The 60948-nt window shown below is 50.2% G+C and overlaps 2 protein-coding genes across 9 annotated transcripts in view; both read right to left on the minus strand.

Moving 5' to 3' along the window:
* LOC144718699 (uncharacterized) overlaps positions 1–6659 on the minus strand; it is a 19230-nt gene extending 12571 nt beyond the window's left edge. The window contains exon 1 of one of the 2 annotated variants that reach the window (XM_078594160.1): positions 6269–6659. The gene's annotated coding sequence lies outside the window, so the exon portion shown is untranslated. The remainder of the gene's footprint in view (positions 1–6268) is intronic. The other variant, XM_078594159.1, reaches the window with a different exon arrangement.
* Positions 6660–35018: 28359 nt separating this feature from the next.
* On the minus strand, positions 35019–60480 carry LOC144718701 (uncharacterized). 7 transcript variants are annotated; one of them, XM_078594164.1, is made up of 9 exons: positions 60133–60480; positions 57871–57979; positions 49249–49332; positions 48331–48435; positions 44053–44118; positions 42775–42918; positions 42163–42430; positions 41028–41202; positions 35019–35432 (listed from the first exon to the last, which is right to left on the minus strand). In XM_078594164.1, the coding sequence occupies exons 2-9, from the start codon at positions 57925–57927 to the stop codon at positions 35165–35167; spliced, it is 1167 nt and encodes a 388-aa protein (XP_078450290.1). In that variant the 5' UTR covers positions 57928–57979; positions 60133–60480; the 3' UTR covers positions 35019–35164. The 7 variants fall into 7 exon arrangements, with proteins under 7 accessions (XP_078450290.1, XP_078450288.1, XP_078450289.1 ...); XM_078594162.1 differs by having other exon boundaries at positions 42763–42918; positions 60133–60478; XM_078594163.1 differs by having other exon boundaries at positions 42763–42918; positions 60083–60478.
* Positions 60481–60948: the final 468 nt, after the last annotated feature.

The following is a 60948-nucleotide window of genomic DNA, read 5'->3' on the forward strand; positions in this document are numbered from 1 at the left end:
TCCTGAGCCACGTCAAGGCTGGCTTGGGAAGGATCTGGCGCGGCTCAGTGTTTGTGCAGTGGGAAAGAGGCACGAGGCTGATTACAGCCGGGCTTTTTGGCATCTCACGTAAACGTTTCGGATATTGCAAGGTGGGTAAGCGAGGCTCATGAAAGCGGGCTTTTAAAAGCATCCCACACAATGAGGCACAAACGTGTTTTTTCTTCGTTATCAACAAGTCCCGTATCCACATTTCCACAGCTTCACAGGAAGACGCTGGGCTTGGTTTATCTTTGGGCTGTCTATCTATGCCTGTGAGTTTTCAGCAAGACGTGTTTTTTTTTTCTAACACTGCATTGATATCGGTACAAAAATCAAGATAAGAAAAAAAACAGTGTGCACAGTAGTGCCCAGTCGCCCGATCAGGTTTAGTTTACTCAGGCACATAGACATATCTGTTGTTGTCGTTAAAAGTAATACTCATAACAAATGTACCTCCTAACAGCGCCATGTCAACCCACCGCTATACGTAGGCTTCCCTTGTTGCGTCGGTCGTGGAGATAGCAGAGGTGTGGACTCGAGTCATGTGACTTGGACTCGAGTCAGACTCGAGTCATGAATTTGATGACTTGCGACTCGACTTGGACTTGCATAACAATGACTTTGTCCCACCTATGAGATGTGGACTCGAGTCATGTGACTTGGACTCGAGTCAGACTCGAGTCATGAATTTGATGACTTGCGACTCGACTTGGACTTGCATAACAATGACTTTGTCCCACCTCTGGGAGATAGTATTGACCATACTTCACCACGCTGGTCCACGTGGGTGAGGAGTGCGGGCATCACTTGCCGTGGCACAAGGGAATCGAAAAACCGTGTCGCCGGCTTCATCGTCAATTTTCCCAAAGCACTCCGCCAAAAATGTTTATTCTCAGAAACGCGATACGTAGTTTGGATTTGTTTGGCAAAGCCCTCTGCCTTGACTGGGTCTTCGCCGAGGGTTTGTATTTTCAAGCGGGGCCATGCGCCATGTGCGGGCAGCGTGTTGCGCGCCAGGATCACGCACGCCACGCCACGGCAGGCTGGAGATTACGTGTGTGTGTGTGTGTATGTTGAACTTCTTTTGCACCGTACGTAGCCATGCGCGCCAATCGGAGGTGCGGATGGGAAGGACAAGAGACCAAACAACAAAGAGCAGTTCTGAAGAAATGAGTTTTCAATCCAGCTGATTTCAATTTGCAGATGGCTCCAGTGTCCTGCATCTGAATGCGCGCGCGATGCGGTCGCGACCCGACCCGACTTTGTTCGATGGCCGAGCCAAGAACGCCGTTGCGAGGGGGGTCACACCGGGGTCGCGGCGCTCGGCGGTGACCTCGACGCTGGCGAGGCGGCGGTGGAGGTGCTCACGTGGAGCGACGTCGTCGTGAATGTTCGAGATGCTGCTGCTGCTGATGCTGATGCTGCTGCTGTTGATGCTGTTGTTGTTGCTGCTGCTGCTGTTGATGCTGCTGCTGCTGTTGTTGCTGCTGCTGTTGTTGCTGCTGTTGTTGCTGCTGCTTTTGTTGCTGCTGTTGTTGATGCTGCTGTTGCTGCTGTTGCTGCTGTTGTTGCTGCTGCTTTTGTTGCTGCTGTTGCTGTTGCTGCTGCTGTTGTTGCTGCTGTTGTTGCTGCTGCTTTTGTTGCTGCTGCTGCTGTTGCTGCTGCTGTTACTGCTGCTGCTGTTGCTGCTGTTGCTGTTGCTGCTGCTGTTGTTGCTGTTGCTGCTGCTGCTGTTGCTGCTGCTGCTGCTGTTGATGCTGCTGCTGTTGTTGCTGTTGTTGCTGCTGTTGCTGCTGCTGCTGCTGTTGCTGCTGTTGTTGCTGTTGCTGCTGTTGTTGCTGTTACTGTTGTTTCTGTTGCTGTTGTCGCCGCTGCTGTTGCTGCTGCTGGCGGAATGACCGACAAAGGAAATACCGTACGATGCGATTCAAATAAAAAAAGAGAGCAGCGATTTGAAAAATGGGCACCAACGATGAGTCACCAACGACAAATCTTGCGGGCCCCGCAGCCAGCCAGCCAGCCAGCTCTGCGTGACCGACTCATCCCTCCTGCGTGGGACTCGCGCGGGAAGTTCACAGCGCGCTGCGCTACGATGCTGGTGACCCGGAGTTTCGATTCGTGACCACGGCTATCTTGAAGCGGTCCAGGGGCACCCCCCCCCCCTCCCCCCAACCCGGACTCACCAGCGTGGTGAAGTATGGTCAAACACCTCCCATTCACTAACAGGGGATGCGGCGGCGTTCACCCAGCAGTCGGTTGACAATGGTCTGGGAAGTTGTCAATCTCTAGTTGTTTTCATTCTTTTGTCGTCTGCAATAACCTCCCTCGTGTCGCTGACGCCGCGGGTTCGCTGACGTTCAACTTTTTCCACGGTGGCCCCATCATCAAGCAACGCGTTTGGCGGCGGCGGTGACCGCCGCGTTGGCAACGGCGCGCGGGAGCACACACCGCAATCGGCGGACGCAAAGCCACCGTCGTTGGCTTGGCGTGGGACGAGAGCGACCCGAAATGATCAGGGCGCCGGCGTGTCGGACCCGCGAAGATGGACGTCAGTCGCAAGTCTCTCCCAACTCGTGTCCAACTCCCACCTCTTCTCCGCTGGCCTCCTGCAATTTGCCTTCGGTGAGCAGGGGGCAAATTTCCGTGAGAGAAATAAAAAAAAACGTCGCCGAACGTGGTGAAAAAAAAAAGATCCCCCGTATAGCCTTAACAGACTGTAGGGGCAAGTGCTGTTAGCGAGCACCTATGAAGGCCGGAACGGTACACGAACGAGGGGGTGGGTGGCCAGCACCACGCCCGACCGCCTTTGTCTCCCCAGTGGCGATATTTACACACCGCACCAGGTACTCATTTAAGGCTGAGTCGACCTAGGGGAGGCCCAGGAACCAGTTCAGATAATCGTCACTGGTGTTAGCCATGAGCGGGAATCGAACCTGGGTCGCCAGATTCATAGCGCAGCGCGCTAACCGCTACACTACCGCTCCCCATAGGACACACGCACACACGCACTCACACACACACACGCACTCACACACACACACTGGACACTTCCTGGCGGCTGCAGATGCCCGCGTTGTAATTGAACTGGAGGCTCACGACCATGAAGGAGGACACCTGCGACATTTCCAGGGATGCTCGTGACGTGGCCAATCAATGCATGTGCATGTGTCACATGCATTGATGGGCCACATCCACTTGTCACCTTCAAGGTTTAAAAATGCCACGGACACAAAAGTAGCAACGAGGGGTTGCCACCTCAGGCGGTGGTTCGATTTGGAGGGAAATCTCTGGACCGCGCCTTAGGTAAAACTATAAAAAAATATATTTACCAGGTCAGGCCCACTGAGCCATATAGATATCTTTTTTTAGAAACAGCCTGACCACAAATGGTAGCTCAACGAAGTGGGCTTATCATCACGTGGTAATTTAAAGCAGCCAAATACTCTTCAGCACGCTTTGTTGATTGAATAAATCGAAAGGACCTGGATAAAAAAAAACACGTGACCACGGGGAGATAAACATTCAAACTCCAAATATACAGATGTCGGTCAGGATCGAACCCACAACCTCCTGCACACCAGGCAAGGGTGATAACACCTCACCACCGCGGCACCCCTAACCAATGACCAATGACCAATGACTCCTACAAATATATTTCGTCTCTTCACGTGAAAAAACCCAACCGCTTTTTTTTTTTACACAAACGATCGCACCCACGGCCCTCTGGGAGTCAAATCATTTTAAGCAGCGCTGATTCGAGAAAGCCTGACCGTGCTGATGAGACCTCTGTGTGTATCGAACACCGATCCGGAAGTTTTTGCTCGTGCTGAATCGACGCATCTGTCATGATGTACGCATGTGCGTTTAACTTCTTTCGCACCGCACGTCGACAAACCAGATGGCCTTGTGGCCCGATAGGTGATTGAATAAACACTTTCATATGTTTACATGGAGAGACGGATACATGAAGGAGACGGATTGCTTGCTTGTTTGCTCAGTTTTTTTGTTGCATTCTTCACAACGACTGCTAATGATAGCTCACTCTTTCTCTCTGTTTACTTTGGCAATCTTCACCACGCATTAACTTAACCTGCAACTCTCTCATTTCCAACATCCTTATCTCGCACTTAGCTTCTGGACAACAAAGCGCTTGGCTCGTGTGCGGCGTTCGTATCAGTGTGTGTGTGTACGTTGCGGTGTGGGGAGCGGTGGCGCAGCGGTTAGCGCACTCCACTCCGAACCCAGCGACCCCGAGTTCGATTCCCACTCACGGCCAACACCAGTGACAATAATCTGAATCGGTCCTGGGCCTCCCCTAGGTCGACTCAGCCTCAAACGAGTACCTGGCGTGGTGTGTAAAACATCACCACCGGGGAGACAAAAGCGGCCGGGCGTGGTGTTGGCCAGCCACCCCCTCGTGAGCCGTGCCGGACTTCATAGGTGCTACTCGCTAACAGCACTTGCCCCAACAGTCTGTTACAGGCCACACGGGGAGATCTTTATCTTTCAACTTTGCAGTGTGCAGTATTACAGCCCCTTGTGTCACTCCGCTCTCTTTAAGTCGCTTTGATAATGTGCAGCTCTTGAATCCCAGACTGAAATCCTGCCTTCATACACCAGCCACGTTCCACCGAAAAACGCAATAATCCTGCGTTCGTAACGAAACGAGGGCAGCGTGACGCTGCCCCAGGGCGCACGGCACAGCCGCGGAGCGGTGGAGGAGAGGCCTACGGCAATCGGAGCATCTGAGATTTCGCCCCAGGGAGAGAGCTGTGAGTTGTGGGAGCATCTACTCGCTGCTCGCGCGGTTTGTTGAGTGGGTGGCTGAGTGGGTGGGAAGTTTACTGAGTGAATGGGTGAGTGGGAGGTTGACTGAGTGGGTGAGTGGGTTGCTGACGGAGTGAATGGGAAACCCCTGTGGAAAAAAAAACACACGTGACCGAGTTGTGGGTAGGATCTGGCCGTTCGAGGACCGGTGCTACTCAGCCACCAACTGAAGCACCCTGAACGCACCACTGGTTCAAGTCATCGTCTCGTAAGAAGGATGGGGGCGGCTATTTGGCCGCGCTGGTTCTGTGTGGGTTGGTGAAGACGAAGCACAACACAGCAATGGAACTTTTGCACCTCCGGTTAGCACAGGTGGCCACGTCGTGGAGCGAACGAAGTTCAGCAAACGTGCGCTGCCCTTTCCTGCTCACAGCTCTTATAACACCTGTGTTTGTGCAAAGTGGTCACCCAACAAAAAAAAACAATCCGGACTCAAAATCTTGATTATATGTACATTTCAATGGGTTGATAAAACGCTGAGTAAAGGCAAAGTCAAAGATTCACAGGCAGCACTTACAAAGGCCGGCAGAGCACACGAGGGGGTGGGTGGCCAGAACCACGCCCGACCGCCTTTGTCTCCACAGTGGCGGTGCTTACACACCGCACCAGGTAACTAATTTGAGGCCGAGTCGACCTAGGGGAGGCCCAGAGCCGGTTCAGATTTTATCGCCGGTGTTGGCCGCGAGCGGGAATCGAACTCGATTCATAGCCGGGTTCGTAGCGCAGCGTAGCCCTCACGGCTACACCACCGCTCCCCGCACGAGGCCACAGGGCAATAGGTCACTCGGGAAACACAGGCATGAGACACGCGGAGCGCAGAGACGCAGACGAGGTTCTGGAGACCCAGCGAGCGTGGTACGTTATCGAACCGTGCCGATCAGTGTCGTTCATCGCTCAAATTCAACCGGAAACGGTTACCGGTTCGTGCCTCTCGGAGCCAAACACCGACCACGAAAGTGGTTACCGGTTACCCGTCAACAACCACAGTGGAGAGGCAACACGCCTCTGCTTAGCACGAGGGGGGGGGGGTGGGGGTTGGCTACGTACGATGCGAAAGAAGTTCAACGCGCAATGCACGCACGCAACGCATGCAACGCAGAGAGACACGGCGATGGGGGGGGGGGAACAAACCAAGATCGACAATGTATAACCACGCGGTGTAGGGAAGAGCAACCAAAGTAGGGGAGAACAACGTTGGACTACGTTCGCCCAAATAGCAGTTCCAATCACCGGAACTGCTATTTGGCCAACGTTGTTGGCAAGATTTGCTGGGGGCATACAAAAAAACACACACACAAACACAAAGACGAGTCGTGACAACTAAGACGATGATGAGACCCCCCCCACTCCGCCGTGTAGCCTTGAACACAGTGATGGCGCAAGCGCTGTGAAGGCGGGGAACGGCGCGACAAGTACTCACTCGTTCACCACCACAGGTAACAGCAGCAGCAGCTGGAGCAGCAGCGGGAGCCGCCTTCCCCAACTACAGCCAGCGTCTTGCCCCCCTCTTCCCTCCTCGCTTCCGATGTCGATGCGATGGCGATTACCGCAGCGAGCGAGCGAGCGATCCGTACGCTGCACTCTGCTGCTGCTGCTGTGCGTGCGCGCGCGCGCGATCTTTGATGTCCGCGGATGTTCGTCGTCGACGACGGAGAGAGGAGACGACGCCTTTTGCGCTCCCACGACTCGCGACGGGAGCTGATGAACGCGCGCGCGCGCGCACCTTCAGCAACGCGGCATAGCGACCACGTCGCCGCGGTGAGAGAGAGAGAGAGAGTGGGGGGGAGAGAGAGGGGGAAGTTTCTCGGAGAGAGCAGAAAGAGGAAGGGAGTGGGTGGAGAGAGTGGGAGGAGAGATGGTGGTGGTTGGGGGGGAGGGGGAGTTATAAGATAAAGTGTGAGCGGTGAGCGTGAATGGCAGGCAGAGCAGCCGCCGAGGGTACGATTAATCGGGGGCGACCACCCCGGGCCCTGCGCTTTGGGGGGCCTCGTGCTTTCGACGTCACGGTGTCAGATGTAATAATCGTCACCCGAATGTGACGATTATCTGAACGGATCCTGGGTCTCCCCAAGGACGACTCAGCCTCAAATGAGTACCTGATGCTGTGTGTGAGCAAGCCTCTTGTACGAGCGATGATGGATATTCCTCCGACTTCTAGATTTGAAGTTTTCGTGACTGCAAGGGTCCATACTCTTTGTTTTTTTTGGTAAAGTCACGTAGGTAAAAAAGGAAAAATAAATTAAATCACGACGTTTCGGAGGCAACACAAGCTTCCGTCTTCAGTTGGAACCGTCACAGCAAAATTACTGTGACTTTACCGAAAAAACCCAAAGACTATACCTTCGACCGTTGGGACGCAGTGACCACAACGCAGCCCGAATCTTACATCGGGAGGTGGAGTGGACAATTGATCGAGTCGCACTGACATGCGGGGCTCGATGAACCGTCATGTGTGTACTTGCTTGTTCTTCTGAAACTACGCGGGCACGTGAAGCCTTGCCAAGACTCAAGACTGTGTTTTTTTTCTTTCAGGAAGTTGCTGCCAACTTTTTTTGTGGCACGTGTCATCCCAAATTGAGTCATTTGAGCATGGAAGGGAATTTATTCAGCATTGGGATGTTTGCTAAAGTCAGTTACATCGTTTGCTGTTTTTTTTAATTCAGTAAATACAATTTTTTTTTTTACGATTACAGCGTTACAATTGAATTAAGGCATTCGCAACAAATGCTCTATTAGCGGGCTTAATTTCTTCAGGGAGTTGCGAGAGGAGGAGCTAGGAAATGTATTTTCCGGAGCTCAGGCCCGGACGGCTCCAGATCAGTAGGTGACTTGTCCAGTAGGTCAATGGAGCAGGCGAAGTTTGGAAATGAAGTTGGTCAAGGATTCGTCATGAAGGTCAAGGCGTGGGTTAGTCAAGGGAGACGTCAGTGGGTACGAATGTGCAATTATATTGAGGGACTGTGCGTCGGTGTGGTCTGGAGCTGTTGTTCTTGCTGCTGTTGTTTTTATGTCTTGCTTGAGCAATTTTAAACTGACATACTTCATTTTGCGTTTTTCTTTTCAAGAATTTGCTTTCATTTCCTGTACTTTGCACTCTGATCGTTGTTTTGCGTGTGTCTATTGATTGCTGTTGCAACTTTTATGACCCGCCCCAACTGTATATCTGTAAAAAAAAAAGAGCTGCATAACCCCTCGTAATCTCCAGGATAAATAAAGATTCTGATTTTGGCGGTCTGCAGGCCTCCACGCAGTAGTGGATTGACCATCGCTGCTGATAATGATCGCAGTGCAATGGTGCAGGTGTAGTGACATAGAATCAGCTCCGTAGCAGCACAGCGCTTGCTGCTGGCGGGGAAGGGCATCTGCAGCGCACGGCAGCCCTGACCGACAGCAGGCCACGTGAAAGGTCACGGAAAGGTCACACCAAGAAACCCGCTAGAAGGTTCCAGAAGGGGGGCGTGGTCGGGGGCGGAGCCAGGCCACGCTGCCAGTATAAGAGGGGCCCCGGGAGGAGATCTCGGGGCTGTCGTGTGGAGTCTGATCCCCGTCGCGCTGCTGCTGCTGGAATCTTCACCTTCGGCTCCGTCTTCACCGTCTCGGCGTGGCCAGCGAGGCAGTCTACCCACTGTCCTGACTGGGAACCGTGGTCGACTATAGACGGATTATTTAAATATACGCTGCCAAGCTTGGTGGTGTTCATTCAGACGCAGTCTTTCCGAAAGACCTGTTCTTCAGCTGAGGACGGCTGCTTGCGTTGTGGCCGAAACGTCATGAGAATTGTATTTTGTTATGTTTTATTCTTATTATTTTATTATTTCCCTTCTACGTGACTTTACCGAAAGAACCAAGAAGATGAATCCCTGCAGTCACGAAAGCTTTAAATCGAAATTTATTTGGAAGTGTTAACCCGTTGGTGCGTGTTAACAAACAGAGTGCCTTCAACTCTCAGTGTGTCCGATTCAGTCACTAAAGTGTATTCGTTCGTGCCATGGCAGCAGTTGGTTGTTAGCGACAAACGAGGTTAATTATTACTGTGTGTGCATGACAATCCAAACCCAAGCCAGGAGATAAAGCGACTTACAAAGACACTCACACATGCCCACACGTAGATTTACACGTGCGCGCGCGCACACACACACCTTTACATGTATACACAAAGACAGAAACACAGACACACGCACGCATACGAATAACACGAAAGTCAACACGTTCCTCAACACTGTGGCCTTAAAATTAACAAAACTACGTAGAAAAACCGGTGACGTTTTGAGCAATGGCCCCTCTTCATAGCACAATGATGCACGTGCAAACATAAACAAATGCAGGTTAATGCAGAATGTTCATGAGCCTTGAACAAAAATTTTTTTAATTAATTCCAAAATTTTGCCTTCAGATAAACTGTGCCGGGAAACATAGGTCTTGGGACGCTAGTTGGGATGCGATCTGATTTTGCAATGGTGAGATGGATGTCATGGATGTCGTGTCACGTGCGGGGAGCGGTGGTGTAGCGGTGAGCGCTACGCTGCGCTACGAACCCGGCTACTCGAGTTCTATTCCCGCTCACGGCCAACACCAGTGGCGATTATCGGAACCGGTCATGGGCCTTCCCTAGGTGGGCTCAGCGTCAAATTAATGCCTGATGCGGTGTGTAAAAGCATCGCGACTAGGGAGACAAAGGCGGTCGGGCGTGGTGCTGGCCACTCACCGCCTCGTGTGCCGCGCCGGCCTTCATAGGTGCTCGCTAACAACTCTTGCCCCCACAGTTTGTTAAGGCTATACGGGGGATATTTGTCTTTGTGTACGAATCAAGTTACGTGTCGTCATCGTCAGGCAACGCAACTCCCTTGCAAACGAATCAACACAAATGCACAGAGACGATGTGGGCGAGATGGAGATGTTGCTCAACGTCGAAGCTGCCCCCCACATACTTTCCCAAACGTCGGGCGCCGTGCTTGGAGGAGTCACGGTGGCTAGGAGATGTCAACTCCCCCTCGCCTGGCATGCAAGCAGATCGTCGGTTCGATCCCGACCCTGACTCCTGTTGTATATTTGGTGTTTGCGGTGTCACTCTCCCCGTGGTCGCGTGGGACGTTTTTTTTCTTCTTCTCCGGGTCATTCCGGGTTTTCCCCTTCACGTTTAGAATCAACATGCCGCGTTCGGAGCATTTGGCTGCGATGCATTTCCACGTGACGACAGGCGACTTCGTTGAGCTATCATTTGTTTCTGACAAATAGCTACAGCATATATGTATTGAGCTCGGTGGGCCTTACTTGGTGACATAAACATGATTAAATAAGAAAAATATAGTTGAGTTGTCCAATACAAACACAACATATCGCACAGAGACATGCAGCACAACTGCGAAAAACCTAGGACAGTCAGGCGAACTTACCTGACCATAATACAGGTTTGTTTTGGGTTAGATCGCGTAAATACGTGGCGTGATGTTAAATACGCGATCTAAGCCAAACAAATCTAATCTAATAAATACGCGATCTAACCCAAAAAACCTGTATTATGGATGATATTGGTCGCGAAAGCCTACTACGTGTTAAACAAACTTCCCCCGTTTGATTTCCTGAGTGGTCGATCATCACACCCCCCCCCCCACCTTCTCGCCCCCCCCCCCTCACCCCACCCCCTCCGGCTCCCCCCCACCCAACCCCGGCTCCCCCCACCCACCCCCGGATCTCCTCCCCCACCCCCTCCGTCCACAAATGATTGCTCAACGAAGTGGCTTATCATCACGTGCAAATTCACAGCTGCCAAATACTCCAAACGCGCGACGTTGTGTGTCTAAATGTGGAGGGAGAAAACAAACCGAAGGATCCGGAAAAAAATCCACGCGACCAGGGGGAGAACACGCAAACTCCAAACACACAGGAGGCATTAGGGTCGGGATCGAGCCCACGACCTCCTGCATACCAGGCGAGGTAGTTAACATCTCCGAGCCACCGCGGCGCCCAATTTAGGGCGGCACATGCCTCCCTCGGGGCTCTACCGGTTACCCACAAAATATTCAGTGAGGAAATGAATCCCTGCGTTGACTTGATCGTGGCAATTCAGGTGCGCAATGTGGGTTCACACACGAATTCTGACTCCTGGAACACTGGGAGAAAGCGTGACAAGTCACCCCCGAAGGTACTGTTGGATGGAACAGGTCGAGGTGCTACGTTGGAATGTTGAGTATTTGCCACGACCCGCCCGCCACTGCAGGCACATGCAGGCATCATCCCCACTGCTTTTCGACAGAAACAATTCAACCCGCCCGCCAACGAAGCGATCAATCAATTGCTTGTTGGTCTCATTCATATCTTCAACACCACAAATACAGGGCAACAGCTGGTGCCCATGGCTGTGGTATAACAACCAATTGCAGAACGAGGGCAAGGATAGGGAGGGAGATAGAGAGGGGGGGAGTGAACGGAAGAGTTGTATTAAAGCGAAAGGAAAGGGAGTGTCAACCCTGCCGCTGCTTGTAATACAGGCCTCCCCACGCTCATGAGCTGGAGAGGGGGGTGTTGGATTACACAGCACGACCATAGCCAGAGCGAGTTGGCGGATAACGGACCAGCTCCTCTGCATATTGTTTGGTTCGCTCGGTAAAATGTCACGTAGATAGAAATAAAAATAAAATAAAAATAAATGCAAACAAACCACGACGTTTCGATCGCAACACAAGCGGTCTTCATCAGGCGGAGAGAGAAAAGAGGGGGCAAGCCACCAAATGCAACAGCTTATGATGAGGGATTCCAAAGTTGTGAGTGGGCGGAGGATTAGAGGAGAGCTGTGAACAGCATGGGCAGGGCAGCCAGTCAGCCAGTGTAGGAGTCAAGCGCGAGCTAGAGGCGGAGCTGAGGGCGAGGGGCGCAGTCCAAGTGTGTTAGACAATGGGGGAGGGAGGGGGTAGAGATAGGGGGCGAGAAAGAGGGGGGGTAGAGATAGGGGGAGAGAGAGGGGGGGTAGAGATAGGGGGAGAGAGAGGGGGGCACACCGCCACACTGCTGACGGTGGAAGTTGACAAGGAAACACAAATCAAGTCATGACCAAAAGTGGTTGATGACATCTTTCCAATGATTGCTGACTTCAAAACCGTCGTCTCGGTTGAAATTGTGTCTGTGTCTGTATATATGGATGGCTTCGTAAACGAATTGTTGATAGCCAGTCGGCTTGCAAAGTACTATCGTCTTAGAGAAATCAATTTCATGTGAGCCAGCCACATTAAAGTAATGATCAGCCACGGCAGAAGTATTAGTCCTGCCGTGTTTCAGATCTGCCTCATGCTGACGAACACGATCCGAGACATGTTTCCCCAATGTAACTGCTGCCGCAGATACAGCTTAGTTTTGTAGACGCCGGGATATTGCAAGTCAGGAATCTTGTCCTTCACAGATGGAATCAGATTACGAATTTTACGTACTGTGTTAAATCGGACCTGCATGGATCTTGGGTTTGTTCAAGATTTTGGAAATCTTTTGGTTATCCCTGCTATGTAAGGCAAGTTGATGGATTTGATTGGATCTTCAGATGGCTCCTTCCTCACGGTTGGGATGATGGCTTTGCGGATTGTGTAGTCAGACTATCCATTCGCCTTGAGAGCTTGGTGTACGTGTTTGAGTTCACTGGTTAGGTGTTCATGGTCAGAGATACATTGAGCTCTATCGTGTAGCGTTTTGATGAGGGAATTATTCTAGGATGGATGGTGGTGGGAATCAGGTTTTAGGTAGGCGTAAGTATCGGTTACTTTCCTGTAGACAGAGTGGATCATTGAGCCATCGGGTCTCTTTTTGATTAAGACATCCAAGAAAGGTAGCATGCCATCCTTTTCTACCACCATGGGATTGCTGGGTGTATGGAATTGATATGGTTGAGGAATTGTTTCAGAGCCGGTCGACCATGTGGCCAGATGACAAACGTGCCATCCACGTACCTCGTCCACAAGGACGGGTGTAGAGTGGATGCCTGGATGGCGTCCGTCTCAAATATTTCCATGAAAATGTTGGCCACAACCGGAGATAAGGGAGAACCCATTGGGGTGCCTTCAGTTTGTTTGTAGAATGTTCCACCCCAGGTGAAGCATGTATGGGTGAGGCAGTGTCTCACCAGGGCCTGTACATCAGCATTCAATCCTTGTTGGTCCAAATCTTCAATGATTGCAATGGTATCGGGCACAGGAACTTTGGTGAACAAAGAAACTACATCGAAACTAACGAGCAAATCACCTGGGTACAGTGAGATGTATTTAATTGACGATGCCAGGTGAGCTGAGTTAAAAACAGAAGAGGTGATCTTTCCAGTGAATGGATGCAAGGTCTGATACATATTAGGCAGTTTGTAGGTCGGTGAGCCAATGGTGGAGACGATGGGACGAAGGGGTGTTCCTTTTTTTATGGGTTTTTGGTAAGCCATATAGTCTGGGTGGTCAAGCAGCAGAGGGTTTTAAGGAAAACCGTTTGGTCTGTTCAATCAATGAAGCTGAATCAATGATGATACTGTTCGTTTTTGTAACAAGGCAATTGGTGGGATTTTTTCATTTTTTTGTGTAGCTACTATCATTAATTAGGTCCTGAATTTTGTTATTGTACACGTTTTTGTCCATGATGACCGTGGCATTGCCCTTGTCGGCTGAGAGGATGACAATGTCTTCCCTATTTTTTTATTGAGATAGCTCAAAACGCCCCTCCTTACTGATGTTGTTAGCGCTTTTGAGGGTTGCAGCGATTTCAGATATTGTCACGTCTGCAGCGATGTGTCCCAACCCCTTAAGGGCTACATCGACCTGAGCGATAATGTCATCAACTGGTGTTTGGGGGTGACTGTGAAGTTTAATCCTTTAGCCAAAACCGACTTTAGACCATCGGAAATTAGTAACAATCTTGTAAACGTATAACTTTTGACCGTGTGGATCTGGTTTCTTCTTGGAAAGGAGGTTGAACTTGGAAATCAGATTATCTTTACTGACATTTTGCGGCTGATGAAACGGTCATGTTATCTACATGTTCTCAATCAGATGTAGATATTTTTTCTGTCAATGTTAAGTGTGATTTCAAGAGTTTCTTGTCTACGTGATCCAGTTCAGTGCGGAGCAGTCTAAATCTCTCAGAGATCAGGGCCAAGCTAGCTCTGAACAAAATTCGTTTGGTATTGGAAGATGTGACAGCAGCAGAGGGCAGTGTGAATGAGGTGGGTATTACCTTCGAGTCGCGGCATCTCTTCAGAAATGTGACTCGATCAGATGAGCTTTCATGTCTCGGAGTTTGTTAAAATATCTTATGGTTACCTGGAAACCGGTTTAGTTTGGACTTAAAACATCCGTGACTGCAGGAATTCATATTCTTTGGTTCTTTCGGTAAAGTCACGTAGATTGAAAATAAAAACAATATTTAAATGAAATAAAATTTAAAATAAAATTTCAATAAAAGCAAAAAACCCACGACGTTTCGATCGCAACACAAGCGGTCTTCATCAGGCGGAGAGAAAAGAGGGGGCAAGCCTCCGAATGCAACGGCTTATATATATGCAGCGCCTCTGCATTTGAACTCCACGGCGAATGTTACGCTCAGCTGGGAATTGTTTTCGATTCATCTGGGTTCAGAGCGCGCACTGTGACTATTGTGCGCTGTCAACATGCCTAGGCACGCAGCCTTGTCAGTCTACGCTTGATCACCCCGATTTGGTTTCACGAAAAATGTGTCAAAAGCACGCAACCTCTGCTGCATATGCTAAAAAAAACACATCATTTTTTTCGAAGCGGTGCATTGTGGTCCTGTTGTCTTAGGTCACCATCGAAATACATTTGAGCAAACGTGGCCGACTGAGAGCAGCAGTGATGCAGTGATAGACAACCTTTCCAGCGGCAGACTTTGCAAGAGTGAGCTTTGATGACAAAAAATGTACGTGTGTTGTTTGAAACTTGTGTTTCTCCACTCTGCAAAGTTACTCTGTTACGATGGGAGTTTTTTTTTCTTTCGTCATTTACAGATTTGATGACTTGATCTCCCGTCTCAAAGGATTAAAAAAAACTGTCCAGACAGGCATAACCGATCTCTACCCGTACCGTATTCATATTATACAAAACCAAAATAATAATCCCCACGTTCACCCACATCTATGCATAGTTTCGATCACGAAACGTTACCGAGAAAAGAACACATCTCCGTTTCCATCTTTATCCACGCGAGCCGTCGGTATATTATTTACCACCTGCCCCTTCCCTGATCGCCATATACCTCAAATGACCTCTAAGCACACTGAGCAAAGTGTACCCCACTCGGCAAGAACCCTTTTTGTTAAAAGCGCCCCCCGCCCTTTTCCGATTGTCATCACCGTACCGCGCCGTTTGTCACCGCAGCTGCCACCCCGTGTGCATTGCACGCGCGGTGGACTTGTGTCGCGCCGCCAACCGCGCTCATCGGAGGTGCACTTGTCGTGGAGCGAGTGCCATCTACTCTCGTCTTGCTGGGGAGGGCGATCGTATAGCGCAGGAGCAGACCATGTGGGGTAGGGGGGGGGTGGTAGAACAAGGTCATCAACTTCGGCTGTGCGTCGGTGCTCGCTCGAGACACAACGACGAGGCGGAGACGCGGCATGGCTACCCACTACCACCACCCACCACCCACCCACCACCGCTCACGCCTCTCTCAACAAACACGCGGAGAGACGGGGGCACAATTCGGCCGTGAGATTGCGGGCAACCAAACGCGTCGACGAGACAGTGGCTCGCAGCCACACCCGCACCCAACATATGGTGCGAATTTATAAGCACTCCCACGGCGTGGCAAGGCGATGGGTTGACGCATGATGGCCGTGCCCAGGCACAGGATCGCCGGGGTGACGAGATGTTGAACTCTCTCGCGCGCCTGGTATGCAAGGAGGCCGTGGGTTCCATCCTAATCCCTGACTCCTGGATATTTGGAGTTTGCCTGTTCTCTCTCTCTCTCCCCCCGTGGCCGCGTGGATTTTTCTCTGAGTCATCCGGTTTTTTCCTACGTCACGCGTTTAGTGTATTTGACTGCTGCTATACATTCCCACGTGATGATGATGATGATAAGCCACTTCGTCGAGATATCATTTGTAATGGAGAGGTCGCTTCTGAAAAATATAGCTCAGTGGGGCCTTACCTGGTAACAAAAGAAAATTAGTTCGTTACATTTTAATTTCCGGAGGATGCGTTCATTTATTTTGCAGCGAAGGCCAATCGACTTAGTCCGGCTAAGATCGTAACGCTGTGTGTGTTCGACGTTGATGTCCTAACGCTGTCTGCGTCATTGATTAGGTGTCTCCTCACCTTGTTGAACTCTGCTCGATCCGATAACAGGCTCGTCCACAGTGACTAACTCTTGGTGGCTACTTAAAAAAAAAAACTTCAGGTGTAATACCGATGTTTAGAGTCAATAAATAACACGTGGTTCACGGCCATCTTTAAATAAATACGTAAACAAAAACGATTTCATTTTTGGAAACTTACTATTTTACCGTTTTCTTCCCGTTTCACTATTAAAAAAGATTGATTGTTTTGTTTGTTGTTCTGAGTGTTTTGGCATTTTATTTGCGAATTATTTATTTTATCTCACGTCGAGTATGTGTGTTGAAGAGATAGATGGCTGTGGCCGTCGTGGTTCTAAATAAATAAACATTGTCACCAAGAATGCGACTCCTCATAAACCAAATAAATTAGATACTTGTGGTTAACGCAGACATGGTTCCTCGCAAAGGGTTTCTGTTTTAACATCTCAACACCGCTGTTTTATTGCCAGGAAGGGTAACATACTCTTTGGGTTTTGTCGGTAAAGTCACGGTGGTAAAAAATAAAATAAAAATAAATTAAATCACGACGTTTCGGAGGCAACACTGTATCAGTAAATTACTGTATCAGTAATTTTGCTGTGACGGTTCCACCTGAAGACGGAAGCTTGTGTTGCCTCCGAAACGTTGTGATTTTATTTATTTTAATTTAATTTTTTACCTACGTGACTTTACCGAAAAAAAACTAAGAGTATGGACCCTTGCAGTCACGAAAACTTCAAATCTAGAAAGGTAGGGTACAACCTATTCTTATATTTTGATGCTGGCAAGGGAGGTCTCATGATGTAGCTGCTCGACCCCAAGCTCTCAATGTCCTTATAGTGCCAGTGCCTCTGTGCTGTTCGCCTTTTGGCGTTCTCTGGTCTAACCATGGGTGGAAAAAACCCGATTTTTTCCAGCGGCAGGCATCGGGTTTTTTCTTTAATACTATTAAACCCGATTTCGGGGTATTAAAACCTGGTTTAATGAATACGAAACTCTGATCCAAGGCTTAGGCTGCTTCCTCGTCGGTGCTGCTATCGTACTCGGGGGGGCCGTCGGGCACGGGGTAGTCGTAGAATGCGGCGGGCAGGTTGGTCTTGATGAACACGAGCTTCTCCTCCACAATCGTGGACGCCAGTGAGTTCCTTCGCTTGGAATGGATGAAGCCCATCGTTGAGAAGATGGCGAAGTGCGGTTCTGCAATTAGAACCAATTAAACCGGATTTCTCCCAATCTCAGATGATCGGGTTCAATATAAAAAGACAATTAAACCCGATTGTAAAAACCCGACTGTGCCACCCTTGGGTCTAACACGGTTTGAGACGAGGCCCTAAAGAAAGTTGTCTCTGGTGTGGACCAATCAGTTTCAAAGACAATGCATCATATACTACCAGAGCATGTTTGTTTTTGTTTGCATGTTGACCACAAGTTCGTGTGGTTAATGCAGACATGATTCCTCGCAAAGGGTTTCTGTTTGGTGTTTGAACATCTTGACACCTATTTTATTTATTGCCAGAAAGGATAAAAACAATTATTGTAGTGAACACCACATTCGGCAAGTAACACTGTAGCCCTGAATAGAAACGCATACAAGGGGCGACGTTTCAGGCAATGCCCCTTCATCACAGGACACCAGCCTCTCCGTGCGCTGTGAAGAAGGGCCCTTTACCCGAAACGTCGCCTATTATGTACTTCCTTTCGTTAAGGCAACAGTCTGTATTGGCGAATGTGTTGAGTTATTTTTAAAGTTTTCTTCATACATGAGTCCCTGAGCAAGCGTGCTTTTGGAAGTTTTTAGTGGCTTTTGCTGTTGTACGGGGGAGAGGGGGGGGGGTGTAGCGGCTAGCGCGCTGCGCGACTAACCCAGCGATCCAAGTTCGATTCCAGTTCACGGCCAATATCGGTCTCCATGGGACTCTCGGTCGACTCAGCCTCAAATAAGCACGTCGTGCGGCGTGTACAAAAAACAAACGAGCGCTGGGGAGACAAAGGCGGCGTGGGCGTGGTGATGACCAACCGCCCCCACGGGTGCCGTTCCAGGCCTTCATAGGTGCTACTCGCTAGCAGCACTTGTCCCAACAGTCTGTTAAGGCTATACGGGTGATCTTTTTTTCGTCTTTGCCGTTGTGTATGCAACGCATGCACTGAGCGCGCAGACACACACTGACTGTTTTGTTCTCCGGCTCGCTCGAGTTGGGAATTTTTTTTCCCGTGTCGAAAAAAAGGAAGTTAAACTTGAACCGAGACTTTTCTCTTTTTTATCCTCTAATGCCCCCCCCCACCGCCGCCGCCTGCCTCCCCCCTCTATCTGCGCTCTTGAAATCCCCGTGACTTCATTGCCTTGTGGGCTGCCTGTTGAGTCATCGTCTGAATGATTCTTCCGTGCTACGCCTACGGTCTGCCGCGGTGAAATGGTTAGCGCACAGCACTTGCGATCCAGAGGTCGTTCGGTCACTTGGACCCTCGGGCGAGAGAGTTGAAGCAACTGGGCTACGTATCTTGAATCCTCACCGCAACCACTGAACCCCCATGACCCCAGCGCAGTGTCGATCGGCGGGTTACCTGTGGCGTTGTCATGCGTGGGTTTCTCACGCCTCTTCCAAACGCGTCTGACCTAACGTGGAAGCGTAGGCCAAACGCCCTCTACTCTCGAGTCGCCTCGAGTGGAGACCCTTCTGACGGCAGTGTTGTGAGCGCGCAGTTGCAGGGCTGCGCCTTTAAACAAAATATTTAACACCGACGGAACAGTCAAAGTTAAAGGCGCGTTCCCTGCAACGACTTGCTCCTCCCACTGATTGGTTGAAGGGTGCCACCTCCAGAGTGAGAACGAGAGAGTCCCTCTCAAGGGTCTTTGGCCTACTCTCCACGTTTACCAGACGGGGTTGGCTACGAGCGAAACTTTCCCATCGTTTCTTCGAACCGAGCTGGCGACTGGCCACTTCTGTCAGTGCGAGCTGAACCTGCGCAGCGGCTATTACTCATCATCGGGGGGGGGGGGGGGGGTTAAGGCACGGAGCGCCGCGTGTGAACGCGGGCGTAGCCAACAGAAGGGCACAACAACTTTGCAGCGTAACATTCTCAGCGGGGGGTTTTTGTCCGCGCGTGAAACCTTCTCGGATGTGTGGGACAATATGCGAGCCTCGGGCGGCGGACCTACATTGTTCATCGTTACACACCGCAAGTCTGACACCCGCCTTCGCCTTGGTCTCTGGACGCACAGTCCGATGCAATACTGTAATCAGATGATTCGCGGAGGGTACGGCGAATTGGGGCCGACTGCCCCGGGCCCCGTGCTTCGGGAGGGGGGGGGGGCGCGCTTTGATTTCGCGGTGTCGGTTTAGTTTGAAGGCTTCGAGGGTGGGTGGGGAGGCACACGGTGGGATTTTCCCCGGGCACCGGACCCTCCTCTCCCCCGCCAATATGAGGGGCCCTGGCTGTAATGCGTTTTAATGTTATTTTGTATCTTTTCACAGAATACGTAGGGTTAGAAAAACTATCCTAGATTTGAAGCTTTCGTGACTGCAAGGATTCATACTCTTAGGTTTTTTCGGTAAAGTCACGTAGGAAAAAAAATAATAATAATAAATAAATAATAATAAATTATAGAAGAAATAATATTGTATTTCTATTATTTATTCTATTATTTATTAATATTTATTTTTATTTTGTATTTTTTTCCTACGTGACTTTACCGAAAAAAACCTAAGAGTTAGAAAAACAATCTTGAGCGAATATACAGATGAGTGGGTTTATTTCATGTGGCAACGGGCCGGCCGTAAGATCGATGTCTTATGGCATCAATTGCACAGATTTAGTTTCGGTTGGCCAAGTGCCTTTTGAGCCAAGCGTCTGTGTTGCAAGGACGACCACAGCCAAAGTCCATCGGCAGTGCCGGAAATTGCCGGGCATCGCCGCTACCTAGCGTTGCATAGCGATCCATAGAGTTACACAGAGAACTCGTGGGCGTTTAATAGAGATGCATAGAGTTACATAGAGACTCATAGAGTTGCATAGAGGCTCGTAGACCACAGCCCAAAACTATTGGCAGTGGCAGCAGGTACTGCACGTTGCTAAGTGGAGGGAATGTTTAGACTAACCAGAGCATGAATAATAATAATAATATATTATTATTCCTACATAACCCAATACAATCAATCAACCTTGGACTGCGTTTCAGGGTTTTAAAGCCATGCCATTGGATGACACGATGTGGCTGGGTGAGAGGCGTTGATTACAAACCAATTGAAGCAAACAATTGCAACCAGTTGCGCAACTGCTTGCAATTGGTTGCAAGCAACGTCCACGTGTGCGCACATTATTCAGCGGTCCTGCTGCGTTGGCAGTCGTGCCCGAGCACAAATAACAGAGAGTGAGATGGGGGAGAGAGTGCATGCGAGGGGGGGAGGGGGGAAAGAGAATAGTCTCGGCTCAAACTTTAACTTCCTCTTTTTCGCTACACGATAAAAAACAAATTTTCCCAGCGCAAGGGAGCGAGCCAGAGACATGGCTCAGTCTGAAAGGATAAAAGCAAATGTGTCCCTTGGCACCGATTGCAGTGCATTAGTGCAATGCACGCGCACGCAGACGCGCGTGAACACGCTTGAACGTGCAAACACCGCGTGACCCTTACAATAGTGGAAGCAAATGCAACGAAAAAATGGGCGAATGCCCCGTTTGCTCACGGGCTATTTTATATGAACAACAATAAAACCCGCAACACATCCGTCAAGAACAGTGCCATGAAAATAAAGAAATAGAATTGGCGACGTTTCGGGTGATGGTACCTTCTTCGCAGCAAAAAAAATCACAAAAAATGAACAAAACCACTGTGGCCTTTAAAAAAATAAACACAGGTGAAAGTATAAATATCTGTCATCGACAAGGACGAGCGTGTGCCGACTGCACTTGCAGGCAATTGAGTTGCATGCAGCCGCAAACTGCGCGGGACTGGCCACTCCACGGCGAAGACGGTCAAACGACGACTCCACCTATAAGCCGCACAGAGGCGGGGATCCTTTTTCTGCCAAGGGCCATTTGGATATTCATAACATTATTCGCGGGCCATGCAAAATTTAATTTACGTGGCTATGAAAAAAGCTCCTAGATTGATTGAATTTCGATTCGTGCGGTTTTCAGTTTCAGTTTCATGTATTAGGTAGATCCCTGTGAGCCATTCGGCTCTTGAATCGTGTGCAACCGCAACAAACAAAAAACTAAAACATGAACAAGAACACATCTTAAAGTGACTATGCGCAAACAGAAAAAAAAATGCCTTGGCAGGGCCAGACCAAATGCTTTCGCGGACCTCATACGACCCGCGGGCCGGACGTGCCCCTCTAAGGGGACGCGAATGGCCAGCGACGCAGGGGCTCATCGCTCGCGGCGCTACAGGAGCGGTGTGCGGCGTTCGAGAGTTGCAGGCAGACCCAGTTCAACACGCCCACCGCGTCGGATACGCAGCCCTTTCTTAGCGACGAACGTTAATGAATAAAAGAAAGTTGTCATCAACTCTGGGCCGAAGTCTTTACCCCAACGCTCTCGCCCGCCGCAACGTTCGCAAACGTCGTGGCGAGAGGACAATCATTCACAATCGTGTAATTTTATGGAGCGCCGGTGCATGCTCAATTGCGTTGCCACAACGCTCGCGAGGAGTGCTGAGTCTGTTCACGTGTGCGACTGCGTTCTTGGCACAGTCGCCCACGTGGGCAGAAAAAGCCCCCCCCCTCCCACCTTTGCAAAGGTGACCTTGAGTTACAAAAAGTATAAAACCGTCTCTCACTATTGGTGAGTCATATCAGTTTTAGGTGACTGCCCACCCCTTCGCCAATCTGCGCTGGCCATTGCGGTGAAGTGTGTGGTGGAGTTTGGTGAAGTGTGGTGAAGTATGGCACGGAGGCGGGGTATATTCATCCAGCAGTAGATTGACAAAAGGGCTCTAAATAAGTGTGGATATTATTCACACGTTATTTGCAAAAACACGTCCGTATTTCAATAATAATGTTGAACAAACTTGCAAATTACCTGCATCCAGTTAACTACATTTAACTCAACAATGTTCACAACTATTGTGAAATATATATTACTAATCTAATGTATCAGACTGAAAAAAAAAACATTCAATAAGCTTGCAGTATGGAATCTGTACTGGGATAAAGCCCGTGGCTTTTGGTACTGGTAGAATATAGCAAACATTTATGCTGCGATAAAGGTAAGGAACCCACTCTATTTTGAATTGTGATTAAATGTCAGAGGTGAAGCGAACGAACGCGTGTTTGTTTTGCCTTGGTCAGGTTTCGTGTGAAAAAAAGTTATCGCGAGGGTTATCAACATTTTTTTTATTTCCTGTTACGAGAGTGGCAAGATATGGGATCCGGAATTGTGTTTAGCGACCACACACACACGCATTCGCGTACATAATTGCACCTACACACACGTTTCCACGAACAGAACGTTCAAACTCAAATTGTGTTCTGCTCCAATGAGAATTGAGTTGGTGCCTACTTTACGCGGTGGAATTTCCACATTCCTACAGCGGGGGCAGGTTTAATCATAGGATAACTCACGGTAGACTTCCCCACGGAGTGGTACTGATTTTATCGACCCCGGAGAGATGATGCCATGAGTCAACCCCACCCAACCAAGACTTGAACTCACAACCTTCCGATTCCAAACCACTCATTGTACTCATGAGTCACCCGATCGGTTATCTTTACATTAAAACAAAGCCAAAGATCCCCCGTGTAGCATTAACAGACTGTTGGGGTAAGTGCTGTTATCGAGCACCTATGAAGGCCGGCACGGCACACGAGGTGGGTGGGTGGCCAACACCACGCCGGGCCGCCTTTGTCTCCCCAGTGACGATGTTTGCACACCGCACCAGGTACTCATGTGAGACTGAGTCAACCTAGGGGAGGAGGCCCACGACTGCTTCAGACATTCGTCACTGGTGTTGGCCGTGAGCGGGAATCGAACTCGTGTCTCTGGGTTCGTAGCGCAGCGCGCTCGCCACTACACAACCGCTCCCCACCAGCTTTACAGACGCGCAGTGACACGTACGCAACAACCGCTATTCGCTACGAAGCGGCGGTCACGTCTTCGCGGCGCGTGTGCGAGACGAGCCTCGCTCGAGGCGACGTGAAGTGAGGAAGGGTGTCTGACAGGAGGGCACGGCACACACACCCAGGTGCCAGGGCCTGACTGACCGAGATGGCTAACAGAGGCCCCACCTGTCCCCTCCTGCTGCGCCAACTCGCTGCGCTTTATCCCCCATTCGCTTCGCTCGTCGTTGTGGGCGACGCTCCACGCGGTTGCCCTACAACTGCTCAGGAAGCGTTCCCCACGAGCCTCCTCCTCCTCCTCAGATAACCAGGGTGGAAACACCACCACGCACACACTTCATCGCACACGCACACACGGATATTATACGCTTTATATATTTACAATATACTCACTTGCAAGTATGCAAACCGAATGCCCCGTGTTATTTTTCGTTAGAATCGATTCAACAATTTTGAGAAGGTACGACGTCACTTAAAAATGTACCTCGTGAGTAACGTTTCCATTTGCTTCCCCACTTCAAACTTTTCTTTTTTTTTCAATGATATATAGTTGATAATAAATGTATTGTATAACAATAAAACGTTACGCACCATGCCTTATTCCGCGGGGTTTCCCCCGTCGCCTTGGTGCTGAATCCATAGCTGCCAACCCCTTCTCGGTCCCCTATCTTATTACAGACCAATTCAGAACTTATTGCTCACCCCGTGCCCCTTATAAATCTGAACGTTCATCCTACAAAGTCCCATCACCACGAGGGAGAAACACAAACACATTTTGTGTTGTTGCCCGCATTGAAACGGCTGCACGCCGTACGGACCTGAAAACTCAATTTCCTTGTACAAGAATACGGAGTAAACCGTGTGGGTTGACAGCTGTGTGAATTATACAAAGAGATCAACTGTGACAGTCTGCTCGTGACGCAACACAGTTTAGCAAATATATCACGCATCCTCAGAAAGGTTATAATTTACCCTCCAATATTCACCAATTCAGCACCGTCGGGGTGTGCGTTGTTGTACCTTGCATACATACTGTACAGCGATAACACCGTGCATTATTATTCAACGGAAGTGTTGAAAATAAGAAATGAATGCACTGCCAATACTCTGACCTTCCGACTGCAGTTATAATTATAAAACTTGCCGTGAACTCCTGACCTCGGGGGTTCTTAAACGCCAGCAGAACAATAACGGCCTACTTTACACGGCTAATACCTCCATATCTAGATTGATAACTAGTTTCTTTCAAACTCCCCTTTGTGCTTAGTCTGTTGCCCTATCCCCGCGCCTTCGATTAGCGCAGTTGGCTGCGTACGGTGCGAGAAAAGTTCAACACGCAGTGCAACGCACGAGCGGCGAATCTCCATGACCAAGGCCCCTTCCACTCCGACCATGCCATCCTCCCCCACCCTCTCTGTTGCCAGGAGCAGGGTCGTGGCATTAGAGGATTGAGATGGGTCAGGTGGGGGGTGGGGGCAGTCTGCTCCATACCTCACATCCGAGAGAGAGACTCAGAAATAGCCCAGGGGCATCTCCGTTAGAGGCCGACCGAAACTGAATTTCTGGTTTCGGCCGAAACCGAAACCAAAGCGAAAGTTAAAAATTACTTTCGGCCGAAACTGAAAGTACGCCCAAAGTGGCCATTTGCCAACTTTCGGCGCCGAAACCGAAACCGAACTTCGGTCGGCCTCTTTGCGCACAGCCACCCTTCAAGAACTCTGGGATCTAGCAGAAAGATGACTCGGCGATGGTGATGCGTGATGTCACAGGCGGCACTGGGTGTATTGCGAGACGTTAACTACCTTGCCCGGTATGCAGGAGCTCGTGGGTTCGAGCGCGAGACCGAACGCCTGCTGTGCTTTTGGCGTTTGCATGTTCTCCCTCGCTGTGGTCGCGATGATTTATCTCCCGGTCCTCCGGTTTTTTTCCCATTCCACATTTAGAAACATGCGTTTTAGAGTATTTGGCTGCTGCTTTAAATCTCCGAGGACCCGCTGGCGGGATTACGTCGCTGAGCTGGCCTGGGAACGCCTGGGAATTCCACAGAAAGAGCTCGAGTCTGTGTGTATAGTGGTGTGGCGCTAAAGTCTATCGCCAGGAACAGGGTGGTCTGGACGGCCCGACTCAACGCTGCTGCCGCCGCGATCCTCACCAGGATAACCGGGCTGAGAACGAAACGAAAAAGAGAAAAGCCCCCTCGTTGAGCCATCATTTGTAACAGATGTACGTAGCTCAATGGGCCTTACCTGGAAAATTTAAACATTGTTGAGTAATGGTTTTTAGTTCGTCTTGGTTTACCTGCCTCCTCCCTCCTGTCCATCTGCCTGCCCCTCTCCCCCCTCCCACCCCAAGCGAAGTGAAAACATATTCTAGCTTCGTCTCCAGCTTTATGTAATCTTGGCTGTAATTTCGACTGTTCTATTTCTCTCGGGAATTTCTGGGAATTACCAGCAACCAGCGTGTGACTTGTGTGCACCATCTGGAAATTTCCATACACAGTATGCCCAGGCTGGTCAATATCATGTCGAGCAGCAGAATAATCGCAAGAAAAGGAGATACATGCCGAGGAATTTTGTTCTTGGAAATCCCCAGATGGCCAGCTGAAAATTCCCCAAAAACAACACGACAAATAAGCAAAGCAGAAAAAGCGAAGTAAAAACGCCACGCGTGGGTGGGTGAGCAGGTGAGTGAGTGAGATGATTTCTGACTTCATCTGCAGCAGTTATTGATCCTGCAGCAGCAGCAGCAACGGCGGCAGCAACAGTGCGTGGAAGAAAGTTTGAGAGAATGCATTTTCAGCGCGGGCAATGATCGCAGTCGGTTCAGGCAGGAGTTGCTGCAATAACATTCGTCCTCAATTATGTACGATTTGAAAATTCGAATCTCTCTAACCCGGTCCCTAATCAGCCAGCACCATTATGCACTCAGTATAATAATACTGATAAGAGCATTGCATATTTGCACCATTATACGTGGAGAGATTGCATCAGACAATTAATGTAAAAATGCATAATCGCAGGGTGTTTTGTTTTTTGTTTGCAATTGCACTTATTAGTCTATATATATATGATCTACGGACCGATGGTAATTCGCTGCTGCATTCAAGGCCTCGGCATGCCGTTTTGGTTATGGAGGTTGTTTGGCGATGCTTCACCACGCTGCCAATTTCAGGTTGGTGAAGGGGGGGGGGTCGCCCAGGCCCAAGTGAGTCATCGCTCGCCACTCACTCACGCTAACTTTGGCCATTTCCGCTTCATGGCGATAATTATCTAGTTGATAAAAAGCTTCCTATTTATATTTCATGTTTGCATATTTTGAACGCACTGAGATTTTTTTAAAAAAGCAATTGCATTATCTCCAGGGCCATAGCCATCTATGGGGGGGGGGGGGGGACCCGGGGCGAATTTCTACTGAACTATTTTTATTTGACCAGGTAAGACTCACTGAGCTCTATAGCTTAACGAATTGTCTTATCATCGTGTGGAAATGTAGAGCAGACAAAACACTCGAAACGGCGCCTCCCCCCATGCTCAGGTTCAATCCGCTGCTGAATGAGAGCCTCATCTAAGCTGCGTTGGCAGTGAGGGTTATTTGACCATGCTTCACCACGCTGGTCAGTGCAGATTGGTGAAGGTGGGGAGCATAGATGCGGTAGAAGTACAGTACAACATAGGGTGTTTCTGCACGTCCTACCGCACACCACGTAGCCCTGCAGCCTATAAAAACTTCCGATCGCTTGTGCTTGACGCTGGTCAGCGGTTTTAATTAAGCACTGCAATAATGTACACGTTCCTTGGAAGTGGCAATTATTTTTTCTGGAGTGTACTTAATTAAACACAGGGCTCTCGTAAAAGAGAATTCTCTAGTCTCAATTTGACTCCCATCTGGGCATCAATACACTGTCACCAATGACTCCGCAAAGCAACGGGCCATTAAAATTGGGTCCTGCATTTTAAGTTCGGATAAACTCCAGCTCCGAGAATTAAATAAATATATTTAGTCGTCACTGTGAAGTGACGAGAATTACTTTGCGGCAGAGCAGGCAGGAATGTGCTGCCCCCTAGTGCGTCAATTAGAGGTCACGTGCCGCTCGTACAGAAGTAGCTCAGTGATATTGTGAATGGGAAAAAGGACAAAACATTTAATGTGTTTTTTTTTTAAGTGCATCTATGATAGTGGCCTTCAAACAGTGCAGGATGGTGGAGGGCTGGAGCGAGGACCTATAAACAGTTCAGATATCTTCTAGATTTGCAGCTTTCGTAACTGCAAGGATTCATATTCTTTGGGTTTTTTCGGTCAAGTCACGTAGGTAAAAAAAAAAATGGAAACAACTAAATTAAATCACGACGTTTCGGGCGCAACACAAGCAGTCTACATCAGCAGCAGGCCATGCTTTCACACCTGATGACGGACGCTTGTGTTGCACCCGAAACGTCGTGATTTAATTTAGTGGTTTTCATTTATTTTATTTTTTACCTACGTGACTTTACCGATAAAACCCCAAAGAGTAGTTCAGATATCATTCGTTCCCCACCCCTGATCGCTGAGTGCTAACCGCTGCACCACTGTTCTCCCCCGAAGGGCACGCATTACTTAATGCAAATTACAACTGCAGCATATCTGCCAAGAAAACGCGGGGTCATCTGCTTCATGGTGGGAGAACGTCGTCAATTTCTCATTGGCGTGCTGGGCTTGTGACCACGGTACGATGTTTACAAAGCGTGCGTTCAACATTGACATCAGCTTGAGAGATCACATTCTGCAAAAGCTTCGCTTGATTGGATCCGTATCTCTGTGCCGCGATGTGATCGAGATCTCGATGTCTGCATACGTGACCTACTTTAAAAATAAAACCTCTTCCTACTCCCATCAACAGTTGCATTCATCTTGCCAGATATACAGCCCAAACCCCTTGGTCACGGCGTGTCTCAAGTCAAGCCGAGTGGTGTGTCTCCCTATAAACAATCCCCCTCTCACGAACTGGACCGCTTCCAATTGTTTTATGTTGTTGCTGCTCATATTTTTTTGTATCGTTTCAGAGCCGAATGGAGCACAAATCGGGTTTGACAGGTTCGTCGGCTTTCCGATGTCGCTCTGAGTCGCTCGCCGGCGTCTTTACTGCTTTCTTTCAAGATGCAGCCGCTCCGTCCGGACGAGTCCGTGGGTCCGTTCGGGGCGATATTGTTGGAGGCTCAACTACTGGAGGTTTCTCGCCCACAGCGGTGGCGAGTAGGGTCAATACCATCTCCCGGCAAACGGCAGGTGAAACTGTGGGAATTCAAAGCGGGGCACCACAGTGGCGAGATGTTCACTACCTCGCCTGGTATACAGGAGGTCGTGAGTTCGATGTTGACCCTGACGCCTGCTGCTGTATATTTGGAGATTGCGCGTCTCTTTCCCCGTGGTCCGGTAGATATTTCTCCGCGTCCTCCGGTTTTCCCCACCACATTAAGAATCAACGTGCGCTTGGAGTGTTTGGCCGCTATACATTTCGACGTGATCAGTGCCTTTGCCGGGCTATCATTTGTGGCCAGACGGCTTATATAGCAGCTCAGTGGGGCTTACCCGGTCGTAGCATCAAAATAATTGAGTTTAGGGCCGTCCCTAGGGGGTGTGCGGGGCCCGAGGCCAAGGCCACCGTGTGGACCCCCAGACGCCTTCAAACTAAACCGAACTTATTACATCTGACGCCGTGACGTCGACGCGTGGGGCAACCCCCAAAGCGCGCGGCCCAGGGCGGTCGCCCCGATTTGCCGTACCCTATAGGGACCGGCCCTGGGTGCAAAGTACATTTTCTCTCACTCACGTTCCGTCTACCACTGTCCTCCCACCGAGTTGCAAATGATGACACCGCGGTTCAGGCGATGGGTAAGGTGGGTCGCGTGAGTGTTCTGCCGTGTGACGAGGATGCGTCAAAACAACTCTCAGCGCGAACTAAAAAGCATCAGAGTTTGACTTGGTTCTTGGGTAAAACACGTGGCATTTTATAATTATCAACAACTGACAAGACAAACTTTCTACGCAACAGGCTGCTTACAATGAACTCTCCGCACAGCTGCTCGAGATGCAGAACGAGCCTCTCACACTTCTCAGTCTTGGCCGGCAGTGTTACCGATCCCCTCCCAGACCCCCCCCCAAGCCCCCACTGAACTCTCCTTCTCTGCCCCTTCACTATCCTAAAGACAAAGATCCCCCGTATAGCCTTCACAGACTGTTTGGGGCAAGCGCTGATCGCGAACGCACGCACAGGCCGGCACACGAGGGGGTGGTGTGGCAAACATCACGCCCGGCCGCCTTTGTCTCCCGTTGTTTACACCCCACACCAGCTACTCATTGTGCGAGGGGGCTCAAGACCGACCAGTTCAGATAATCGCCACTGCTGTTTGCCGTGACCTGTTCATCAAATGTTGGGAGCGGTCGATGCCTCGCGTTTGCCTCGCGGCAATCGAACCCTGACCACCACCCTCCCCCCTCAATAAAGCCCCCCCCCCCCCCATCCCATCTTGCCCACCTCTCGCTCCTGGACGTCTGACCAGCGTGGAAGAGTAGGCCAAATACCCCCTTAGACTCTCTAGAGGGGCGCTAATCGGCTCCACTTCTGCCAGCAAGCATCGGCGTGAGCGCCAGCATTTGCGGGGCTGAACTTTGACCTCCGCTGCGAGTTCAGTCTCCGAGCGGCGCTCACACGAGGGGGGGGGGTCGGCAAACCCCGGCGGGTTCTTTGAGGTCACCGCTTCGTGACGTTTCTTGATTAAGGGTCGCCGCCGTCTCGTGCTCGCCACGCAGTCGCATAGCCAGGATGTTGAAATGTCGAGTTTTGTTTAATTTATTTTTTATATCGAGTTCGAAAAAAATGTCTCCTCTTGTTGAATTCTCCCCCCCCACCACCACCACCCCGGGCTGGGCTTCAGGCATTCTTGAAGGAGGGAACCTGGCTTCTAAATGGGGAATGTTAAACAATGTTTACCCACGGCGACGAGCTGTCCGCTGGCACGTTCATTGCACATTTGCTCGCTGGTTATGCTGACGACACACCACACAACACACCACAACACACAACACTCAACACACAACACACCACACACAACACACCACGCACAACACACCACAACACTCTACAACACACCACACAAACCACAACACAACACACCACAACACACCACACACCCCACAACACACCATCACACACACCACACACACACCACAATACACCACAGACACCACAACACACACACCACACACACCACAACACACCACACACAACACACCACACACAACACACTACCACACACACACCACCACACCACACCACAACACACCACACACACCACAAAACACCACACAACACACACCACAACACTCTACAACACACCACAACACACACCACTAAACACACCACAACATATACCACTACACACACCACAACACACCACACCACAACACTCTACAACACACCACACAAACCACAACACAACACACCACACACACCACAACACATACCACTACACACACCACAACACTGCGGCCGTGCCAGACTCCCTTCTAAAAACTATCCTTCTCGGCACCACGTGGCGCGAGTAGGGCGCAAAAAAAGTCCTTGATGGCGACACCGCACACGTGGCCACCCGTATCCATCACCCCACGTTCACACTTGGGGGACGATACCGACTATAATCACCCAGCAATGTCTGTCCTTAACGCTCGTGACGTCACTCCGCATCGACCAGCCCCCCTCATTAATAATCATTATAAGGTGACGACCTCCAAATGGACCGACCCCCACATTCATAATAATTAGCGGGTGACGTCACTCCACGTGCGGGGGCGAGGCGCCTCCTCCCCCCTCCTCGGCGTCAACTCACAACCCTCACTGCAAAGGCAGAACCCTCACGTCACGTGATCTCCGTCACGCTGTTGAGACATCAAAGTAAAAAGGACGTCGTGATGAACAAGGGATTATGACCTTAAAGTGAAATAGGTCTGTGTCACCGCCCCCTTACAACTTGCACACGCATTCATGCGATGAATACATCACGTCGCGGTCTGATTTTTGCTCGCAAGTTTCAGATTTACCGCAATTCACCCGTCCTTGGACGGGCACGAGGCGAGTTAAATAAGAATAGACAAGGCCTCCTTTCTATATATTTAAAAACAATTTACACAGTGCTTCTTGGGGAAGGAGTGCATCGTTTCCTGCAGCATTGGGTATAACTTGAGCCATACGTGGAGCGGTTTTGACATTCAGTTTCTCGTCAGCATGCCGACTTGACTTGAATCAAACCAATGGCTGGCGAACCGCCACATGGTTATAGGCGATTGCCGTCCTCTCTGTTACATCGGGGGGGGGGGTGGGTTTCTTGTTCCATACACAAAAATAATATGGAGCATAAGGGGCCGTCCATAAATGACGTCACGCACCTAGGGGGGGGGGGGGGGTCAGACATTTGTGACGATGTGTGACGAGGGGGGGCGGGGTGTTGAGAAATGTGACGTCACATCAAAATGTACAATTTTAAATAAATACAGACAACACGTTCTACTTAATTAAATAGACTTTTTAATACATGTTTTCTCCTACAACATCAGAGTGCAGCGCCACATTAAATACGCACTACAATGACAATAGTTTAAAGCGATTTGAAGCATGTTTTATTTGGGGGGGGGGCAGAGCTTTGTGACGTCATAATTGAGGGGGGGTCTGACTTTTTGTGACGCCGTGTGACGACCGGGGGGGGGATCAAACATCGTCCAAAATCGCGTGACGTCATTTATGGACGGCCCCTAACACAAACTAATCACCGTCTTATTGTGCCCTTCGTGCGTGAGTGTTATCTGGTGCAGTGAGCTGGCTGGAGAATCAATAAATCAATTGCACTGTCTCTCTCCCGAGAGAGGCTGTTGTTGGATGACCATCTTTCCCTGCCGTCTGCTCGTCTGAGGGGTCTTGGGAGTCCAATCGATTCCACGTCAATCCCCTCTCGTCTTCGCCATCCTCTTGCCCGCGTCCCATCCATCCATCATCACCTGGGGGACTTTCTGCAGCACACTTGCCATGAATATGGCTACAGTTTAGCGATTTCTCCGATCTATAAGACACACTTATCCCCCCGGCCCCCCCCCCCTTTGTTTTATAAAGCTAAAAGTTGGGGTGCATCTTGTAATCCAGTAGGTGTCTCTGTGTGCGTCTGTTTGACCCCCATTTTTATTTTTTTTATTCGTTATATTTTTTTCGACGCATCTTATCATGCGGAGAAAATGATAACGCATTTTACTTTTTTTATTTTGGCTCGTTTGCAACCTGGAGCTATTGACGCATTTTTATATCGGTTGCTTCACGAACCATGCAACGGACCATCGACATTGCGTTACATTCTTTGCCTAGTCGTTGAGAGAATTATACATTCCATAAACGGCTTACAAACCAATACTATACAGCGTGCATTATTTTGTACCTTTGTAAACTGGTGGCAATGTTTACGTGTCAGTTCCATTTTTATTTGTGGATGTCCCCGCAATGTATTTTTCCAACCTGGCCAGTTCACATCTCTACCGGCTGCTCCGGTTTCCTTCCACGTGTATACACTCATCACTAATTGCCCGGCAACACCTTCGTATATAGAGGACCGCAGAACTCGGGAAATTGTTGGTAGCGTGGGCTCGCACCGCCTGGCTTCCCGTTGTTCCGTGGTTCCACCACCTCGCGCCTCTCAGTCGTTCCCCGCTCTCTCTGCACGAGAGCGAGCGAGTACTGCGCGCTGGTCTTCACTCGTGATCATTCAGCGGACGGTTACAATTCGGTCCTTGCGTCTTCCACCAAACCTTGTCGTGCGGGGGCTCACGCGGTTACAGCGCTCTCGCCGACCTCCGCGTATTTTCTCTCGCGGCCCTCTGGGTTTCACGGCCGCACCACTCACGTCCGCCGCTCGGGGGTGTTGGCCGCGTGGTCGCGTGGAGGACGGACGCTGCCGATTTGTTGCTGCGCGCGGTTCGTGGTTCGCATCGGAAGCCCCCCCCTCCCACCCACCGCTTTGCAGTGAACGGCAAAGGTCGCCTACCCCTCCCCCCGAACGTCATTCGAACCGAGCAGGTCCAGTGATGTGCCGGCGTATGCGGGAGAGGTTCTCATGTTATCAATCCACTGCTGGGTGAAGGCATCCCCACGCCACGGTATTATGAACAAACTTCGCCGCGCCGTTCAGTGTGGGTTTAGCGAGGGGAGCATTCACGCATTATCACACATCGCCCATGTTAACCGTGGCCAGAAATCAATGACCGTAGAGATGTGACTAATGACGCAAATTGGTTACACATATAGCGACAAATTGACCGGGAGATCATATCTGTCAAAATTAAACTAATTATTTGCCGACGCTGCTGCTGCGTCGGTATTGGCGCACAAGCTTAATTAATAAAAAACTAAACACGTTTGTCATTAACACTGTGGTCCCGAATAGATTTTTTTTAAATCAATAACACTTTATGCTTTTTTTATATATTTTTTGTCTTTCAAGGCAGCCTTTGTGACGAATGTGTTGAGTTGTTTATATCCGTCGGTGAAGCATCGCCATGCGCTCTAGGAAAGGTGCAAATGCCAAATATCTCACATTTTAGTATTATTAATATCGCTGTTAAACACAACTTCCATGCAAACTAGCTGCGGAGATATGCAGTGTTGCTCATTGGCACGTTATTGATTGGTTTTTTTTAATTAATAAAGCATCAACAAGTTCCGGTAGAATGAAGGGGAATATAAGTCACGTCCCGTTGATTCTTTCGGTAAAGTCACTTCAGCAAAAGTGGGCCCACTTCAGCAATTGTTTCTTGCTGTGGTTGTCCCACCTGATGACGGACGCTCGTGTTGCGCCCGAAACGTCGTGATTTAATTTATTAAATTTTCTACCTACGTGACTTTACCGAAAAAACCAAAGAGTATGGATGCCTGCAGTCACGGAAACTTAAAATCTGGATAAATCACGTCCCTTTGTATGCTCAGGAGAGCCCCACTGAGTGTGAAGTCTCGTTGTGCAAATATATTTATTGATACGTTTACATATATATGTACTCTCTTCTCCTGGGCTATGCTGCGGTTGTGACAGTGCACAGCTCGCTTTGAGCTCTCGTTGGTGATGCCAGATCTCTTCTGGAAAAGAGATAAATAGTTAAATGGCCCATAGACCTGGTAAAAAAAGAAATGTTGAATTCGTTTTTAATACGCTGGTGACTGACTGCTGCAGTTGTATTTGTCATTTTTTATTCTTCATTACCCACGGCCAACTCTCGATTACATCCATCGGTGGATACTCCGGTTTGCGGATGGACCATCTCTCCAAACAGCACAATTGTCTGCGCTCACACGGCCTGAACTATCGTGATGGGGTTATTCGCTCGTCGCCCAGTTGGCCGCGAGCGAAGTGAGCGAGCAGCCGCAACACTTTTAGGAAATGACGATCGAAGCAGACGACGACGCGGCCCAAAGTCCTCACCTCCGTTCCACGCGGGGGAAAGGCGGTCCGGCAAGCTGTCGCCGAACGCGTTTCCGCACGACGCGTTCTCGCCCCAGCGAGGTTCTCGTCACCCGGGGGCGTGTGGCTCATCCACACGCAGCCCACCTCCGCCAACTGCTTGTTGTCAATTTGTACATTTGGACGGATCACTTAAATGGGGAAAACGCATCAAACCAAACCCCTGACATCGTGCGCGACCCCCCCCCCCACCTTCCCCCCCTACCCCACCCCACCTCCCCCTCTACCCCCCCCACCACCTTCCCCCCTATCCCCCCACCTTTCCCCCCTATCCCCCCACCTTCCCCCCTATCTCCCCCCCACCTCCCCCCTACACCCACCAAACCCCTTCCCTACAGGCAGACTTCTGCGCAATTGTCGGGGCCCGGCACCGCGTTTCCATCGTGCCGCACCACAGCGGACGGCTGCTGCCACCGGGGGGGGGGGTGGGGGGGCTGCCCACCTCGGCTCTAGACTACGGCGAGCGGCGGCGGTGGCGGGGGAGGAGGAGGCCGTGCAGAGCGGCCGAAGATGTATTTCGCGACGTCGAGGAGGCAACGCTGCGCGCTCGCCGCCCGTTCACGTGTCGTCTCGGCCGCTGCCGCCGCTGCTGCTGCTGCTCGCCGCTTGCTCGTCGCCTGGGGTCGCCGCTGCGCCGACGGGGCCGTGCGGCTCGGCCCCTCGAACCGCAGGGCCGTCAGATGCTCTCGCGAGGCGCGTTTGGAGCAACGGCAGGCGCTGGGGACGAGACCAAACGAAGGGTGCTGATATATATAGGGGGTTTCTTTTCTGTTGAGTGTGTTACAAAATCGGGCACGACGAATGGAATTGAAAATGCAAATTTTTGATATTCGTAATAAAGTTTTTTTTGGGGAGGGGAGGGGCGGGGGGGGGTTAGATCGCGTAAATTTAAATGTGTCGTTCAACCCGCCACCATCGTCCGACACAGCCAATTAGTGAGGGTTGTCACGTAAACAAAACGTGCCAACTCGTGACGAGTACAGCCCACCGGTGCGTTGGAGAGTAAACCCACAACATTTACAATTGGAGTACTATTAGGCTATTTGCTAATATCGCCATTGGTGATAAAATCATCATAAAGTGGCCGGCATAGACAATTCATGAGAATAGCGACTATGCCGTAAGTGTGCAGAACAACTTTAACAGAACTAGTGAACGTGATACGATTGATCCAAATGCTAGGTTTACAAACATTTATAATATTTGCTAATCGTTTGCAGGGCTTTGACAATCCACTACTGGATAAAACGCCTCAATCGACTTCTGTAAGCCAGTTAGGTTGCCACCTCTAAAGCACAACAACAATCTGGACATGTCAATGGTGCGAGTAAAACTATCTCACAATACCGGACGTTGGGAGAACGTCAGCTGAATGCATTGTCTTGAGTGGGGCATTGCGATCATTATTATTATTGTTACGCTTCCGACAAAAACCGGAGCATTTTTATGTCCCAGGAAGACTGATAGATTTCCCAGGACAGCTGCCTGTCCTGGACGATCCTGTGAGAACCAGGACAAGGTGGCAGCCTTGCGTGTTAGTCATGGAGGTCGTTTGACCATACTTCACCACGCTGCTCAGTATGGGTTGGTGAAGAGGGCGGTGGAATGTGGGGGGGGAGCGGCTGGCAACCCAAACCCGTTTCATATATCACTCGCCGCTGGTGTTGGCCATGATTGTTGGCCATGATTGTTGGCCATGATTGAAAATTTATTTTGACGTCTCTGGATTCACAGGGCAGTGGTGAGCACCACTTTGGTAAAGGGCTGTAAACCCATCGCCATCTGAGCACGTGTCAGCATTGAGGCATTCATTGGCAGATGGATCGGATGAGTGGTCCCATCGAATCAACCCCGGCGAAGGCATCTCACGTCACACCGTTTGTGAGCAGTTCATGAAGCAAGTAAGGAAATAAACACACGGATTCGGAGCTACCCAGGAAAGCCACAGCCGTGTCCAAGGAGTCTTTTTCAGGAGGGTCCCTCCCCCCCCCCCGTCATCAAGGGTTTTAATTTTAACAATAGCCCGTCCAAGGACGGGTGTATATTAGTAAATCTGAAATATTCAATAGAAATATTGTTCAGCTCATGATTATTAATGAGGGGGGGGGTTGCCCCATGTTGAGTGACGTCACCCGCTATTGGTTATTGGGGAGGGGTGCGGCATGTGGAGTGACGTCACCCGCTCATGATTATTAATGAGGGGAGGGGTGCGGCATGTGGAGTGCGCGACCTTCTTGTGCGTTCGTGTAAAAATCCACCAACTCATGAATATTAATGAGGGGGTGGTGGGCCTCATGTGGAGTGATGTCACTCGGTGGGGGGGGTCTCATGTGGAGTGACGTCACGCGGGGGAGGGGTCTCATGTGGAGTGACGTCACGGGACGGACAGACATTTCTGGGTGATTCGAGTAGGTAATGTCTTCAACTGATTTCACGACGAGTGGTTTACACGCGCGTCGGAGGAAACCGGAGCACCCGGAGATAAGGGGCCGTCCATAAATGACGTCACGCGATTTTGAACGATTTTTGACCCCCCCCCCCCCTCGTCACATGGCGTCACAAAAAGTCAGACCCCCCCTCAAATATGACGTCACACAGCTCTGCCCCCCCCCCCCCCTAAAAAATAAAGCATGCTTCAAATCGCTTTAAACTATTCTCATTGTAGTGCGTATTTAATGTGGCGCTGCACTCTGATGCTGCAGGAGAAAACATGTATTAAAAAGTCTATTTAAATAAGTAGAAGGTGTTGTCGATATTTATTTAAAGTTGCGCATTTTGATGCGACGTCACATTTCTCAAACCCCCCCCTCGTCACACATCGTCACAGATGTCTGACTCCCCCCCCCCTAGGTGCGTGACGTCATTTATGGACGCCCCCGAAGCCACGATCTCTCTCCAGCTCACGCGAGACGGAGTGTGAACCGCCCTCTCCTGGCGACTCAAGAGTATTGGCACCTCATCATCGCCCATGGGAAAATGCAACATTTGTCGCAAAAAAAACACACCAACCCACACGCCTCCACAGCACTGGAGGCCTCAAGACCATGAGGCTTAATTAGGGGTCTAGAAACATTGAAATAAAAATTAAAACTATTTCCCTGCTTGAAACCAAATCCAGCAGCTTGTACAAAGCAGCACAAGAATCTGAGCTCTAAAGTTTTCTGCATTTTTAATCTCACACTAGGACAGGTAGATGTCATAGATATGCATGTACAGACAGTTCCCTGGGTTGTGGAACACCTGACTTAAGGTAATCCGACCTTACGGAAATGTTCCCATTAATTTTTTTCAAAAAAATCAATACGCGGAAATGTGTTGCGTTAGTTACGCAAGCGCAAGTAGTGCAGCCGCGGTGAGGTTTGCGGATGAATACCGTGGAGCGAGGAGGCGTGAGGCGGGCAGTCTTACGGATTCTAGATTTGAAGCTTTCGTGGCTGCAAGGATTCATACTCTTAGGTTTTTTCGGTGAAGTCACGTAGGTAAAAAATAAAAATAATAGAAGTAATAATAGAAATAAAATAATAAATCACTGATTTATTATTGTGATTTATGTGATTTATTGTTTTATTTCTATTATTAATTATATTAATTTTATATTTTTTTACCTACGTGACTTTACCGAAAAAGCCTTACGGATCATTCTCGGGAACCTCGAGCTTCACGATGATTAAGGTAAATGGAATTGATTTCGATTTTGGAAAAAAATTGTTCAGTGTCCGACATACGGAAAATTCGGGTTACGGATCATTCTCGGGAACCTAACCCTTCCGTAACCCGGGGACTGCCTTAAATAGAACGAGGAGCATGATGTCGTGCAATTGTATCAGTCCGCTGCCGGATGAGAACCCTCGACGCACCGTGCCCACTATGGGTGCCGCCTGACCGTTTCTGTGCTGCGCGGGTCGTGAAGATGTGGGGGGGAGGGGCATAGATATGGGGGCATGCGAAGTGTACATCGTGCCGACAAGCATTGCATGATTCTGCACTGCCCTCCGCGGCCTCTCACGGCATGTCTGTGCACGGTGGCCACCCATTCGAGCGTGGATCTGCTCAGCTCCCAATCGTCTGTCTTCCCGACAGACCTGTTCTTCACCTGAGGACGGCTGCTTGCGTTGTGGCCGAAACGTCGTGAGAATTATTTTATGTTTTATTTTATTATTTCCATTCTACGTGACTTTACCGAAAGAACCAAGAAGATGAATCCTTGCAGTCACGAAAGCTTTAAATCGAAAGATGAAGAGCATTTCTGGCTGCTGCGAGGAATCCAAGGGAAGATGCAGAAAGAGGAGTGGTGAGTGGGTGTGTTGTTGTCACCTGTGGTGTGGTGAGTGGGTGAGTGTGTTGTGACCTGCGGTGCGGTGAGTGGGTGAGTGTTGTTGTGACCTGCGGTGCGGTGAGTGGGTGAGTGTTGTTGTGACCTATAGTGTGGTGAGTGGGTGAGTGTTGTTGTGACCTGCAGTGTGGTGAGTGGGTGAGTGTTGTTGTGACGTGCAGTGTGCTGAGTGGGTGAGTGTTGTTGTGACCTGCGGTGCGGTGAGTGGGTGAGTGTTGTTGTGACCTGCAGTGTGGTGAGTGGGTGGGTGTATTGTTGTTACCTGCAGTGTGATGAGTGGGTGAGTGTTGTTGTTACCTGCAGTGTGATGAGTGGGTGAGTGTTGTTGTGACCTGCAGTGTGGTGAGTGGGTGAGTGTGTTGTTGTGACCTGCAGTGTGATGAGTGGGTGAGTGTTGTTGTTACCTGCAGTGTGATGAGTGGGTGAGTGTTGTTGTGACCTGCAGTGTGGTGAGTGGGTGAGTGTGTTGTTGTGACCTGCAGTGTGATGAGTGGGTGAGTGTGTTGTTGTGACCTGCAGTGTGGTGAGTGGGTGAGTGTGTTGTTGTGACCTGCAGTGTGATGAGTGGGTGAGTGAGTTGTTGTGACCTGCAGTGTGATGAGTGGGTGAGTGTGTTGTTGTTACCTGCAGTGTGATGAGTGGGTGAGTGTTGCTGTGACCTATAGTGTGGTGAGTGGGTGAGTGTGTTGTTGTGACCTGCGGTGCGGTGAGTGGGTGAGTGTTGTTGTGACCTGCAGTGTGCTGAGTGGGTGAGTGTTGTTGTGACCTGCAGTGTGGTGAGTGGGTGAGTGTTGTTGTGACCTATAGTGTGGTGAGTGGGTGAGTGTGTTGTTGTGACCTGCGGTGTGGTGAATTGAGTGGGTGGGTGCGTGTGTTGTTGTGACATATGGCGTGGTGAGTGTGTGAATGTGTTGTTGTGACCTGCGGTGTGGTGAGTTGGTCTGTGTGTTGAGACCTGCAGTATGGTGAGTGTGTGAATGTGTTGTTATGACCCATGGTCTGGTAAGTGGGTGAGGTAGAGAAGTCAATGAGTGAAGGTAATGTTGGTAGTAACCATGGTTATTCCAGCTTAAAGTCCACAAATTTACAATCGGGTGGCAGGGCAACACATTTAAGCGAGCAAATGCTGGACAAACTAACTGCCTGTAGAATATGTCATAATCATCCATCACCAACAACAGCTATGATCTATCCACTGCTGGATGAAGGCCTTCCCAAGTTCTTGCCAAATTTGTCTCACGATCTTGCGAAGTCAAAAATCCAAGTTTGGTTCCCGCACGTGAGCTGATTTCATCGTTCCATCTCTGCGTCGAACGCACTCCTTTTTAGGTGGGCTTCCTTCCATTGGCTGCCACTCCGTTGTTAGTCTTCACCACTGGCCATCGTCCCAGCGATCTGGCCTTCTCAAGCCTAACTTTACTTGTATGAACAGTCGATATCAACACAACGTTATTTCGTGATGCTGGTGCGTCGGAAGTGGTGCACAAGGTAGAAATAATAATAATGAAACTCAATAATAACACTACGTGGTCTTGAATGGGGAAAATAAATATATACTATAGGCGACGTTTCAGGCAATGTAATTTTATTTCCTTGACGTGAGGCATCGCATTTGGCGAGATGTTAACTCCCTCGCCTGGTGTGCAGGAGGTCGTGTATTCGATCCCAATCCCGACCCCGACGCCCGCTCTTTCGGAGCTTGCGTGTTCACTCTGCCCGTGGTCGCGTGGTCATTTTTCTCCGGGTCCTCCGGTTTTTCCACTCCAACATTTCGAATCAACGTGCGTGCAGAGTTTTTGGCTACTGTACATTCCCACACGGTGACAAGTCACTTTCGTTGCGCCGTCATTTGTGACCGCCAGGTCGCTTCTGAAAAAGAGCTCTGTAAGGCTCAGTGAGGCCTTACCTGGTAAAATAAAAATAAAAAAGTAACATTTTACGTGCGATGACGCAGCGCGGCCGTCGCGTGTGTTGCTTACTTTGGGGGGGACCCGGTTTGGGGGGGGCCGTGCGGCCTGTGGTGGCGGGGGGCAGGCGTGGGGCTGGACGCCCGAGCCGCCTCCACAACAGGGCGGCGAGCGTCACGCACAGCGCGCCCAGCGGCACCACGAGCAGTCCCCACAGTCGCTCCGAGGCCACCTCCGTCTCTCCAACCTTCCCTTAGTGGGCGGGGGTGGGTAGGGGCGTTACGGGCAGGTGGACGGATTGGGGGAGGGAGGGTGACATGGCCAAGTAGCTTCTGTTCGGTCAGATAGAGGGGGGCTCGCTCCAACGGGCATGGCAATTTTGAGTACGTAAACATCAGGGGACTCGAATTGTAAACGTCGTGGGTTTACTCTCCAACACACTGAAGTAGTAACTAATTGCCACGTTTTGTTTACGTGACAAACCACGCTTCTTGGCAGTGTCGGGTGTTGGCGGGTTTTAAGACGCATTGAAATTTACGTGATCTAACCCAGGAAAAAGCGTTATTATGGGCATGGCATGGGCTGGAGAAAAGATGGTCTGATGCGGTTTCGAAGGATGTGGAGTTGATTAGACTTGCCGATAATCTGTATGAGCGTAGTAAAGATCGGCCTCTGTGGAGGCGGTCACCCTCCAGCAACAACGGACGGAGGGCAGAGGAGCGACGCTCACAACAATAAGCAGAGTGCCGGGCAGCTAGAACGCAGCAAGTTGACACAGTAGGGGGCACAGGTGGTGCGTCTGCCAATAATTTCAGGCAGTCAACCCACGGCACCTGGGACCGTTCCGTGGCCTTCTGTCAGCAGGCCTTCGACACTTCACGTGGCCTCAAAGAGCACCTAGCATGGCACAAGCGTCGTGGTGTCATCACCGCCACTTAGTGGTGAATGGCGGCGGTTGTTGTTGTTGTTGTTTGGCGAGATGGATTGTGTCCGGCGCGACGTGCCACGCGATTAAGTCGGGGAAAGCGGGGACGGGGGGGATGAAGTTGGTGATGGTTATGGGATGGGACGAGAAGTGGGGGGGGGGGACAAGGTGGGTTCAAGGTGACAGCTGTCGGCCACATGCCAGCACCATGGCGAGAGACGTGGCCCAGGTGGGTCAGGATTGTGGGGAAGAGGCGCGCGCCACGTTCGGGGGGTCGCACACCTGCGGCGCGGGCGGCGTTCGTCTGGGACGAGACCGGCGGTGACGTCGTCTCGGCCGCGGGCCGGCACACCTCAGAGCAGACGCAAGCCTTGCCGAGCTGGGCGGCCGACTCGGTGGGCAGCCAGCGGGCGAGCACCGTGGCTGGCACCGCGCCGGGTTGCCCGTTCATGAACCGAACCGCCTGGAAGGACTTGAGCATCAGCGCGCGGAAGTAGCTGGGCGTGATCGCCTCCTTGTGCACCAGCGCGCTGAGCGAGCACGTATTCTCCTGCGCAGTCGGAGCAGGCGGGGGGGGGGGGTGAGAAGTGAAGTGAGAAGCACCAGGCAGTACCGAGTGACTGGCTGTACGACTCGTAGATGAGCAGCAACTGCCCACAAATGATAGCTCAACGAAGTGGCTTATCATTACAGCAGGGGGGAAAACCAGAGGAGGACGCAGAGAAAAAAAAACCACACGACCACGGGGAGAGACGCACGCACGCTCCAAATATACAGACGTCAGACCTCCTGCATGCCGGGCGAGGGAGTTAACATCTCGCCAACGCGTTGCCAAACAAACGACACAGAGCCGGGGGGGGGGGGGTGGCGTGTGTTGCTCACGTCCACGCTCACGCAATCGATCTGTATAGAGTTCGCGTAGTTGAAGAGGTTCTCCACGTCCCTGTACAGGCGGCCGCCCTGGTCCAGTTTACGCAGCAGCTCGCTCAGCGTGTCACCCATGATGGAGAACCACACGTGCAGGATGCAGCGGGCGTCCTGCACACGTGGCCGGCCGGGGGGGGACACACACGCAGGTACAGCGCACATCCTCAGTTATGCCGAAGACAAAGATCTCCCCCCGTGTAGCTTTATACAGACTGTTGGAGCAAGTGCTGTTAGCAAGCAGCTCGTGTCGGCTGGCACGTGAGTGGGTGGGTTGGCCAGCACCACGCCACCTGTGCCTGTCTCCCCCGTGGTGATGTTTCTACACCGCACCAGGTGCTCATTTGAGGCTGAATCGACCTATGTGAGGCCCAGGACTGGTTCAGATAATCGTCACTGGGTTTGTAGCGCGGCGCGCTAACCGCTGCGCTAATCACAACATAATTTAATGTGATTGTTTTATTTATAGTAATTGGTGTCCAGGCTAAGGCCATCAACTCACTAAACTTGAGAACCCAGCTTAATCACAGACAGCTGCTTGGCTTAAAACCATAGATTATCAACTCGGCAATGCAAACTCAGCCCTCTGATTACCAATGCAAACTCAGTTCTTTTTAGATTATCATCCAATGAGCAGGGCTGCGAAAAGGTTTTTGGAGGCCTGAGAGAAACACACGCAAACTCCAAATATAGAGACGTCAGGGTCTGGATCTGGGATCGAACCCACGAACTTTTTTTCCGAGTGAACATCTCTCCACCACCGCGCCAACTGAACTGCCCGACCCTCCACTCCCTCTCAGCAGCACTGCACTGGTAATGAGAAACTTGTGTCCGTAGCTTTTGCTAAGGGCGGCGAGGGAGGGAGGGAGGGGAGGGAGGGGAGGGAGGGGAGGGAGGTCAGGCAGGTGCCTTCGCCGCTATGGTGCTGGTAGCGCAGTAGCAGGGGATCTGGTGATGGGTTTTTGAGGGTGATTTTTTTCTTGTTGGTGTCTATGAACACAGTAACACACAATGGGACTAATGTTACACGGGAAACCCGCGTTATATCTTTGATTAAAAAGGGAGCACATAAGAAAACAACAAAAATACAAAAAAAACCGACATGATGAACGAAGTAAAGTGCCGAAAGACCGAGCATCTTTCTCGTCTGATCGTTAAAAAAAGGAGGGACGAAGGGGAGGGAGGGGAGGGAGGGGAGGGGGGAGTGGAGGGCTGGGATGGGGTGTCCATCGTGCGCCTCTCTCTCACCAGCGTGCTGTCCCCTGGGGAGAGGTGGCCCGCTGACTCGATGCAGTAGTCCTGGGGGAAGTCTGCCTTTTCGAACAGCAGCCACAAGGATGCACGCACGGTGTCATTGATGGCTTGGAAGAGGCCACTTTCGTTTGAAGCACGAGGCAAGTGAAAGCAACATTTTCATTAATTCACGGCTATTTGTCTACCGAATTTCGGATGAATGCCGCCTCCCCACGATGTGTCGAATAAGCAACGTTACTAAACAATGGCCCTTCATATTACGTAAATATATTCTCATTGTCTCGAGCTTGTTGTTGTTGTTGTTTGTGCTCGTGCACCACTCGCAACGCGTTATCGCAAAAAAAATTTCCTTAATGTTGTTGTGCATTCGTGTGTTTTTATCGGCGCAACGTGACACCGACAATCACCGCGCACATTCACAACTCCTCCTGCACAGTATCCATGCCGCAGCCTGCCGCCCCCGCACTCCCGCCGACCCACAGATTGAGAACCACCGCGGTAGGCGATCGGATCGTCGCCCTACCCTCAGCTGGAGGGCCTCCAGAGATGAAGTGAAAAGTGATTTCGTTTGTGAATGCTGAATTTTATTTGTTGTTAGCCTTGTCAAAAAATGTAATTAAAATTTTCTTTAACTTTGTTTTCCTTTTGAAAATATTACTGGTGGCCTCACAGTACATGTGTAATAAAAGACTCGGACGCTTCTCTCTGTCCTGTGTCCTCTATTTGGGTTCGATCTCTTTTCCCTCACGGCACTCCCCTATATACTCTCTGCTCTGCAGCCCCAGGCTGCTGTCGCTCACGTAGCCCACGTCACTTCCGGGAGGTCGTTTACGCCCGCATTACACCTGTAGTCCCGGGGCCTACAAAATTGTAATCCGGCCCTGCCTCCCCTTCTGATCTCAACCACGCTGACCGTACAGACCCAAGCAGTCTGACCTAAATGTTTGTTGCTCGTGGGCTTCAGTCATGGGAGGTTGCAAACTCTGCCCTGGTGTTTTTTTTTTGCATTTTACCATCTCGGGTGACACATGATGCGGGCGAATTTCATTGCGAATGTGGCAAGCAACGGCGGGTGCTTGGATCGGTGGTTTTCTCGTGCAATCCGTGCAGTTTTGCGGGGAAAGTGTATCCCGGCAGGAGCCCAGCACAGGCGCATTGCCGCGTGTTGCCTTTGGTTTAGAATTAACCCGCAGGCGTTATCGGAGACTGCAAAACGCCAAGGTGGAGCGTGCAGATAAACCCAGTTGCCACTGCCTGCCACTAACGAGTCCGGAGCCAGGCGATCGTGGCGAGATGTTATCTACCTCGCCCGGTATACAGGAGGTCGTGGGTTCGATCCCGTACCCTTGACGCCTGCTGCTGTATATTTGGAGTTTGCGTGTCTCTCTCTCTCCGTGGTTGCTTGGATTTTAGTTTTAGAGAGGAGGAAGAACACAAAAACTGAACCGCTTGTTGTTGTATTCTGTTTGTTGTACGGTGTGAAAGAAGTTCAACATACGTACAGCTAGGATCGAGATGGTCGTGACTTGGGGAGGCCTTTCAACCAGCAGTTGATTGATCATGGCTGATGATGATGATTACGTTTATTAGTGCCCTAGGTGACATATGCAGAGGTTAGAGGTCACCTCTGAAATGCATTTTCGACCCACGCCACTGCCCTAACCGCGATAGATAACGACCCCCAGCCCCGTCTCCTTAATACAACCGCAACAGATAACCACATTATTTGGGCAATGACTGACAGCGTTGCGGAAGGGCAAACAACTCGCAAAAAATCTACACGGTCAATAAAAGTGTCTTGAAAAGTGTATAATCAGTGATGTATTTAGCAACGGACATTCTCCAAGGCAACTGTTTCGAATCGTTACCAGACGAGTCAAACTGCCCCAAACTCGAAGCAGTGCCTTGCAATGCCATGCCAACCCAATTGATTTTAACCTGACGGGATTTTTGTTTGTGTGTTTGCTAACCCCTTCACCGCAGTCCAATTTCAAACGAAAGGATGCCGTCAAATATTTAGGGTTTTTTATTTTTTACACGTACACATTTGTATAAAGCGGTAGGATTTATTTTCAAAATTCTCCCGTAAAAAAAACAGTTGAAAGGAGTGTCCCACGTGATGCTCTCCGTCAGGCAGGGTGTGGGCAAAGTCTCCCCTTGCACAGAGACTATCCAAGGCCACGTCTTTTCAAGCTCAATGCCAATTAATTAATCATCACTTGTTTTTCTTCGAAGGAGACATCACGGCGAGACCACTCCCGCTACTGCTCCTGGCGCGGCGATCTGGGCTTGACCCTCTGTTTGTGAAATCGTAGTTCTTTCTCTGCATCTACATCAGCCCACGCGAAAGAAGAAGACTTGATGTTGACTTTCGCCCGGGTCGGTGGTGGCCCATGCCTGTAATCCAGCACTGCGGAGGCGCGAGGGTTGGTGAGTCGCACACACGTCGTGCTGTTTAGGGTATTTGGCTGCTGCGATGAATGTCCACACGATAAGCCACTTCGTTGAGCTATCATTTGTGATAGCCAGGTTGCTTCTGAGAAATATAACTATTAATAGCTCAGTGGGTCTTACCTCGAAATATATATATAGTTTTAGTTTAATAATTGTAAAACTCCCTTCCCGTGGCCATCAGGGGAAAGTTGCATCTGTATGGGATAATGTGTTGCCCCCACTGGCACGAGTGGGTTTTCCCCGAGTGCTCCACTTTCCTCACATGTAAACAATCATTAATTGGCTGAACACAATCCTGCGGAGGGAGCTGGTAGGAACGTTGGGTTGCTCGGTCAATGGCCAGGGTCAACGGCGGCGTGGTGTATTCCGCAAATATGCCCGACTGTGAGGGCGGGCACAAGCCGGCGTGAGTAGGTTAAACGTTGAGTTTTATAAGGGCACCACGGGGTGACCAGCCCCTCCCCACCCAGCCCCACCCCTCCCACCCCCCACCCAGCCCCACCCTCCCCACCCAGCCCCTCCCCACCCTCCCCACCCAGCCCCTCCCCACCCTCCCCTCCCCACCCAGCCCCTCCCTCCCCACCCAGCCCATCCCTGCACGACGGACACAATAATCCCCTGTGGGCTGGTGTAACCAGGAGGTTCCTACCAGTAAAAACCTTCATACAAAGAGGACCGCAGAGCTCTGGGGCAGTATTCACCATCTGCTCCCGCTTGTCTGTGGCTCCTGTCCTCTCTAAGACGTATGTTTTGCACACCTATCGTGTTTCTGCATTGTTTGCTGTTGTTCCGTTCTGACGCAATGCCCCTACCGGACATCTGTGCAAAAAGAGCTTCACAGCTCATCGGATTTCTCCTGCAGTGTAAATAAATATCCTGACGCCTACGCTCGACTTCTCTTGAACAGTGAGCGAATATTGCGCGGCGGCGCGTTTTAAGTTGGCGCTTTTTATTTATTTATTTAGGTAATTTGGAACCTACGAAGCTCAGGATTCTTCAACAAAACAGTTGCATTGCGCTGGTGAGTAAACGCTATCTTTGCAACGCGTCGCCATCGGCAGTGGTATTTACTGTAACTAAGACAGCAGTATTGCAACATTACTCACCATTTAATATCACTAGTCAACTATACCTAACCATTCAAATGGTGTCTTTCCGACAGCCTGTTCTTCACCTGAGGACGGCTGCTCACGTTGTGGCCGAAACGTCGTGAGAATTGTATTTTATTATGTTTTATTTTTAATTATTTTATTATTTCCCTTCTACGTGACTTTACCGAAAGAACCAAGATGATATACCTAACCAGTAACACCACGTAAATGTTGACCTTATATTCACATCTTTAACATACATTTGTATAATCTAACAACCATCTAGTACAACTACGACTAACCAGTTTCATCACGTTAGCATATATAAATGTATATCACAGTACCACAGATAACAATATTTATTGTAAGCTAAAAGTAACTGAACTTATTGTGAATCCATTAACCTCCAAGTATCACTTCCTGACATTCCTCGCTGCTGGACGCACGTTGATGATGACACTCCCCCCCCTCCTATTTAAGGCCCAAGAGTAGAGAAACTTTTTCACACTTCAAGGCAGCTGCCTGATGATGCCGGTTGCAACGAACAGTCGGAAGGTTGCACCCATTCAAACGTCGCGACATTACTCTCCAACACACCGGTGCTGCTGAAGAACTTCTAGATCCGCACGTGGTGACGGCGGTATGAATCAATCTCCACGTGTCGGGTTCGGAGGAGGGTTTCACGACGCATTTCGTTTTTTGTGCCGTCGATTGCGAATCAAGTTACCATTGCGCTCAGGTAGGCCGCGGGCCTGCTGATGTTCAGATTGCCGCACGCGGCCGCGCTGCTCCACAGAGCGGCGCAGATGATGGCGACGGCCCAGAGCATCACCTGCAAACACAGAAACCCACGAGGCACAACCACGTGACGTGCCGCCATGATTTGAAGGGCGCCGTGGTGGCGAGAGACGGGTCGACAGGTCACCTCTCACGCTGGTGAGAGGCACATAAAGGCCACCCCCCCTCCCAGCCTTCTACTCCCCCCACCTCCCCCCCCGCCCCCCGGCCCCCCCCCCTCGCCCCCAAGCAAAATCTGCAGAAAAAAGTTGCTCATCAACAGCGTCGTGCCGCTGAGAGGGAGCGGAGATTTGGGTAGTTTTGGCGACGTGGTGGCGAGATGTTAACTCCCTCGCCTGCTATGCAGGAGGTCCGTGGGTTCGATCCCGACCTGACGCCTGCTGTATATATTTTTGGAGTTGGCACGTCTCTCTCCCCGTGGTTGCGTGGATTTTTCTTCGGGGTGCTCCGTTTTTTATTCCCTCCAAACTTAGAAAAATGCGCTTAGAGTATTGGGTTGCTCTTAATGTAGTCGTGGTGATCATTGCACTTTGTTGGTATCATTTGTAACTTGCTCCCAAAGATGTACGTGCACATTTGTTTTCATCCCTTATTCTGTTTTGTTTGAGTTGTGTGTGTGTGCCATTTCATTTGTCCATCCATGTAACACCCATCGGTTTCACATTAACTTAACCTGTGACGATACGCAAAGTGTGATGTTGGTCTACTCTTTGCACGCTGGTCAGGTATATATACACACACAGTGTATACATGTGTACATAACGCTGTATAGACACTGCCTCGGTGTACAGGGACTCCTCTACTTGGCAATATTCGACTCACGAAATTTTCAGAGACACGAACAAACCTGTCCGTATGTCCAGTTGCGTGTTCGGACCCAGAGTCGTAATTGCAACCGCCGCGCAAGAGATGGGGGCGGTGGCATCTCCATCTGCAGAACACGAATGACCAGTGGCACCTACGTCTACATGAGATTATACAACTCCTAGAGCCATTCCCCGTGTTCAGTATTCGTGCCGTACAACGTGTTTGGAATTGACAGGAGTAAAGTTGGACTTACGAACAATTCGACTTACGAACAGACCTCTTGTAAGTAGAGGAGCCCCTGTACAGGAATGGGGTGGACCGGCTGGACGCGTGCGGTGGGGATAAAGTCTGGGAAAGCCCCCACCTCTTCCCAAGAATAGCTGCCCAGTGAGGAAGAGTAGGCCAAAACACCCCATCGGGATGGCCCGTCTATATTCGAGGCGCGAGCGAGAAATTGCAGGGCTGCCCCTTCTACCACCGAAGCTTCTCAGTCCTTATTTTTTGTCCGTATAAAAATTGTGTCGCAAAAGTTTGAGAAAATCAGGATAAGACGTTCAGGCGATAACAGGGAAATAGTTCTACTTAAAGAAGACTATAATGCTTCCATAGCGTGTGCCTATTCAGCCGTGCCATGTTTGGGCTGCTTGTGAAATGATTTATATTGCAGGCGTTTCTTGCCAAGCACCGTATACGGATGCACAAATCGTGTGCCTTCCTGCCTTTCGACTGTGCTCTACCCCATTTATTTATATCGCTGGATGAGCAGAGCAAGGTTGGGAGGCGGGGGAAGGGGTGAATTTAAGGCCGCGCACGGAGATGGAACGTGCACGTGTGCTATGATGAACTTTCTTCGCACAATACGCAGCCTCGACTTTTGGATTGCGATTCCAGTTGCGCTCATGACCCGCTGCACTCTGGCGGCGTCTTTAGAGAGTTGGTACACACGTGTGTACAGTACTGCGACGTGCACAGCCTTCCCTGGGCAGCATGCCAAGTGTGTATCTGGTTGAGTAAAACCGGCTGAATTTACAACTCACCATTGCGCAACCACGCACGCGCGTGACGGCCAGTACAGCATCGTTTTTTTTTAAATCCAATTTTTGATGTACGTACTGTAGGTTGAACTTCTTTCGCACCGTACGTAGCAGACCGTGCTAATCGGAAGTGCGGACGAGGGCCTCGTCACGTCACGCGAGTCGTGAGGGTTATGTTTGACCATACAGGGGACTCCTCTGCTTACGAACGAGTGATATTCCGGAGGTATGATCGTAAGTGAATTTGTTCGTAAGTCCAACTTTACTCCTGTCGATTCAAAACATGTTTTTACGGTACGTGCACTTAACAGGGGAATTGGCTGTAAAAACTTGTATAATCTCCTGTAGATTTAGATGCCGCTGGTTCTTCACGTTCTGCAGATGTAGATGTTACTGGGTCTTCACGTTCTGCAGATGTTGATGCCGCTGATTCTTCACGTTCTGCAGATGTAGATGCCACTGGTTCTTCACGTTCTGCAGATGTAGATGCCGCTGGTTCTTCACGTTCTGCAGATGTAGATGCCGCTGATTCTTCACGTTCTGCAGATGTGGATGCCACCACCGCCATCTATTCGTCTGGCGGACGAACTTACGACTCTCGGTCCAAACATGCTACTGAACCTACGGACGGGTTTGTTCGTATCTCTGGACGTTCGTAAGTCGAGTGTTCGTAAGTAGAGGAGACCCTGTACACTACTTCATTTTGGGCAATACTGGGTTTGTGAAGGCGGATTGGATTGACGCGGGAGGATAGAGGCACTACCCAGCTGTGCTTATTGCTGCAGTTCCCTCTGCTGCCCAATCCACACCATCTCAAAGACCTCTCACGCAGCCTGTTCAGTGGTCGCTGCTCCGAGCAGCATTCCGGGATTTAAACCCCCGCTTGGATTCCGAGATCTCACGAGATCGACCGAGAGCGTTCCGGGTGATTTGGTTGCAGGCTGTACAACTGCATTCATCTAAAATTGACCGTGAAGCAAGGCCGTAATTATGATATATATTGGGGGTGTCCCCCCCAATATGCTCAAAATGCCCCCCCCCCCAATATATTGATATAAAATAGATTTTTGTTTATATGATTGTGGTTATGGTTGTACTTTATTTATCCCTAATCTCTGCCATAACATACAATGAAGAAAAGGTAAAAAAGAAAAACAGAGCAATGTAATACAATACACTATTATACATTATTGTAAAACGTAAATAAAAGTCCATCCAATGTGTTAGTGAATTTTTTTTACATATATTTTAGGCACGAAATGGCAGGAAATGAGTTTACAAATTTAGAATTTTTTTTCGGGGGGAGGGACCCCCAGACCCCCTGGAAGATTTGGTCCCCCCCAATGTTGACTCCATGCCGCGAAGGGTTAAGTGGTGACGCTCCTGTGGCGACGTGAACGACTTCATAGGCTTGGAGGGAGGGGGGTACGTAAGTCATTTGACTCGCGCGGACGCACCCAGGCTATTGCATACCGCCGCTCCTCTTGCCCCATCACACCGCTACGCTCACGGTCTCGAAGACTTGACGCTGTAGGGGCACTCGTGGAGTTTGTCACGGGCGCCCCAACTCGTGGCTCTCGCTACCGTGGGCGGACCAAGGCACCTCCTGTCCCTACGCTCGCTACGCCACTCTGACTCACATTTATCTCCATCGGTGATGGAAAAGTCGCATCGCTATCTTCGTGACCAGTTACACCCACACACATATCTGGCCTTGCTCAGCAATCGTGATTTAAAAAAATATATATATATCAAGAATTTGGTGCTGCTGCCGCTGCGTTAGCTATGGTGGACAAGCACAATTAAAAAAAAGTGTGCTCCGTAGGACCATTGCCCAGAACGTCGTCCATTAGATTGTTTTTTTCGTCGAAAAAACTAAAACTTAATAACAACAGCAGTTTCAATTCTATCCAAGTGTGGCTAATCCATGCTGTGGACTAACCGTCATTAATGGACACTGTACAACGAGCCATTCATTAAATGGTTCCTCATTAATTATCCCAACAACAAAAAATCCAGTGCTGTGTTTTATGGAAATTCATGCTGATCTTGACTTAAAGCTTTCGTGACTGCAGGAATTCAAATTCTTTGGGTCTTTCGGTAAAGTCACGTAGATAGGTTCAAAGAAAATAACAAAAAAAAACTACGACGTTTCAATCGCAACACAAGCGGGCGTCATGCTGATTGTGCGTGGCAACCCAGAATCCAACACGAGCAGCACCTGTGTTGGATTCCGGGTTCCACCTCTGATCGCTCCGCGCCGGGTTGCGTGACACGCGCCGCGCGCATGTTGACAGCAACAACATCGACAATCGGGTAATACACGTGTACGTCTCCAGCTACTGCATCCGTCTCGCCACGTGAATAACAAAAGTTTTTTTCCCATACCCCTATCAGCCCACAGCGGTTGTCTGGGAGTAGCATGATACAAATCCGTAAGTTACGAGAACTAATGTAACCCATAATAGAGGGTTTTTTTGGGTGAGATCGCGTAAATATATAAATGTGTCGTTAAACCCGCCACCACCCGACACAGCCAACTAGTAAGGTTTGTCACGTAAACAGAACGTGGCCAATTTGTTACTAGAACAACACACCGGTGTGTTGGAGAGTCAAGGCACAACATTTACAAACTGAGTACGACGTTTCGCCAGTAATTGCAACTAGCGTCATCAGGTGACGGCCAAGTCAAATTGTAAATGTTGTGGGTTTACTCTCCAACACACAACCGGTGTGCTGTACTAGTGACGAATTGGCCACGTTCTGCTTACGTGACAAACCTTACTAGTTGGCTGTGTCGGGTGGTGGCGGGTTTAACGATACATTTATATATTTACGCGATCTCACCCAAAAAAACCCCTCTATTATGGGTTACATTAGTTCTCGTAACTTAAGGATTTGTATCATGCTACTCCCAGACAACCGCTGTGGGCTGATAGGGGTATGGGAAAAAAACGTTTTGTTATTCACGTGGCGAGACGGATGCAGTAGCTGGAGACGTACACGTGTATTACCCGATTGTCGATGTTGTTGCTGTCAACATGCGCGCGGCGCGTGTCACGCAATCCGGCGCGGAGCGATCAGAGGTGGAACCCGGAATCCAACACAGGCGCTGCTCGTGTTGGATTCTGGGTTGCCACGCACGATCAGCATGACGCCCGCTTGCGTTGTGTTGCGATCGAAACGTAGTTTTTTTTGTTATTTTCTTTGAACCTATCTACGTGACTTTACCGAAAGACACAAATAATTTGAATTCCTGCAGTCACGAAAGCTTTAAGTTAAGATCAGCATGAATTTACATAAAACACAGCACTGGGTTTTTTTTGTTGGGATAATTAATGACGAACCATTTAATGACGGTTAATCCACAGCATGGATTAGTCACACTTGGATAGAATTGAAACTGCTGTTGTTACTGAGTTTTAGTTTTTTCGACGAAAAAAACTATCTAATAGATGACGTTTTGGGCAATGGACCTACGGAGCACACATTGTATTAATTGTGCGTGTCCACCACAGCCAACGCAACAGCAGCAGCACCAAATTCTTGATATATATATTTTTTAAAATCACGCTTGCTGAGCAAGGCCAGATATGTGTGTGGATGTAACTGCTCACGAAGATACCGATGGAGATAAATGGGAGTCAGAGTGTCGTAGCGAGCGTAGGGACAGGAGGTGCCTTGGTCCGCCCACGGTAGCGAGAGCCACGAGTTGTGGCGCCCGTGACAAACTCCACGAGTGCCCCTACAGCATCAAGTCTTCGAGACCGTGAGCCTAGCGGTGTGATGGGGCAAGAGGAGCAGCGGTATGCAATAGCCTGGGTGCGTCCGCGCGAGTCAAATGACTTATTGGGGCCCCACCTCACCCATTGCCGTACCCCCCCCCCCCCCACCTGAGCCTATGAAGTCGTTCACGTCGCCACAGGGACGTCACCACTTAACCCTTCGCGGCAAGGCCGTAGCCGTGGAGTCAACATTGGGGGGGACCAAATCTTCCAGGGGGTCTGGGGGTCCCCCCCCCCAGAAAAAAAATCTAAATTTGAAAACTCATTTCCTGCCATTTCGTGCCTAAAATAGATATTTAAAAAATCACTAATACATAGGATGGACTTTTATTTATGTTTTACAATAATGTCTAATAGTGTATTGTATTACATTTCAGTTTTTTCGTTTTTACCTTTTCTTGTTTCAATGTGTATCATGGCAGAGATTAGGGATAATAAAGTACAACCATAACCACAATCATATAAACAGAAATCTATGTTATAGCAATATATTGGGGGGGGGGCATTTTAAGCATATTTGAATATTGGAGGGGACACCCCCAATATATATATTATAATTACGGCCTTGCTTCACGGTCAATTTTAGATGAATGCAGTTGTACAGCCAAATCACCCGGAACGCTCTCGGTCGATCTCGTGAAATCTCGGAATCCAAGCGGGGGTTTAAATCCCGGAATGCTGCTCGGAGCAGCGACCACTGAACAGGCTGCGTGAGAGGTCTTTGAGATGGTGTGGAGTGGGCAGCAGAGGGAACTGCAGCAATAAGCACAGCTGGGTAGTGCTTCAATCCTCCCGCGTCAATCCCACTACGTGTTAAACTAACGAAAATAACCCCATAATTACCGAAGTAGGACTAACGCAGCCCCGGAAAAAAAACCCCGCAAGTTTCAAACAGACAAGCAAGCACGTGTGAAGCTCACGCAGGGGCTGTTCATGATTGATGTATTTTGTTAAATCAAGTGGCGCCACAACACGCGGCACGGGGCAAGGAGGACATCACGCGGAGGGCAGCGGCACGTGTCGTGTAAGGGGTGGCGGCCTTCACTTCACACGGACCCCCCCTCCCTACCCGAGACTTGAGTTCATGCGAACCCACAGCCACGTAAAGGGGCCCGAACCGCTTGCGAACAGACCCGCAAATCGAGTTCCTTTGACCCGTCACTGCAAGCGCCTGAGCCGCACTGATCGGACACCAAAGGGCTGTTATTTAAAACTGCCAAACGCTGTTCGGGATTTGAGCGTGCGCCGAGTCACGTGTTGTCCTTGCCTCGCAGCTCCGAGCAGCACGGTTGGCAGCGTATGGTGCGAAAGAAGTTCAACATACATGCACAGTGTCACTGCGAGACACCCTTTTTCAGCGAGTGGCAGCACTGACTAAGGTTGTGCGTAAATGCGCATTTGAAAGCCCAAAAAGGTATTTCGCCATTGGTGTGGACCGTACTCGAGTCATGATGCAGGGCATGCAGCAACACTCGCGTTCGGTACGGCACGTGCAACTTGGCTTTCATCTCAAACATGGGACGTGTGTGTGGAGTAGAGAAGTAGTCGAATTGTGACGGCTGGGGCACTGGCGAGAGAGGACCTCTGTGAAGCGACTGGACGGCTGAGAGCTTCACGGTTCATCGGATTCCTCCTCCAGTCTAAATAAAGATTGCTGATTCTGTTGATCGACGCATCATCACGGCGGCGGCGATTTTTTTCTTTCAGCGGGTCCTCCGGTGTTTTTCTCTCCACATTTAGAAACGTGCATTGAGATGATTTCGATTATTTTCGTGCGAAAAATACCCAAATGATGGGCCGCTTTGTCGGGCTGTTATTTGTGGCCAGGTCACTTCTGAAACAGAAGTTAATAGCTCTGTGGGCTCTGCCTGGTGGGATGGGAATGGTGTAGTTGTATTTGTATAAATCTATGTGTGTCGTTTACCAGAGGTGTGGACTCGAGTCATGTGACTTGGACTCGAGTCAGACTCGAGTCATGAATTTGATGACTTGCGACTCGACTTGGACTTGCATAACAATGACTTTGTCCCACCTATGAGATGTGGACTCGAGTCATGTGACTTGGACTCGAGTCAGACTCGAGTCATGAATTTGATGACTTGCGACTCGACTTGGACTTGCATAACAATGACTTTGTCCCACCTCTGTCGTTTACCTTTCATGTACTTTGCACCACTATCGTGTTCTTGTGCTGTTTGTTGTCGTAACGTTCTCACCCGCCCCGACTGGACATCTGTGAAAACGAGCCTTAGAGCTCATCGGATTCCTCCAGTATCAATACATATTCCGATTCTGATAACTTTGCGCGTGTAAAGTTATTCTCCCTAATTGCTGTACATACGCCGATATAGCACATCTTAATTGAACATTCGCGCATTTTGTTTTTTTTGTTACAGTAGTCAATTTCCGGGTTCTTTTCCGACACCACTAAAAGTGAATCAAACGATCTGACTCTTGACAGAGCAACGTTATAATTGGAAGCTGACTGATTTGTTGCAGACATCCACCGCATTTTATGTACAGGGACTCCTCTACTTACGAACGAGTTAGGTTCCACAGGTCTTCATCTTCTTGGTTCTTTCGGTAAAGTCACGTAGGAGGGAAATAATAAAATAATAAAAATAAAACATAATAAAATAATTCTCACGACGTTTCGGCCACAACGCAAGCAGCCGTCCTCAGGTGAAGAACAGGTCTGTCGGAAAGACAGCGTCTGAACATGTTATTATGTTTTATTTTTATTATTTTATTGTTTCCCTTCTACGTGACTTTACCGAAAGAACCAAGAAGATGAATCCCTGCAGTCACGAAAGCTTTAAATCGAAATTTCACAGGTCTGTTCGTAAGTCGATTTGTTCATAAGTCCAACTCTACTCCGGTCGATTCCAAACACGGTGTACGGCGTGTACACGAAACACGGGGAATGTCTTTACAAGTCGTATAATCTCCGGTAGCCGTAGATGTCACTGGTTCTTCACGTTCTGCAGATGTAGATGCCACCACCGCCGTCTATTGCGCGGCGGTTGAACTTACGACTCTCGGTCCGAACGGGCGACTGGTCGTACGGACCGGGTTTGTTCGCATCTCTGAAAGTTCGTAAGTCGATTGTTCGTAAGTAGACGAGTCCCTGCATATCGATTTGGTTTGAGCGGAATGCGTGACGTCAGACGGCCCGCTGGCGAGGCACTCGAGACATTCCCGTTACACCACAGCAGATCGCTCTCTGCATTACTGTATAATTGCTGAGTCGACCTAGGGGAGGCCCAGGACCGGTTTTAGAGAATCTTCACCGGTGTTGGCCGTGAATGGGAATCGAACTCGGCTCACCATGTTCGCAGCGCAGTGCGCTAACCGCTACACTACCGCTCCCCCCCACACACACGTATACAAAATGCATGCACACACGCGTACGGACATGTACGGACACATGCACACGAAGGGGTGGGTGCCCAACACCACGCCCCAACGCGTTCGTGTGCTGATGTTTACACACCGCAGCAGGTACTAGGGGAAGTGGAAACATTTGGCCACTGTTATTGGTCGTGAGCGGGGATCGAACTCGCGTTCGTAGCGGAGCGCGCTTGCCCCTCCACTGCGGCATATGATCAGAACGCACGCGGGCACCCTCTAACAAAGACAAAGATCCCCCGTGTAGACTTAACAGACTGTTGGGCCAAGTGCTGTTAGCGATCACCTCTGAAGGCCGGCACGGCACAGGAGGTGGGGGGGGGGGGGGCAGCAACCACGCCCGCACGCCTTTGTCTCCCTCGTGGCGACGTTTGCACACCGCACCAGGTACTCATTTGATGCTGAGTCGACTCACACACGCGCGCGCGCACGCACCTGTACATAGGCAGAAGTCCGCGTACAGGCTGCAGGCAGTGATCTTCCCTCTGGCATCTCACCCGGGGTTGTCCCCAGCCGCTCCCCGTCTGCGCAGCCTGGCGCAGCGCTGCATAGGACATCAGCAGCAGACGAAAGGTGTGGTGAGTGGCGTGGGGGCGGCGGGGGGGGGTCAGACTTTCACTTCCCTGCTATTTTCTCTCAGCTCAAGGCTCTTCAACCCCATCGGGTGGGTTTGAGTGTCTGAGCCGTCCGTTGTGTTTCTTTAAATAAATCGAAATAGCCCCAACCCCGTCCTCACTCCCAACAACACCCCCCCACCCACCTCAACTTTCCCTGGAATTCCCCTCCCTCCTCCACTTAATTTGCATGCAACTTGGCTCGGCAAAGATGCAGACTAACGCACAATTATTTGGTGGCGTACACCGTCGGCAGTGGCCCTCTCCTTCTTTCGTACGGCCTGACGTGGACGCAGGGTCCGACAGCTCCATCACCTCTGGCCAACGTGGGAGCAGTCCAAATGCGCTCTAGAGCTCCCTCGAGAGGAAGCCCATCCGCCAGACGTGGCGTGAGTAGGCAATTGCAGGGCTGCGCCCTCACCTTTTTACACACGAATATTAACGCACCCGAAGGCAGGCTGTCATACAGACGGATTGTCTTTTAAAACCTAATCATCTAATCAGACTGATCACATTCAGCACTTGTTAAAAAACACTCACCAGGTGCCTGAAACTGAGCTTCACCGCTCAGCACACACCACTCAAGATCACCAGAGGTGCACTACTCACCACACTCACCACTCAGCAGACACCACTCACCACACTCACCACTCACCACACCCACCACTCAAGTTCACCAGAGCTGCACTACTCACTACACTCACCACTCAGCACTCACCACTCAAGATCACCAGAGATGCACTACACTCACCACACTCACCACTCAGCACTCACCACTCAAGATCACCAGAGGTGCACTACACTCACCACTCAGCACTCACCACTCAAGATCACCAGAGGTGCACTACACTCACCACTCAGCACTCACCACTCAAGATCACCAGAGCTGTACTACACTCACCACACTCACCACTCAGCACTCACCACTCAAGATCACCAGAGGTGCACTACACTCACCACTCAGCACTCACCACTCAAGATCACCAGAGCTGTACTACACTCACCACACTCACCACTCAGCACTCACCACTCAAGATCACCAGAGGTGCACTACACTCACCACACTCACCACTCAAGATCACCAGAGGTGCACTACACTCACCACACTCACCACTCAGCACTCACCACTCAAGTTCACCAGAGGTGCACCACTCACCACACTCACCGCTCAGCAGACACCAACCTTTATCTGACAATCACTACTCTTCGTTTAACACCAGTCATCGCAATAATACACCACGTTGCTCACCTGACAAGAGACACTCACTGCTCACGATTCTTCGTCTGGCGCCAGACGTCCAGTAAACGTTATGCCAACTTTGGGCGAACGGCTCCAACCACTGGGTGAACCGCTCACCAAACACCGCTCACCAAGTGCCCACCACTCACACGACACTCCCTTCTCACGCTCACCTCGCACGCTTACCACTCGACACTACTCACTCTTCTCACCAGACACTCGTCAGTTTAACACGTAGTAGTCGGGCTGTCGCGAACAAGGTCATCCACAATATAGCTTTTGTTTGGGTTAGAACATGTAAATATAAATGTGTCGTTAAACCCGCTACCACCCGACACAGCCAATAAGTAAGGTTCGTCACGTAAACAGAACGTGCCGATTCGTTACTAGTACAGCACACCGGTGTGTTGGAGAGCCAAGCCAAAACATTTACACATTCACAGACGCTCCCAAGAGACACCTACCACGCACCACTCCCAAGACACCACTCACCACTCACTCCCAAGACACACCTACCACTCACCACTCACCAGACACATTCACCACTCACCAGACACACAGCGAGATACACCTACCACTCACCACTCACCAGACACATTCACTACTCACCAGACACACAGCGAGATACACCTACCACTCACCACTCACCAGACACATTCACCACTCACCAGACACACAGTGAGATACACGTACCACTCACCACTCACCAGACACACTCACCACTCACCAGACATACAGCGAGATACACCTACCACTCCCCACTCACCACTCACCAGACACATTCACCACTCACCAGACACACAGCGAGACACGGGCAATGCGGCGAGATCATCCGTCACCCACCCGAGTACTCGGCTCGCCTCCGCGTCCCGGGGGGTCAGCGACCAGCGGTCGATCCGCGATCGCCACGCGGAGTTCGCTCTGCGCACTGCGCTCGAGTCCACGGCACCGCGACTGCCACCCAACGAGGGGCCGCCTCGGGCATTTTATTGCGAACGTGCCCCCCCCCCCCCCCCCGTTGAGGTTTCCTGCAGATCTGCGCGGAATTTATTTTTTTGTAATTACCCCACGGACACCGTTGGAAACGGTGGTCACGCATCCACTTTCACTTTCTGCGTCTCTCCCTCCCCGTCTCGCTCTCGCTCTCTCTCTCTGTGCCTATTTCTCGCCCGACGCCGCCCTTGTGACGTAATTCCCAAGAAGTGAAGTGAATATCTTGAGGGGTCGCGGTGGGGAGGAGGTGGGGGGGGGCTAGTGGGGGGCGGGGAGGGGGGCCCCCGCTGGTTGTGTGCTCGTGTTGGATAGACGTAACGACATACATCTGGAAGAAAACAAGACGGCAACGTGTCTCTAAGGACGAGCCTTACTTATGCCCGATCGAGGTCAACGCAGGACAAAGGAGTTTTACTTGTGTTATAAAGGCCATTGTTGATTAATATAATGGTAAATAAAAAACAGATACCAATGTTGTCTGCTTATTTATTAGTAATTCAGCCGGCTGACAGCAGCGATGATGATCTAATGAACTCGTGTCACCTGTAGCAACCCAACCCCCCCTTCTCGAAGCAACTTTTGATGCAATGTAACTTACTGGTCATCTGCGAAAGAGAGAGCTTCTAGATTTGAAGCTTTCGTGACTGCAAGGATTCATACTCTTAG

The sequence above is a fragment of the Lampetra planeri genome, chromosome 5 (assembly GCF_965212315.1).
Source record: "Lampetra planeri chromosome 5, kcLamPlan1.2.h2, whole genome shotgun sequence".
In the NCBI taxonomy this organism is placed as follows: domain Eukaryota; kingdom Metazoa; phylum Chordata; class Hyperoartia; order Petromyzontiformes; family Petromyzontidae; genus Lampetra; species Lampetra planeri.

Coding starts and splice junctions, on each gene's coding strand:
- LOC144718701 (XM_078594162.1), bottom strand. CDS start 57,927: ATGCCAGAGGGAAGATCACTGCCTGCAGCCTGTACGCGGACTTCTGCC. Junction 48,436..49,248: donor GCAACTGGACATACGGACAG/GTTTGTTCGTGT, acceptor CTGTGTTTGCAG/GTGATGCTCTGGGCCGTCGC. Junction 35,433..41,027: donor CAAACCGGGTCCCCCCCAAA/GTAAGCAACACA, acceptor TCTCGTCCCCAG/CGCCTGCCGTTGCTCCAAAC.